This window comes from Lactuca saligna, chromosome 4, assembly GCF_052625555.1.
Source record: "Lactuca saligna cultivar CGN05327 chromosome 4, ASM5262555v1, whole genome shotgun sequence".
NCBI classification, from domain to species: domain Eukaryota; kingdom Viridiplantae; phylum Streptophyta; class Magnoliopsida; order Asterales; family Asteraceae; genus Lactuca; species Lactuca saligna.
Window position 1 is genome coordinate 97,177,455 of NC_136420.1, and position 72,089 is coordinate 97,249,543.

At 35.7% G+C, this 72,089-nt stretch overlaps 2 protein-coding genes across 2 annotated transcripts; both read left to right on the forward strand.

Annotated features, from left to right (window-relative positions):
- Positions 1-8,100: 8,100 nt before the first annotated feature.
- LOC145042440 (uncharacterized) lies at positions 8,101-11,018 on the forward strand. Its single transcript, XM_078990859.1, has 4 exons — positions 8,101-8,234; positions 8,453-8,629; positions 9,779-10,621; positions 10,712-11,018. The coding sequence occupies exons 1-4, from the start codon at positions 8,220-8,222 to the stop codon at positions 10,841-10,843; spliced, it is 1,167 nt and encodes a 388-aa protein (XP_078846985.1). The 5' UTR covers positions 8,101-8,219; the 3' UTR covers positions 10,844-11,018.
- Positions 11,019-39,596: 28,578 nt separating this feature from the next.
- Positions 39,597-42,072, forward strand: LOC145042441 (Cupredoxin superfamily protein). Its single transcript, XM_078990860.1, has 5 exons — positions 39,597-39,951; positions 40,059-40,151; positions 40,278-40,490; positions 40,690-40,869; positions 40,988-42,072. The coding sequence occupies exons 1-5, from the start codon at positions 39,685-39,687 to the stop codon at positions 41,945-41,947; spliced, it is 1,713 nt and encodes a 570-aa protein (XP_078846986.1). The 5' UTR covers positions 39,597-39,684; the 3' UTR covers positions 41,948-42,072.
- Positions 42,073-72,089: the final 30,017 nt, after the last annotated feature.

Genomic DNA, 72,089 nt, shown 5'->3' on the forward strand with positions numbered 1-72,089 from the left:
CATCAAGGCATCATAACTCTTGCATGGAAAGGAGAGAAGGACCAAGATCACATTTTTATGGTTCCTAATAACTCTATAATGGATAAAGTTTCCAACTTTATCCATTAGAATGGTCCAAACAACCAAGATCTAGTCTTTAAGTCTCAAAGGGACCAAAAATGCATCTTTCTCAACTTAATTCGTTAAGTCCAAGTATATAACCTTTAGATCTGAATCAATTTGATGTTTAGATGGATAAAGTTTCCAACTTTATCCATAACAAGCTCACAAACTTCCAAGATCTAAACTTTATGCACTAAAGTGACCAAAAAGCTCATAACACCCAAAATTAGCTATATCTAACAAGTGCATCATCAAGGCTCAAGCTTTATACCTTCTAAAGCTGAGAAAAGTAATGTAGGCACTGGATCCACAACCTTGAGCTTCAACAATCAATAAGCTTGAACTTCTCTTTCATCCAAAATGCACTCAAAACACATAGAAAGGCTCAAGATTTGTTCTAGGGGCTAGTGTTTCGAGTTGGATGCTCAAGAGGGTGGAGGTTGATGTTAGGAATGACCCCAATGGGTTAGATTCCTTAAATAGGGCTTAAAACCACAAAAATAGGGTTTTCACTATGCGATAGTACGTCCAACGTACCTAAAATTACGCCCAGTGTAATGCCTAAACATGTGATTTGTAACATCCCAAAATTCAAGACAAAAAAATTCATTTTTAATTAAGGAATTACAAAACCAATAGTTCAAAACGTTCACAATATCATCCCACTATCAAAACCCAAGATGCTACTAGTCAAAACATGTCATAGTAAAACAACATCAGGGTATAACTCCCGAAGATCTCATTTGCGAAAACCATGGTGTGATGCGATGCAATCATGCCGACTCATTTCCTTTCGAAGAATAGGTACCTGAAAACCGTAAGCACAAAGCTTAGTTAGTTCCCCTATCATACCACATACCATATAACAAATACATTGCCAAACATATATGGGTGTTGCCTCCCCTTCGGTCTATTTTAACCGGATCTTATCGAGCATATCTGGGTGCCGGCCTCCACTTCGGTCTATTTCAACTAGATATTGTCGAGCATATATGGGTGCTGGCCTCCCCTTCGGTGTATTTCAACCAGATATTGGGTCTATTTCACTCATTACTTCTACCACATAATATCATAGCAAATAAGTACATAAAACATAACAGATAGTGGCAAGCCGGACAATTATCACAAAGACAATCATCTCTTACCACACACAACACTGTAAGCAAAAAGCTTAGTGAGTTCCCCAAAATACCACACATAAATAATTAGTCTCCCATGGCTAAATTTCGATAAGGACCCTCCGGTCTCACAGCTCGGGTTGGACCCTATAGTCATGTATCTAAGTGAAGACCCTTCGGTCTCACAGCTCGGTTTGGACCCTCTGGCCCTACCTCAATATGGAACAGAACAATATACAACATAAATCACAAAGACGGATTGCATAATATCAAATAACTCAATATAAACACATAAGACCCTCCGATCAATAACTCATATATGTGACAACCCGAAATTTTCATTCGTACAAACCCTACAGTCAAGCACTTCAAATAAAAGTCAAATACTTTTCTGCTAATTTTTAGCCGGTTTAAAGTCCGTTTGATTGTTTTTAATAATTATTCTTCAAACGAATGAATAAAAGGAAGTATTTTCTAGGATATCGGTGTAACAATAAATTAATCAACACCTTGGTTAGGTGTTCACGGCCAAACAAATGGGGTTTGGGCCGTGAACTCCCTCATGGCCGCAAACTCATGCTTAAGGCATGAGTTTACTCTTCATTCTCTCATTCTTCAACTTTCCTACTCAAGAACTCCTAACTTCTCTCTCAAGTATCATCACACTCTTCTTCCAATCTTCCAAAAGCGTAAGTGTTTCTTCACTTGAATTGTTGTTATAACCTTTCATTTAGTTGTTTACATCATTTCATCCATGAATTATCCACCTTTTCATAGATCTTCAGTTGTTCTTCAAAACACCAAGAACACATACTAGTGTTCTTGGACCTTAAACACCCAAACAAGCTTCTATAATGTAAGTACTCTTGTCTTAGCTTGTTCTATACATAAACCAACTAGTTTACACCTAGAAATCATCAAGAAAACATTATCAAAAGGGAGTTTATGGCCAAGGAACCCCCTTGGGTCGTAAACTCTATTTAAGTGGGTATTTGTGCCCTAGTCCCTTCCTAAGCCTTGGATACAAGTCTAGATAACTTCCTTGAGGAGTATAGGACCTTAAACAAGCAAAATAATCAAGCACACATGAGTTTACGGCTGTAAACTCATGGGGGAAATGACCATATGCCGTAAACTCCTTAAGGAGTGGTCCATGGGCCACAAACTCAAATGCAATGCCATACAACCTTTAGATGCAACCCTTTTGTACCTGTAACACTTGAATCAAAGTGTTATCCATGTCCTAGGGTGTCTTAACTTGGTTAATTAGTTGTTAAATGAATAATTGGATACATATAATTGTCTTTATATGCTAAATAGGATCATTGTGTGTGTTCAAGTCTTTATTTGACACCTAACACCTTGTCCAGCACTTCCGTACAATCCACTCACTACAGGTGAGTTCATACCTCTTAATCAACCTTTTAAATGATTTTAAATGGTTTTATAGGGGGAATACAAGTTGAATACCATAGTTATTATATCAATCACATGTGATTAATAACTATCAAACATAATGAATTACTATACTTTCAAACTGTTTTACTAAACAAATGACTTAAAACTGCTTATCAAACTATTTTACATGTTAAAATTCTTATCAAAATCAATTTTATGTATCAAACCTTTTCTATTACAGCTTTTAAACTTATATATTGTTAAAACCATGTCTATTACATATATAGTTATATAAGTAAGGATCGAAGGACTTAGGACTTCCAACTCACTTTATTTCATGTTCCTTGTTTGGTTGTGGACTTAGAGTATCCTGTTGTTTGTCCGAGTGTCGTTGGATCCTTAGTTATATATATATATTATGTATTTATGTATAGATATAAAGACTTTTATCCCAGTTCAATACATTCAGTCATACAAACGATTCTTCTAGTAACTATAATAGGTATAGTTAGGGATATACTACTCATTACTACTAGTTAAATGAAGCATACAAAGAGTTAGTTCATTCATGAGTCAATACTTACTATTATGAGAAACTATACAACTATACTAAGATGAGAAACTATACAACTATACTATGATGAGAAACTATACAACGATACTATTATGAGAAACTATACAACGATACTATGATGAAAACAATACATTCACTACACTAGTACATACATTACATATACAAGTATACTATAACATAAATGTGATCAACTGTTTCGGAGCATGTATTCACTGTCATGGCCCGATTTGTAACCAGAATCTCCTGGAGGGAGAGCGTGAGTTTGCGTATAGATCTATACTGGATTGACTACCCTACACCTTGCTGCTAACTACAGTGGGGCTTGCAGATCTTCGGGTGCCAAATGTCATTACTTTCGATGTCTTACATCGTCGTGTTCATAGTCGATAGCATGGTATAATTAATCACATAATACCTTAATATAAATTCGGTTTAAGGTAGTTAGTACAATAGTAGTTATTATAATACAACACTACAGTACTACATCAATTTACCCTTTACATTTATTTTGTGATCACTTCACTTAAATAATAATGTACAAACTATATTTTGATAATGATAGTTACACTTGGAAAAATTTACACTTTTACAAGAAACAAACATACATAACAGTCGTGTCTTGGTAGAAGGCTACTTTTAGTAGAAAATATAGGATTTTCTAGGAGTTACAAACCTTTACAAACATTCACATACTTTTACTACAAACGTTTACAAACTCGTACTTCAAACACTGTTTCAAACATTTTGATACAAAAAATGACACTAAAATACTTATGAACTCACCGGCTTTAATGCTGACAAACTCTTTCAAAATAACTTGTATTCTCAGGTCATCAGTAGACAGGTACCGATGCCAGCTTTTGAGAAGATGGAGCGCATTAAAGACTCGTCTTATGTCTTGAATTACATTTTTGGTGTCTTATAAACTATACAGAACACACTTGTATTAAATTATATTATTAATGCAATGGATGATGTTGTTTGCTTGTTTACTATTATGTTGTGTTGTGATACTGTACATGACGTTCTCCACCCCGAACGTTTCCGTTGTTTCGGTTTTGGGGTGTGACAATATAAGACCCTCCGGTCGCACAGTAATTACCACTCAGGTAAGTATAGTGAGAAGAATCACCTCGTAAGTAAAGCAAGTATGTCTCGTACTCAACTGTTGATCTAGACTTCGCCGACATATATCATAATCATCTCTAATTAACAATTTGTAATAAAAACTCAAAATATGTTAAGCTATCTCCTTTACTAGTTCTCAGAAAGGGTGAAAAACCATTTTACCCCTCCATGGTCTCCAAAGTCCACAACTTGACCAAACCCTAAAAGTTAATGGAAGTCAACACTCAAGTCAACAGTCCATGTTGACCCAACTCGTCCAGTGCATCTATGCGACTGGTCGAGTTCCTTCTGTTCTCAGAAAAATTGGGAAAATTCAACTCAACTCGTCTAGTTTGTACAGTGTCCAGAATATCGGGGAAAACCCTAACCAACTCGTAGAATTGGCTAACCAACTCGTCGAGTTCCTTCAGTCCTTTCTCTCATTCAGACGCTTTTAAGCGATACTAAGTCCCCAAACTCTAGATCTAGCCTACTAAGGTTGAGATACCATGTAAAGCTACAAGCTTTACGTCCATGCATGGCATTTAGGGGCTAACTTTGCCAAAACAAAGCTCAACAAGGGTTCAAGACATGAAGATTGACCAAAGCTTGATAAAGCTTGAGTCTTTAGGCCTAAAGGGCCTAATAGTGTCCAGATCTAAAGTCTTAGCTTCAAAGAATGCTCAAAACCAATAATGACTCAAGAAGATGCTAGAAATGGCCAAAAACCCTCTATTGAATAGATCTAACAAACAATTGATCAAGATAATGGCTTTTTACTTCCAAATGGTTGCTACAATTGAATGGATGCCGGATCCAAAGACTCATTCTTATTCCAAGCCCTTTACTCTTCAAGTTTCTTCAAGGAATGCACCAAAACACACACGCTTAACCTTACACACTCTAAAAATGGAAGATAGCTCGATTAGGGTTTGTCTCAGGGTGATAAGGTGATGAGGGAGGCGGGGTAAAGGACTTAAGGTCCTTTAAATAGGGTGTAAACCCTAAAAATTAGGGTTTTCACACTCAGCTCCAACTCGTCGAGTTGGTTCTAAAGTCCACGCGACCATCTCAATCTCTACTCGACGAGTTGGGGCCTCCAACTCATCGAGTTAACCTGTCAAAATGAATATAAAATAGTTTAAATTTGTAACTGGGAGTCGGGATGTTACACCAACGTACTGGTTAGTTTCATTAGAACTCCTTTGTGACTTAATCCATTAGGTCTTAACGTCCAAAACATAGATCCAAGACATTTAAGATATCCTAAACCATAAACTTTATGTCTTTGCATGCATGAATGGGGGTTAATGCATGATTCAAGTCCTTAAACATACTTTGTGACCATCTAACACTTGCATGGTTGTGGCTTAACCATTAAGATACGATTTTTATGGTTCTAAACACCTTCATGAGCCAAAAAGGACAACTCATTTGGACATAATCTTCTAAAACTTAAAGGACATCAAATATGGGACCAAAATGTAACATAAAACACCCCAAAACTATATCTAAGCATGCAATGATCAAGTTTAGAGCTTTATACCTCTAATAGATCAGAAATGATGTCAAACTTCTGGATCTACAAGCCTTCTCCAAGCTCTTACTCATCCTTCAAGCACCTTCTTCTTCAAAACCACCAAAATAACACCAAAATGTTCAAAGTGAGCTGAAGATACATGCAATAGGGTTAGGGTCCGAGTTGGGCACTAAGAGGACAAGGGAGGCTGAGAGGATAAGGTTTTTGAAGGTTATAAGTTGTTTAAATAGTGGGAAAACCCTAAAATTTAGGGTTTTTATCTGGTCACCCTACACCCCACATACACATGGGTACGCACAACGTACACATGGGGGCTCCCCGATCCGTGCCTCGTGCATGTACGCCGTGCGTACATCCTGTATGCCCATCGTACGCTCCGACCAAAAATTTCCAATATTTAATAATTATAACTTGAATAAAAGCAATACAATACCTGATAAATCCCAGATGTTACACGATTCCTCAGCCTAGTGCGCCCAACATACAACTAGACTTTCTTATTCCAACTTAACTTCAAATAACCATAACTTCTTCGTTTCAACTTTGACTTCGACGTTCTTTATATGCACGAAAATGTATTGAAGATCCCTACAATCCTATCTAATTACTTTTAACTTAAAACATATTGAACTAAGATCCTTATTCCAAGAAAGAAATCCGAAACATCACCTTTTCCGTCTTACCCTTTGACTCCAAAACACAAACAAAGAGCTTGGACCACATAACCAATATTATCAATTATCCATATAGGGTCTAAACTCTATTCTCTTGAAATCCAATGCCTTTGGTTGATCTATTTATTATCTATAATACCGAAATAAGAAACTTCTCGAAACAGGATGTTACATCAACAATTGATCAATTAACAACATCGTATTGAATAGTCAAAGCCTCTTCATCCAGATCATCACCCCCATTTACTATATACATATGTGCAATACTTAGGACTTTCATAATAGCATTTTTAAGTGCTTCACATAACTTTCATCCATTATCTATATAATATATTTCATTCGGGAAGTTGGAAATACAAATTGATATTAGGTTTGCCTCCCCAACCTATATTTATTTTAAACAAATTAAATAAATAAGAAAATTTTATATTTTTCGAAAAGTATACGACATGGTTTTTAACAAAAAACCTAAGATATTGAGTTTGATTGTTTACTGTAGACCATGACTTACAGATACAAACAATAACAAAATACTTTGTCGGAAATGAACTCACGATTTTTCCTTATAGAAATTTTGTTAGATAGTTTTTTTTGTAACTTTTAATGTTCCACACTTCTTAGTTTCACAATACAAATGTCAAATGTCGCATGATGAATGTTAGATTTACAATAAAAGAATAAATGGAAAATACATGTTTTTGTCAGGAAAAAACCACAAATTAAAAATCCCATTTTGGAGTGTGTATTACAACTTCACCTGTAGAACAGAATTATATTGATGGATTTAGAGGATTTTGCATATAAGAGCTTCCATTCGAAATAGGTTGCTTTTTTGCAATCACAAATTCATCAAGTCTTTACTTTCAGATTCAGTCTCAAATCATTTTTTTTTTATTAGAGTTAGAAATCAAAAACTTTGTGTTTATTGGTTAGAGCGAGTGAAATGCACTTCTTTTCAAACTATTCATATGTAATTTCCTAGCTTTTGCTAGTTTTTAATGTTAATTTCCTAGCTTTTGTATTAATAGGTTAGAATGGATGAAAAGTCATTCTTTTCAAACTGTTTATATATAATTTCCTAACTTTTACTAGTTTTTTATTATAATGCCGTTCGTTCTAAAAATAAAAATCCTCCTATGAAACTCTTTTTGATTTTTTTTCTTAAAAACTGTCCGTCACTTTTTAAAGATAGATGGACAGATTCTAGATTTAATATTTTTGTTTTTAAATAATTTTCAAGTCCTAGGTGGATTGTCACTTTCGCAAACGCTATACCAATATTGTTGGCAAAACCTACGAATTAATGGTTATTTTTAAAAATTCCTTGAGTTTTATTTAAATCTTGAAAAATAATTAACGTGCTTAGGTTTCTCTCACGATTGAACTCAAATTTTGGTTTCCCTCGTGTAGCCTCCACTTGATGCCACGTCATTTAAAACCACCTTGTGGCGCGCGCACATAGGAAAACATTCAGAATCTGGAAAATCGAACAAACCGGTCCAACCATATTACGGTTCGCAGGTTTAACCAAAAAGGGCAGTATCGTGAATTCAGAAAAAACCAGGGGTAAAACCGTAACAAGGGCAACAGAACTTTCAGTTCGTAACAGACAGCTGCTTACGAAGAGAGGCAACAACTAACCCTTTTCTCTCTCTCCTTAAGGTCTGAAACAAAAAAACTAAATCAATTTCTTCGATGCTTTAAGGATGGACGCCGACGAGGTAAAATTTCGATACCCACTTCGCGTACTCACGCCACCGCCGCCGCTGATGGCGGAGGCCGTGCCTACGGTGACTCGCCTGAGAATATAACACTTTAACCGTTTTTTTGTTCTTGATTTGGGTTTATTGATTTTTTCATCGGGGGATCGTGTTTGATCTTCTTTATTTACATTTTGTTGGTGTTTGATCTTGGGTTGTTTTGCATTTGATTGTTGCAGAGATTAACGGCTTTGAAGAAGGCGTATGCGGATATTATACTGAATACGGCGAAAGAAGCAGCGGCGAGGATTATGGTGTCGGAACGGAAAGCTCTTCGGTTCGAGTACGAGCTGAAAAACGCTAAAGAAGACGCGCTTCAGATGCTTCTGAGACTCAAACAGATGATGGATTCCAAGGTATAAATAAACACTCTCGAATTTCCGCATTTTGTTCGCGTTTTGACAACTGGGGTTAACTTTGACGACTTGATTTTGAATTTGAATGAGGGTTTGTGTGTTGTAGGTGTACTGATGACTCGAACAGGGTTGAGTTTGTCTTGTTTGGAATCTTAGTTGATCTTTGCATTCCGATGCTTTTGTTAGGTTGTTCTCTTAGGGTTGCAATTTGGATTAGAGTGAGCTGAAGTCAACTGTGTGTTATGAATTATCTGAGATAGACTTTGTTTCTTGTAGGTTATGTCTTCTTTTTTGTTAAAGAGTGGACATATTTTGGGGGTTTTCTTGATACATGACAAAGTTTTGTTGATTAGTTGATCAATGAGGGGCATTTTGGAGTGATATGATGAATTCATTCATTTGGTATGGTTTGAAAAATTATACACTATATGAATTTGAATAAACTATTATGTCATTACTCAAATCATGTGTGTGATTGTTTATGGGTGTTAATCGTGATTAAGGTTATTCTATAGGAATAAAGACAGCCTAGAAGTCTAATCTTTTGACTCTTGTCAAGTTCTTTTTAGTTAACAAGACTCGATGTGTAAAGGACCCTACTATATACTAGAAATTCCTATTTTATTCAAATGAGTTTTTGCACATTGAGGATTATCTATAGAGTATAGACATCAACACATCTTCTATATATAGACTTTATGTGGTTTGCCCTAATGCAGGAAGAAATTCACAAACACAAACATGAATACAAACAACTCGTTTTGGATTCCACAACAAACTAGTTGTTTTTATGTGTAAAAAAACATGTCACATGTTCACATGTCAAAGAAAGCAACAACAAAATAAATGTATCACTAGCTTGTAATTCCTATAGGCCTTGGTGCATCAAGTCTTTCAACACTAGTTTAAGAAAAAACAGGCCAACACCCAAAGAAGTTGGAAATATGTTGTCTCACTCACATTAACACACACACACACACACCCTTTTAGTGGGTGGTGTCAGAAAAAGGATTTTTCACAATTTTCAGGGTGGATGAAAGAGATAATAGAGTCTTGATGTAATCAATGTAAGATTAAAGTACAACAACAACAACAATAACAACAACAAAACCCTAATTTTGATGAATACCCATTTGAAAATTTTGGCAGGTTAATGAAGCTGCAGTGGCATCATGTACCCAACAAAAGAAAATTGAAGAACTTGAAGCACAACTTCAGGAAGCTGAAGACATTGTGAAAGACCTGAGGGAAGAGTTGAGAGCAGTTGAAGCAGAACTTGAGAGGTTCCCAAGAAGCAAACAAGTAAAGCATCCTGTACAAGTAGACAATGCATCAATTCCTGAACCCCCTCCTTCAGAAGTACAACCCAATTCAAAAAGTCAGAGACTTTACAATTCTTTATTTCCTTTAAAGAAATCTTTAATCAGCAACAGGGATTTACCTTCTATAATCTTGAGAAGCAAAGAAACCGAATTGTATAGAAACGGGTGTACTCAAAGAATCCGAGCATGCGAACGGACCCCACCAGAAATAGATGACACAAAGCCCGAGTCAATAATTGTCAAAGAGGATGAAGTAGTTGATAAATTACATATAACACCCTCTGTAGAGGAGAAAGAAGTAATAAAGGAGATGGATGTAACAGCTGGTAATTCATGTTTGACTTCTCCAAGTTCAGTCAAACATTTAGAGGAAAACTCTGATAAAGATTTAGTAAGAACATGTAATGGTGAAAGCAGAATTACAGAGAAAGATGGAACAATGCAACAGAAGAACACAGAAATGGAGGTTGAGCCACCATTAAAGAGTTCAGAAACAAAGATTCCAAGTCAACCGTTGACTGATAGAGTTATCAAGTACACGTTTCAGAGGAAGAGGAAAAGAGGGGCTTTGATTAATGGAAGTGGTTCTAGTGAAAGAAGTGATGAGGGGTCTGGAAAGGCAAACTTGAAAGGGGAATCAATACAACATCAGCAAGTTGCTTTAACTCAGGTTGGTGATCTATGTACATAGTATGTTTTGATATTTGTGTCTTCATGTGTATTCAAAGATGACATTTGATTAAGCTTCTTTTTTATGCAGCTTGAGGAAGAAAGATTATTGAAGCTTGAGAAAGAAAGATATTTGAGCTGCTTTATGCCCAAAAAAAATGGTGGTGATATAACAACAGATGGTGGAATTAAAGACAATCTTACAATCATAAAAGGCTTATAACTTTACTCATCTTGTGTCTATCAAGTTTATATGCTTCAATTCTCTTCGGCTTAGTATTGTTTGTAATTTTACTTTTTAGCCCCTGTACAATCTGTAGTCTATGCACTATGCAGTGTTCTTCACTGCTTGAGAATTTTCACCTTTAGTGTTCTGAATGATGAATGTTCTTTGCATAGTTTTGGTCTTTGGGTTCAACCATTGCATCGTGTTATCTTGTTCAAAAGGGAACGTTTGATCAATGATCATCTCATTTGTTGTTTAAATTGGAAGGTTATGATCATGTTGTTGTGTTGCCTTGATGATATCGTATGACAAATCGATCAAGTTTGTTGTAGATGGCATTAAGATTCTTTTGACACATGTAAAAGTAATATATGAAATAGGATAAACAAAATCATACTTATAAAACGGTAGTACTACAGTACTACTACATGTGGTAATGATGTTTTTTACCAATTGGATACACATAATTGTGAATATATATATATATATATATATATATATATATATATATATATATATATATATATATATATATATATTGTCTTTATGTTTTTTATTGCATATATAATATCTATAGAGGTAGAACAATGTATTTATGTGATATGTTAAGTTATTTATTTAAGCAATGTTATGTTTTAAAACTCATGACATATGTATTGATGATCATATTGTATACATGCACACTTTGTGGTTACATAGAACAAGAAAGTGTAGGTGGCTTCTATTGTAGTGGAATGGCTTGTTCAATGATTACTTCTATGGTTGTTAAAATACAACTTTTCATTTCAAAATTTGAAGTTTTATAACTGAAGTGGTAAGCTTAATTGTTATGATAACAACTCTTGATTAAAAATGTAAACTTCCAGTTTTATGGGTTGAAAATGCCACATTATTTGGATTTGGTCTTAAAAATGCAAATTTTCTAAAACTTGAGCCGAAAATGTCACTTTTAGGAAAAAATGAGATAAAAATGTAATTTTTTATAATCATGAGTCGAAAACATAAAATTTATACCTACTTTGGCCAAAAATGTCAACTCACATACAATTGGACTAAAGATGTAAACTTTCATGTTTATTGGGCCTTAGTGGCCCATTTACATGCATTTGGGCTTGGGTTATCCATTACATGTTTATTGGACCTCAGTGGCCCATCTACATGCTTTTTGGACAGAAACTATACAATATATGTCTATTGGGCCTTAGTGGCCCAGGTACATGCTTATTGGGTTTAAACTATGCCTTACATGTTTACTGGGTCTTAGTGCTCATTTTACATGTCTGTTGGGTCTCGTTCATTCATATACATACTCGTTGGGTTCTTCAATCATAAAACATACAAGTATACATTATATAACATAATACAATATTCGCGTAAACTCGGTCAAGGATGCTAGTGAGACATGTCGGTTGACACCTCTAGAGTGTATGATCGTAGCCTGTAGTTATAACCAGAGTCTCCTGGAGGGAGAACGAGAGTTTGTATATAGATCTATACGAGGTGACACCCCACACTTGAGCTGTTCGCTACAGTTAGACTAGGTCAGTCTAGGGTGACAAACCTTACCTTAATCAAATTGGCGCTTGAAAACGCCACGACATGCGAACTCGTCATAATCAAGTATGGTTCAAACGGCTCACATAGAGATCCACCCCAAACATAATTTTATGGAACTCCTATAAAATATTGTTGATACGAAAACATACATGTACTGGTATTCGATCTTAGGGTTAAGACCACATCATTTTTATAAATAGAAAATATAGGATTTTCTGGGGAAAATCCACCGTTAAACAATACATTGTATTTACAACAGAAAATACAAGGTTTTTAACCAGATTACATTTTTATATACATTCCAGAATACAGAAAACTCACATGCATTGATACTTGATTTTGTCACATCACGTTTAAACAATTTTTCAGGAAATATAATATTTTCTTGTGTTTTACTAACAATGCGAAACTTTTTATTCAAACATGCTTATGAACTCACCGACATTATATATGTTGACGTTTTCAAAATAACTTGTATTCTCAGAGAACCGTTAAGTGGAAAGGTCAGCACGGAATGTGGAATTTGTTGTATTTTTGTTATCATCATACTTTGAATTTTCTTTTTAGCATGTAACTTATGATATTATACTTGATGTAAACAATGCTGGTTGTATTTTGATATGTATGATGATGGTGTTGTCTTGTTTCAATTATATACATTGTGGTGATATTACAAGATGAAGTCACGCACAAGCCCCCGGACGTTTCCGCCGTCTGGTTCGGGGGTGTGACAGATTGGTATCAGAGCATTATTTATAGTGAACTGACATATCTAATCATACTTGATATGCAACTATAAATACAATGGGACTAAAACACTCTGAATCAAATGATGCCTAGGTATACATTAAAAACTATAACGCCAAAATCATCTGGAGGAAATTGAACACTATGATTAAACCCGAACAATTATGAAGTCATATTGAGGATAAATATAATTTGATCAACTATATTTATTCAAAATTATGAAGTCATATTGGGGATAAATATAGTCTGATCAACTATATTTATTCAAAATATAATTTAATTTTTACTTTTAATTTTGTTCATTTTTTTTTTGTACACATCTAGGTAATGAACTTGTTGACAGCGTTCACATCTAGGATTTAACCTGTTATAGCAGGTCATAATGATCATATGTGAACACTTCCAACAAATTTGTTACCTAGATGTATACAAAAAAAAAGATAATTACCCAGATGTAAACATACCGAAAAGTAAATTACCTTAATAAATCTTATTCCCTTGATCTAAAATGTGACTAGTCTCCTTGAGACTATAACTGGAACTAGAAGTAATTTAAAAATGATTGTGGTATAAGTACCCCCTTAATCAATTTTATCCCCTAACATCAATCTATTCAACATTTTTACTTTTGATTTGACATTAATCTTTTTCCTTTTTTTTCTTTGTTTTTCTTTTTGTTTTTTTTGTTGCTTTTTCTTCTATTTTATATATTATTATTATTATTATTATTATTATTATTATTATTATTATAAATTTCGATAACCGTATAAATTCCGATAACATTATAAATTCAGAGGACATTATAAAATTCGAACGACTATATAAAATGAAACAAAAGTAAAGTTTGCTTTTAATCCGCATAATGCACCACGCAAATGTAATACCGAACCAATTAATATATCCGTAATAAATAAAGACAAACTTTATTTTTGTTCCGTTTTATATAATCGCTTGAATTTTATTATGTCGTCCAAATTTATAATGCCGTCCCAAATTCTAAAATTTCATCTGAATTTTAAGACGTTGTTTGAATTTTATATGGTTATCGAAAATAATAATAATAATAATAATAATAATAAATAAAAAAGAATTAAAAACAACAAAAATAAATAAAGAAAAAAAAACAAAAATAAATAAAGAAAAAAAAAACAACAAAAGTCAAAAAAACGTTGTTTGAATATCATCTGAATTTGAAAACGTTGTTTGAATTTTATATGATTATCGAAAATAATAATAATAATATTAATAATAATAAAATAAAAAAGAATTAAAAACAACAAAAATAAATAAAGAAAAAAAAACAACAAAAGACAAAAAAACACATCAAGGGGGTGAGATTAGAAAATGACGAGAGATACTTATAGAAAAACCATTTAAAAATAGGGGTTGGGTAAAGAGATATTTCATATTACCATTTAGACACTCTATATAGTTTTTAATGTATTTTTATTGATTAAAATTGTATTGTTTTCTGAAAAAAAAAATCAAAAATAATTATCTATAGGTTGACTTTTGATAAAGATATTTATAGGATGTCTTAACAACAACACCATTAATTTGTTTTTTTTAAACATATCTCATATTTTAACAAAATAAAATTAAAAATAAATAACAGACATTAATATTTAAAATACAACGATATAGGGTGTTATTGGAAACATATAAAATATGAAAAAAAAAATAGCATATTATATTATAAAAGTAAATGGACAATTGAAATTATTATATAATTCTAACAGACTTGATATTTAACAAGTTCAACTTTATCAACTATTTAGTAAAGTAAATTAATTACTAAAAAACAAAAATTTAAAGTTTAAATGTAATTATAGTCGATGAAATATTATTAAATGGAGATGATTTATATATGTAAAGTAAATTAAGGTTTTTTTTTTTTTTTTTTTGAAATAACTAGTTAATAAATGTCTGATATTCAATTATTGATCTCATTGTACATATTCGCATACAACGATTTTTTTTCTGTATATAACAATTAATTAATACTTTAACATCTTATACTGTACGATACTTTAAAACATAAATCGGTAATATAAACAAAAATTGTTATGTATGAATTATTTTTCATTGAATAAAATGTTTTTTTCAATAAAAAAATATAATATTATCCAAAAGTTTTGAAAAGCAATTTGCAGCATAAAAGTATCGAGCACGTGATGCCTTTACTGTTGATGCTATCTAAATACGCGTTTTATTAGTAAATTAAATTATATTGTTGATATTATTTTATTTCCTTGTTTTGCGCCGAAAAATATTTAATCTCATAATCTGCCTATGTATATGTAGTTGCGTAAATATACTATTTGACGTCTCTTTAAAGGTAACGTAAGTTATCATAGATAATATATAATGTATTTTGTTTTGTTATCAATACGACAGTATACGTGATATATTTTTTTAATTTGATAGTACATGAATCTCATATCTTGACATCTTGTTGAAAACGAATACATGATAAACGTCGTTATAATTTATTAGCTAGAAGTATATAACTTAATATTTGTAAATTATTCAAATTAATTTCTCTTCTTTTTATCTAGATGAAATCGTTTATTACAAACTCTCATGCTTGAAGTTTTTATGTCCTCATTAGCATATACAACTACATTCTGTACATTTATCGATCATTGGTAACACCTCAAGTTCAAAAAGGTAAACATGCATGTTCTAACCCTAAATTTAACTAAAATCCTAATGAAAGCATGCATGTTCAAACCCAAATTTTATTTAAAACCCTAATGAGAATTGTCAGTAGTTCAACGTTATCGTTTTATATCCATTTGCTATGAGTTGTAAAAAGTTTCATTACTCATTAGACCTAGCTATATATCCAAATTTAATACTCAAAGAGATACGGAAATCCAGCACATTGGCATCTCGAGAAGCTACACATTAAATTTATTAGTAACTCGCAATATGATATTGAAGTTAAGTTTGTGATTTTATTATTATTATTTTAAAATTTTTTAAAATACGTTGGATAGGTTATTATCGCGAGGCAGTAATTCATCGATTATTTCGTTGCCTCCTAAAGTCAAAGACCCTCTCAATTTGGTGGAGTTTAGGCCAATTAGTTTTATTGGGTGTTTGTATAAGATTAGGGATCCGGCTAAAAAAACATTCTATTTTTTAATTTAGATATCCTATTTGATTTTTAAGATTTTTTTTATTGGTTGAATTTGCATTGCTTTTTGAAAAAATAAATTAGAAATAGTTTATTATAGGTTAACTTTTAATAAAAATAATTTTAAGGTGTTTAAAGGGTGTCAATTTAGCAACACCCTATGATTATTGCTAAAACTTTTGTTTCCCACATCGCGAAGGTTATTGGATCTGTTATTGATGAATCGCAAACTCGCTTCATTCATGGGTGCAACATTCTTGATGGTCCTATGATCATAAATGATGTTTGTGCATGGGCCAAAAAATTTAACTGCAAAACCTTTTTTGTTCAAAGTTGATTTCGATAAGGCATTAGGTGTAAGATATATGTATTACATGAGTTAATTAAAAAATTAAATATAAATGTCTAAATATTTAAATTTTTTGGATTTATAAGATAATAAGAAAAATAATAAATTATCAAATTGATTTTTCTTTTAACTTTAAATAAATAAACTAATGAATTTTAATTTGAGAATTTTAAAATAAGAAGGTAAGTCCATTAATGAAATTGATATTCATTATTACTACATTTATTGTAATTATGACATTACAATATTATGTGAAATTTATTAAAATAAAAAACTCATAAAATGACATGTGGAAAAAAAAATTAATTCAAAATAACCATAAAATGATATTTAACGAATTAAATGAGAGTCTGATATGTGACAAAAAAACATTTGTTTATTAGAGTAGATTTGATTCCTTTAATTGTAATTATTTGGATTTAGTAATGCCCCAAATGGATTTGGTGATAAATGGTGTTTTTGGATTAGATGTTGTTTATCCTCATCTAGAGCTTCTGTGATTATCAATAGGACCGCTACTAAGGAGTTTCCTATTACCAAAGGTGTTCGTCAAGAGGATCCTCTTTTTCCGTTTCTCTTCATCATCGCTATTGACGAGCTTAATGTTGCAATGAAATATGCTTGTCAAAAGGACTTGTATTTTGGCGTCTGCTTTCCAAATAACGGTCTATCCTTATCTCATCTCCTTTATGCTGATGTCGTTATGCTTATTGGGAAACGGTCGACTACAAATTTTGTTATTTTGCTCGTATTTTGCGGTGTTTCCACGTTTCCTCGAGGTTTAAAATCAATTTCCATAAATCTAAGGTGTATGGCATTGGAGTTTCAGACGATGATATCTCGAGGTGTGCTAGAATTATGGGATGCGAATCTTTGTCTTTTCCATTTTACTTACTTGGGGGTTCCAGTGGGAGCCAACATGTCACTTAAGCGTAACTGGAAGCCTGTTGTTGAGAAATTCCAAAACAAGCTTTCGTCTTGGAAAGTGAAGACTCTCTCTTTCGGAGGTAGGTTGACTTTAATCAAGTCAGTGTTGAATAGTCTTCCGTTGTACTTTTTATCTCTCTTTAAGGCCCCAATATCATTGATTTCCTTGAGAAATTATGTAGAGGATTTTTTATGGGGTTACAATGAGGATAAGTGCAAGTTACATTGAGTGGCATAGAAGGTTGTGATTGGATCTAAACATCAGGGAGGGCTAGGCTTTGGTTCTCTTTTGTCCATGAATTATGCCCTTCTTCTAAAATGGATTTGGCAATTTAATATTGATGCTTTGTCTATGTGGTGTCGTGTCATATGTGGGATTCATACTTGTTTTAGAAAACCTACTCATTGCTTTGCAAAAAAATCGCTCCCGGGGGTTTGGCTCCACATTGTTAATACATTCCTGAGTTACATGATATGAACATTGAACTTTCTAATCTTTTTGATATTCGCGTTGGATCAAGTTCTAACATTCTCTTTTGGCTTGAGAAATGGTTACACGGAATCAATTTCGCCTCCCGTTTCCCCTTGCTTTATGATCTTGATTCGCGTAAGAGGTGCTTCATTTTAGAAAAATGTCAACTGGATTTGGAGGAGGGCGCCTAGGGATCCTATGGAGCTGGCAAAGTTAGGCACCTTTTCGTAGGTTGTTCGTTCTATTCAGATCTCTGAATTGGAGGATAGATGGATTTTTAAACTTTCTAGAGATGGTAATTTTAGTGTTTGTCTTCTTAGAAGACTCATCGATACCCATTTGTCGTCATCGGTTATCAATCCCACGATATGTATTAAACTTGTGCCTATAAAAGTTGTTTGCTTCATTTGGTGTGGTTGTATGGCTCGTATTCCCACGATATTGACTCTTGTTCATAGAAATGTTATGGTTACGAATCTAGCTTGCCCGTTTTTCCGGTTTGACCTCGAGGAGACAAATCATACATTGGTTTGCTGCCCCGTCATCGGTGATGTTTTTGCTTGGATTTCAAGTGGTGTGGTTTATCGGTGCAGACTTTTCCAACCGTGTCTAATTTCTTTGATTTCACGACTAATTTGGGACATTGCCCTAAGAAGAGAAAGCTCTTGCTTGCTATTTGCTATGACCTCTTGTGGTGCACATGGAAGACCATGAACAACATAATTTTCAAACAGTTTCGTTTTTTCCCCAGTTCTTTGGTGGATAATGTGATCAATGTCGTGTATAGTTTTGTGAAACATACAGGTAATTTTGGTAACTGTAATTGGACAAATTGGATTTGTTGTCCTTTTAACATTTTGTAATTCTTTTTGCTACCCCTACATTTTCTTTTTTGGCAGTGGTTTAATATATTTCCGCCGTTTAAAAAAAAAGTTCTTATCAACGTCAAATTTTGAAGAGTGAAGTTAAGGTCAAGTCTCTTGGGGAAAGCTTATGTGTAATCTAAAATAAATTGTAATAAATATTTAATAATAATAATCATAATCAAGATCGAGCAAATTAAACATCCATAAGCCAATGTTTAAGCTATGTTAACCTATTGAACTTACACAAGCCCTTGATTACAGTGAATGAAAGAATTATGTTAGAATTAATTTATTTTATTTTATTTATATACTATTGATTTTTTTTCTAATTTATCTCGATTAAGAAAAAACTTTGTATACTTATTAATATTTTATTAATTTATCTTATAGTTTGTTGTTGCAATAAATTTATAAATATACTATTAAATAAATGTAAACAAATAAATAAATTTTGTATATCACTATTATTAAAGAAAACTTTTTATTAAATTTAAAAATTACCTTATAAAACATTTAAGTAAATGATATACATTGAGTTTTAATATAAACTCCAAGTTGATTCGCAGTGTGTGATTTTGAGACGTTAATTGAGTGGTTTGAATTTATTGAGTTTTCAGAACTCTAATATGAAGGATATGGAAGAAAAGATCAACCAAATGCAGTCAGACATTAAGGAATTGAACTTGAAGGTGATGGAAAAGAATAAATAAATGTATGCTCAAAGTGTCAAGTGCAATATATATATATATATATATATATATATATATATATATATATATATATATATATATATATATATATATATATATATATATATATATATTTTTACGAAAATAAGCTTAGTGTATTGTATTGTAGGGTTGTAGTAATTTTGCTAGTTTTGCTCTTGATATTGGTCATTTTAGGTGGTGTTTTGTTTGTGGAAAAGGTGCATTGGCTTTGCCTTAGTCAATCAGACTTGATTAATGTCTTGTATGGATTAGCATTTGATTTTGATTAATGTTTTGTATGAATTAGCAATGTACTTTGTTAGTTTGACCTTAGCAAAGTTCAGATGTGATAACCCTTTGACTTTAAAGTACATATGAAACTTTATTACATAGTTCCAATCATATAGGCAATGTATATGACATCCCCATTTTCACGGTCAGAAAAGACCGATTTGTTTATGCTTTGTTTTATAAAATCAGAGTAATCGTTTGAAGAAAATTGTTGCGGAATTTGTCCCAAAAATAAAGAAATATGATAAAAATTTATCAAAACATTTCTTAAAGAAAAGTATTTTCATTATATAACAAAATCTTGGGATGTCATGTTCCGATACAGACACATAAGCATAAACAGAACTTACATTCATTATCACTAATGATTTACATCTCCTTTATTCTCTCAGTGAAATATGTCTTCGTATTGATACCTGTGATACAAAGAAAACTGAGTGGGTCAGGCTTGGGAGCCTGGTGAGCATGTAGGGTTTTCAACCCACAATAATATAATTATTATATTCAACCATCAAACAATCAACTCAATTACCCATCCCTATTATCTTCTTTATTTCTTAGGATTTTACCCTAGGAATTCAACTACCCATCATTCATTCATTCCTAAGGATTGACCTAAGGAATTAGCACAAACTCCCATTGCTACATAAGGCGCATCTGCCAACATTATCCTTTAAGCGCCTCTGCCAGGATTACGTCATACACTATGAGGCGCGACTGCCAGGTTTATGACATTATCTTTTAGGCGCATCTGCCGACATTATCCTATAAGCGCATTTGCCAGGATTATCCTATAAGCGTATCTGTCAGGATTACGACATTCACTACTTGGTGCATCTACCGATATTATTCTTAAACGTATCTGCTAGTATTATGATATTCTCTAATCGGTGCATCTACCAATATCATTCTTAATCATCTTTCATACCTCATCGTTTTATCACATACCAACTATCTCATCAACCCATGTTCTACCCAACATATTTGTAGATATAAAATACATATACAGTTTAACTCATTTAAAAACTATATAAAACATCCATCCCACACTCATCTCAAATAAACAACAATATATAAACACATAGCACGTATTTTATAACAAATACTTCATATTTATGTGTTAAAAGAAGGTAACTACACACTCACCCAAACATATACTTAATACAGTCAAACAATACTTGTATTATACCCGTGTTTGTGAAAGGGACTATACACCCACACATATAAACAACTTTATATTATACACATAACACGTATTTTATACTAAATACTTAATAATTATGCGTTAGAAGAAAGTAACCACACACTCACTTGATTAGAAGATGATCGGGTAGCACTACGGCTTGCAGAAGTAGTGTTTCTCCGTAGATCTGGAAGATCTTCACAAAAACCGGCTCCTCGCGGGCAGCGCTTCGGCTCGGGAATAACGCTCTTCGGGATCCTCAGGGCTTCGAATCTTGCTTCGGGGCTTGGGAATATTACCGGGGCTTCGGGGTATGATTGACACGCAAATCGAGGCAAAACTTAGAGAGAGGGAAGAGTTTGAACAAGAGAAAATAGCTGAATTCGAGTTCTATTTATAGGCTGAGGGTCTGGGATTACGCGGGGCGTAATCTCAAGTTATGCGGGGCGTACTCGGGTTACGCGGGGAGTACTTTGACGTCACTGCGTGCGTCGACTGGTGGCACTCGAGTATCGGTCAGACAAGTTGCATCCGACTGAGTACGCGGGGCGTACTCAAATTACGCGGGGCGTAATTGACTTGTCGAACTTCTAAATTGCGTAACTTTCGCATACGAGCTCCGTTTTCGACGTTCTTTATATCCACGCGAAGGTCAGACCATACTCTACAACTTTCATTTAGACTCTGTTGGCTAATTTTGACTTTTATTTTTATTATTTATTTTTAGAAGGCCGGGACAGAAAAAGTTCGTTATAAATTCATAACTTCTTCGTCTGACGTCCGTTCTCGCCTAACTTTTCACCGTTTCGCTACTAACAACGAGATCTTCGATTCTCATTTAGATTGTTTCGGCTAAAAACCGCTCGATCTCAAATCGAGTATTCGGGCTGCATTCCGCTAAGTCGAAACTTAGAAAAATCATAACTTCCTCATACGAAGTCAGATTTGGACATTCTTTTTATGCACGCTCATGGTTTAACGAAATCTACAACTTTCGTTTAGATTGCTAAGGCTAAATATCGCTCTAACGTAAATTCACTATTTACGTCGCGCTGTGTCGTGCCGGTTCTGTCGCGAAACTTCAACAGGTCATAACTTCTTCGTTATAACTCGGATTTCGGTGTTCTTTATATGCACGGAAACCTTGTAACATATTCTATAACTTAGTTAAGATGATTCCTTCAAAATAATCTTCCATCAAAAAGTCATTTTTGACGCTTAACGTCTCTAATTGATTAGCCCGGATCTAAGGGCGTTACAATTATCTCCCCCTTAGGATGATTACGTCCCGAAATCATCAACGAAATAGGAATTGCATAATGATTCCACACGTTATTTATTCATCCTAGGTAATAACCGTAACTTCTATGTTTCCTCGAAAGAGTATTTAACTCTATGGCTTTCTTGATCGTAGAAGATGCCCAATCTTGCATCTGCTTATCGTACTATGTTGTACTTTCAATTGTAACCTTCAAGTTACCAGACAAGTCCTTATTGTGGACTCCTTCTTCTTCTCAAGATAATTACTTTCATTTATCTATTGTAACAAATCGATGGGTCGTGCTCTATTGACCTCTCATCGCACGATGCGACGCTTAGACTCGGTCTTTAATGAAGTTAAATTCCAGGATGGAATATACCTTTCTTCATATTCTAATGTGATATAATCCTATTTCAGCATGTAGCATTTCTACCTACAAACTTCTTTTAACAATGAGCGCGACACTATCAATCACATTAACTTCAACTTTCTAACTTAAGTCAGATGTTACATCTAACTTGGTCCTCTAGACCACGTAACATATTCCTCATAGTCGAACTCAAATTTAAATATGACCACTAGGGTCGGAACAAGAACCATCTTACTAGTCATTACCGAAACAATGGTAATGACATACCAGAACAAAATGGAATCAATTACTAGCTTCTTGGTAACCTTGTGACTTTCCCTGATCCAAGTGCGAGTCCTGTGCTTCCGGTAGTATATGCATCTACTATCTTTCACACCTACTCATACTCGTCCCAAGTATTGTCCCGCAGTCGACCGAGTCACCATACAAGAAAATATGACAATCATTCAACACATCAGTTAGCAAAACTAGGGTTTATATTAATTCCTTGAAACGATTACACAAAAGTTCAAGTTCACCCTATACTATGCCTCTAATAGGCTACATACATGATACTTTTCATATCGCTACTTTATAACTTGATCTTTAGATATAAGATCCTTATTCCTGATTCCTTGCATTGCCATCTGCTTCATCAAGGATCATTTGAAATGCTCTTGCCTTTAGCTTTGGCGGCGCCTCTAGCCTTGCTGCTTGATTTTTCCTTGGGCAGTCTTGCTTGAAGTGCCCCTCTTCGTTACATTCGTAACACACCTTTTTGTTGAAAATACATTCATCGGCGTAGTGCCCATGCTTTCCACACTTGAAACATGTCACCTCCGCACCACATTTTCCTGAGTGCTTCTTTTTGCACTTATCGCACCACCTTGCCTCATCCCTTCCTCCTCCTCTAGACTTTGAGAATTTTCTTTTCTCATTAGAACCTGAAGTTCCTTCTAACTTTCTATTCTTGCTAACTTCAACCTTACTGTCAGTCCTCCCCTTGATCATATTCTCAACAGACTTGGCAGCCCAAATAGCTGCCTCTAGTGTAGGTGCCTGACGCACTGGCACCGCATACTCCCAAGGGAGTCCCTTTGCATACCGGTCGACTTTTGTCAGTTCATCTGGGACGATGCGCAAAGCAAACTCCATCTTGTCTGTGAAGGCATTAGTGTATTCATCCACTGACCTGCTGCCTTTCTTCAATATCAGAAATTTGTTCTCCAACTCTAGCAGGTTTTGGGCCGAGCAGAACTTGCGCTTGAATTGCACCAAGAACTCTGCCCAAGACAGTTGCAGTGGCTCGTTAGGGCTTAGGATCTTCCCTAGAGTGTTCCACCATCGAACAGCTCCACCTCGGAACTGACGCACTGCATAGACAGTCTGCAACCTGCCTCTGCAGCCACAAGTCATGAAGGCTAGCTCCATTTCTGATATCCAATCCATAACTCCGATCGGATCTTCCTTTCCAGTGAAGGTCGATGGTTTGTAAGTCAGAAAATCCTTATACTTGCATCCCATTCCATCATTCCTTCCATTATGGTTGTTTTGCCTAACTATCGGTGGGTTGGCTTGACCAACAGATCCACTAAAGTTTCCACCTTCCGAGTGCCCTTCATTCACTTCGGGCTCTTCCACTTGAATTAACATTTCTTCACGATTCTATTGAAGCAGGCGTCTCATCTCATCCATCTGACGATCCAACATTGTCTAAATCATTAATTATACACCAGCCATTGTTATCGGCTCAGGTGTTGCTGCTATGACAGGTATTTGCTCAATCACTGGTGGTTGATTCCTGTTTTCATCAGCATTTCCAACTCCACTTCTTGTTCTCACCATTTTTGATCTATACACCGAATAAGGTGAAATTAGATCCTTATTCACGATAGATATTCAAATCATCCTTATCACTCTGAAACGTTTACATGCTAGTTCTAATATCGTAGACATACGCTTAGAATCCTAAACACATAAGGTTTCCAGATCCGGTCGGCAACAGACCATAGATCCGAACAAAAAAAAAATAGCACCAATATAGCTATCACACAAAACATTTAGCACATAAAAGCATTTTAGGCATCATTCCTAAAATAAACTAGTGCTTGTGTCAATTTAGGTGTACTACCTAACATATTTTAGACACACTGCTCACAATCATTACTTAGCATTCTAAGTTTAAGTCTAGAAATTTCCTACAATTTCCTAGTTCGCTTAAACTAATGCTCTGATACCAACTGTGACATCCCCATTTTCACGGCCAGAAAAGACCGATTTGTTTATGCTTTGTTTTATAAAATCAGAGTAATCGTTTGAAGAAAATTGTTGCGGAATTTGTCCCCAAAATAAAGAAATATGATAAAAATTTATCAAAGCATTTCTTAAAGAAAAGTATTTTCATTATATAACAAAATCTTGGGATGTCATGTTCCGATACAGACACATAAGCATAAACAAAACTTACATTTATTATCACTAATGATTTACATCTCCTTTATTCTCTCAGTGAAATACGTCTTCGTATTGATACCTGTGATACAAAGAAAATTGAGTGGGTTAGGCTTGGGAGCCTGGTGAGCATGTAGGGTTTTCAACCCACAATAATATAATTATTATATTCAACCATCAAACAATCAACTCAATTACCCATCCCTATTATCTTCTTTATTTCTTAGGATTTTACCCTAGGAAATTCAACTACCCATCATTCATTCATTCCTAAGGATTGACCTAAGGAATTAGCACAAACTCCCATTGCTACATAAGGCGCATCTGCCAACATTATCCTTTAAGCGCCTCTGCCAGGATTACGTCATACACTATGAGGCGCGACTGCCAGGTTTATGACATTATCTTTTAGGCGCATCTGCCGACATTATCCTATAAGCGCATCTGCCAGGATTATCCTATAAGCGCATCTGCCAGGATTACGACATTCACTACTTGGTGCATCTACCGATATTATTCTTAAACGTATCTGCTAGTATTATGATATTCTCTAATTGGTGCATCTGCCAATATCATTCTTAATCATCTTTCATACCTCATCGTTTTATCACATACCAACTATCTCATCAACCCATGTTCTACCCAACATATTTGTAGATATAAAATACATATACAGTTTAACTCATTTAAAAACTATATAAAACATCCATCCCACACTCATCTCAAAGAAACAACAATATATAAACACATAGCACGTATTTTATAACAAATACTTCATATTTATGTGTTAAAAGAAGGTAACTACACACTCACCCAAACATATACTTAATACAGTCAAACAATACTTGTATTATACCCGTGTTTGTGAAAGGGACTATACACCCACACATATAAACAACTTTATATTATACACATAACACGTATTTTATACTAAATACTTAATAATTATGCGTTAGAAGAAAGTAACCACACACTCACTTGATTAGAAGATGATCGGGCAGCACTACGGCTTGCAGAAGTAGTGTTTCTCCGTAGATTTGGAAGATCTTCACAAAAACCGGCTCCTCGCGGGCAGCGCTTCGGCTCGGGAATAACGCTCTTTGGGATCCTCGGGGCTTAGAATCTTGCTTCGGGGCTTGGGAATATTACCGGGGCATTGGGGTATGATTGGCACGCAAATCGAGGCAAAACTTAGAGAGAGGGAAGAGTTTGAACAAGAGAAAATGGCTGAATTCGAGTTCTATTTATAGGCTGAGGGTCTGGGATTACGCGAGGCGTAATCTCAAGTTACGCGGGGAGTACTCGGGTTACGCGGGGCGTACTCGGGTTACGCGGGGCGTACTTTGATGTCACTGCGTGCATCGACTGGTGGCACTCGAGTATCGGTCAGAGTACGCGGGGCGTACTAAAATTACGCGGGGCGTAATTGACTTGTCGAACTTCTAAATTGCGTAACTTTCGCATACGAGCTCCGTTTTCGACGTTCTTTATATCCACGCGAAGGTCAGACCATACTCTACAACTTTCATTTAGACTCTGTCGGCTAATTTTGACTTTTATTTTGATTATTTATTTTTAGAAGGCCGGGACAGAAAAAGTTCGTTATAAATTCATAACTTCTTCGTCTGACGTCCGTTCTCGCCTAACTTTTCACCATTTCGCTACTAACAACGAGATCTTCGATTCTCATTTAGATTGTTTCGGCTAAAAACCGCTCGATCTCAAATCGAGTATTCGGGCTGCATTCCGCTAAGTCGAAACTTAGAAAAATCATAACTTCCTCATACGAAGTCAGATTTGGACGTTCTTTTTATGCACGCTCATGGTTTAACGAAATATATGACTTTCATTTAGATTGCTAAGGCTAAATATCGCTCTAATGTAAATTCACTATTTACGTCGCGCTGTGTCGTGTCGGTTCTGTCGCGAAACTTCGACAGGTCATAACTTCTTCGTTATAACTCGGATTTCGGTGTTCTTTGTATGCACGAAAACCTTGTAACATATTCTATAACTTAGTTAAGATGATTCCTTCAAAATAATCTTCCATCAAAAAATAATTTTTGACGCTTAACGTCTCTAATCGACTAGCCCGGATCTGCGGGCGTTACAATGTACTTATATTTATTGAATGGTAAATGTCCTTTGACTTTAAAGTACATATGAAACTTTATTACATAGTTCCAATCATATAGGCAATGTACTTATATTTATTGAATGGTAAATGTGTTGGTTTTTATACAAACAATCCTATGTGTGCATGCAACCCTAGAATTGGATCTATGTTTTCACTATTAGATACACAACATTATGAACACATAAAGAAACCCTAATTCTAGCATATAAGTAATCATATTAACATAAGAATAGGTTTATAATATTACCTTGATTGTTATGTAGCAATAACAATCCCAAATCTCCTTGTATTGACTTTGGAATGCTTAGAGTCATAAGTGTCACTCCTCTAATGGCTCACAAACACCTTAAGCAAATGGAGAAGGTATAAAGAGAGAGGTGAGAGGTTAGAATTCGTATCTAGGACCTCTTGGGAAGGGATTCACGAATTCATGACCCTAGGGGTGTTTATATAGGTGTAGAGATAGGGTTTCAGTCATTATCCTTATCTAGTTGATTATCCATTAAGCAACCAATAAGATAATCCTTGAATCCTTATCATACTCGAATTATAAGGCTTTCCAACCTTAAATTCGTCCACCATATAAATAATATAATCCTTACCTTATTTTGTAACTATCACATAATTACAAATCAGCCCCTCTAGTTTAATTAATTACATTTGATCACAAAACTAATTCTTAATTAATTATTGACCAATATTAATTAAACAAATATGATTTCTCCTTTAATATATTATTCTTATAACATATTAATAAATCATATTATCCTCTCTCTCTTTATTCATTTCTCCAATCAAGTTGCTTTGGTGAAGGCAACCCAAAAGGACCATGCACCATCGGGTCAAGTACATACCAAAATAGTTATGGACTTAGACACTAATCCAACAGTCTCCCACTTGGATAAGTCTAACAACTATTCTGCATATGACTTCAGATCCTGTTCTGCAATCGTAGCTTTCCAAAGCCGCTGTCAACTCTGATCCTATCAGATACGCGTGTCCTTAGATAAGGGATCATATATTCCTCCATTCTAGATATCGTATGAGATATGATTTCAAATCATTCTCTTTGTACTATATCTCGATTTCTGATTTATGACGACAAACTAATTGAACAAATCAAATTAGCCCTAGCCCGGCCGAGCATTTACGTATGTCATCACTAAACCATCGAGGGGCCCAAAGATATCGCTTTTATCCTAATTTGGATAAAAGGAACGGATAAACTTTGATACAATGCTCGCTTGCACTCACTCACCGAATTACACACAACAATATGTTTTATAACACCAAGTTACTAATGCGTTTACATATTATCACTGTGCAACCGATTCACAAGATACAACTCACACATCTCGGTTTCAAGAATATAAGATGTTATCGTCTCACAAATCACTCGTGATACAATTCATGGAGCGATCCAAGTGAGCGTGGGTTTAATCCAATGCTCAAATCATATTCATAAGCACTCATGAACGTTGCAGCAAACATTTGCTTATGTCTAATACTTTTCTAGACAATCCACACACCAATTCACGACAGTCTTCATTCATATCTACTTCCAACATATGAACGACTGTGGCCCGTTCGAATAATTCGATTATTCTTAATAAACTCAATTATTCTGGAAGTCTAAACATGCAAGGTGAAACACAAGAATAATATTAATCCCATATGACCTCAAACCTTTGAGTATAAACAAAACACGTTTTATTTATCACCATATCGATTACTCATTATTTGTCGTTTCGGGTAATCAACTTCTTACTTGAATTATTACACTTGTCCCATGCTCCTAGCATGCACACAATGTTTACTTATTTTTTCTTACTTTGTGAAATAGATCAATTTGAACACATTTCCAATCATTCTCATTTTACAACTCCAAATCCTTTTTCATAAGTGTTCGAATATCAAATTCTTGCTACTTATAGAATATGCTAGATTCTAACACTTTACGCAACAAACCTTTCGTAATGTCACTGCACCAAAGTCACAAAGACTATTGCCAATGATATTACAAAGTCCTCTATCGGAGATTGTTACAAGACAATTCCTTAGATATGATGTCTCTCTCTCAAAGTACATTCCTTTGAACATCCTTTTGCATAAAATTTTCTAATCTAGACATAGATTTTCTATATTCAATTCCTAATATGGACACGCTTCCATATTTTCCATATGACAAATTATTCTTAATAGAATCTTTTCTATTCATAATAATGTCGATATGGTCCATCCAATACCATGCTTTCAACTACTCACAAGCAACCAATCCTCGTCGAACTTTAGATTGTCCTTTGATAGTTGTTTAATTATTTTAGTCAAAACCAATTCTAGTCCCTTTTTCCTCTAAATGCGCTAGACATTTGGAAAATTTTAGAATGGTCAAACATTAAAGCATTTGCAATCGATCCTATACCCGAAGCGTATGGGACACGATGCATAATGTTTTATTCGCTATGTTTTAAAAATTCGAATTGTGAAAAGGAATGTCGTAATCATAATCGAAATTTTAAGAATACACTATGTACCTTTGACTAAATTTATTAACATTTCTCAACCTAAGCCTTTAGATTTCAAATGAAGCATAATATTCTCTCCCTTAATTATAGCAAAACAACCTTTCAACTCTTACAACTTTGCAAAGTATGACTCTTGTTTTCTATAATTAATATTGCCAACTTGCAAAACTTTCGATAATAATCATACAATCATAACTTTTATTCTCCCACTATCATGATGATTACTATAAAACATAACACTTATGCTCCCACTAGCTTCGACATGTATTCATAAACATCTTAACTTTCAGAAAAACAATACCTATTGAATTTCTTAAGTCCATGTTTCTAATACTTAATACTTTGATAATCTTTTATCAAGGCTTCTTGAACTTATACACCTTTGCCTTAGATAGTTCATATGTGTGTCTAAACTATTAAGACTAATTGCCAAACTTCATAATTCAAATCATGGAAAGGGATACCGTAACCATAATTGAATTCGAGAATGCAACTTTACAATCACTATCTTCTTAAAATCTTTCTTAGTGAAAGCATTTCCTCACAATCATTTTCATGAAGGAGGAAATCTTATGACACTTAGATTTAAAGCGGTGTATTTGTTCCTATCCATGTGAATTTGTTAAAACCAAAGTTTACGACAAATTCAAACTCATATGGACCGAACTTTCTTAATCTTGATTTCTTGCCTTATGGTAGCACAGCTGCCCACCACGTCTTCCAAGTAGTTAAGCATCTCATCTTTTCCTATCAATGTACTTTTCATTGATTAAGGTGCTTTGCCTTTTATGTGTTCAAATGAGAACTCATAGAACTCACATGCATAATTAACTCAATTTGAATGGCATAGAAACAAAATAACGTCAACACGATAGGTCGTGAACCTCAACTCGTGTGCTAGTGATGATTGATAAGGTTTATTTGATTTGTTCTTCAAAAAATTTTCAAGACCATTAAGACTCCCACTGACTCCTTGACATATAAGCTTCTTTTGTCAATAAACAATTCTTGACAAACAATTATTCAAGAGTTAGTGTAGTTTTTATCAAAACACTTCATAAATTGGTCCTAGTTGGCCTTTGTCTTATCCAAGACGTTACAACTTTCCACATTTGATGAATGTTATAAACCTTTAATGCTTTTCACTCATTGTCACAATCTTAACTTTAAGACTTGTTATTGGAACGAAGTATGATAGACTTCTTGATTTAACCATTTCTTCAATCCTTGATTCCTCTTCTTAAACATACAATTGTACTAAGACTCACTTAGAGGATCAATTGAGATATGGTTCTTAATCATTAAGACCAATTATAAAGCATAAAAGCTACTCTCCCTTCTTCTTAGAATGGAGAAACTCTTATCTTTCTGCCTACTTGATTCTTCTTATTTGTTTTGCTATTTATCTAAATCCTTTAATCAATTCAAAATTACACCTATTCTTATAAGTATAATCATATTTACTAAACCTTTAGTAAATCATGACGAATATCTTTGTTACTCTTATGGTGAACTTAATCAACACACAACTTTGCATGCTTGATTTCCTAGTTCTTCACTTGACACTTTGTCAACGAATTAGTCTAATTTCCAAATATGAAATTTCTCATTCATCATGCATCCGCGTTGCATGATTCCAAGTTTCTGTCCAATTGAAACTTGGGCGATGAGAAACTCTCCCTATTTGGTAAATTCTTGACATTTCCATAAATAACATAACTAAGAATCATATCCATTCGTTGTAGAAATATGCAAACATCAATTTTCACATAACGATTTCATTGCAAGGAAGTAAACAAATAAATAAATAAGTCAAACAAAATTTATTTTATTTATAAAAGCAGCGGAAAAGCATTTGTCCTTACAATGCACAATCTATTGAAAACTATGTAAAAAGAAAATTTCCAACAACTCTATCATAACTATCTAAGCTCAAAATCCAATCTTCAAGTCCATGAGATCGAGATCCATCTCTTGTGATTAGATTCATCTTGCTCTCTTATCAAGCTTCCTTTCTTTTCACCGATCCTTCAAAACATTCAAATGCAATCTTATCACATCGTGTATTAAGAATCAATGAATAGGAACTTAATGGAGTTAGATAGTGGATTCTTACCTAAATCGTAGTCATACTTTTGACTCTCCCATATCTTAGATCTCTTAGGTAAATAGGGCAACTTCGTCTCCAATGTCCCTTCTCTTGGCAATAAAAGCAAATTGACTCCTTTGGAACAACACATGGAACTACTTCAGACATCGCCTTTCTCTTATGATCAAACTTTTCGATCATTGCATGTCTTTCATTGCCATTGTCTATATCCATAGAGGTCTTGAAGGCAGATTCACCAATCAACTTTGCTTTTCTATTGCGCCAAACCATTGTTGATTCAGCAGCAATAAGCATGTAGGTGAGATCTATAAGTGTCACGTCGTGGTTCATCATATAGTACTCTCTTACGAACTCACTATACGAGTTAGGAAGTGACTGAAGAACCCAATCAACAACCATCTCTTCACCGACAACGGATCCCATCATTCTTAACCTATCAATGTGTGACTTCATCCCTAAGACGTGTGCACACACCGACTTGCCCTCTTTATGTTTACTTGCCAAAAGGGCTTGAGTGATATTGAACTTTTCAATTTTACAATCTTGTGGGTTAGGGAGAATAATTGGAGGAGGAGGAAGTGAAGCATGATTTCTTGTTCCTCGATCGAATCGTGGAATATCATCTTCACGTGGAATGCTTGTTCCACGGGATTTGAGAAGACCATAGTTGTCGAACTTTGACATCGGGAGAAAAACGAATTCAAGTTAGTTGATTGATTGAGTCCTTGGTAAATCACCCAAATGAAATTCCAAGGCTAGGACCCAACACAACATCCTACAACTCGGGAGAGGGATGCCGTAACCCAAATTGCAGAACATTTGAAGGTAAGTGAATGACGATTCACTAATTTCCACCATGAAAAACGAAAAAGAAATTTAAGTTTTAAATCTATGAAAACTCCTAGATCCTTTGAGATTCATTGAACATTTCAATGGCATGTTTAAATCTCGATATGCCCCTCTTGTTTGTGACTGGGATGCCGAGGATCACAAAGCGGGTGTGAATAACCATGCAAACTTACATGGTGCCCTCACATGTTACAATCACCTATTCGATGTGCCGGTAAACCACACACGCTCCACCGAACTATGACAAACATTGAGTCACCCTTTGCTACCTTGCTTAGAACCATTTAGTGTGCCGGTAAACCACACATGCTCCACTAACGTCTTCGCAAGGGCACAAAGTGTACTTTCATGGAATTGCATCGACTCACTTTGCCTAAGTAACTAAGATTGGGAATTTTATGAAAACATTTAGTTACTTTAATAATTCATTATACTTGTAATGGAAGGTTTCGTCCTATCCTACCCGTTCGGCTAACGACCCTCCACTAGTCAAGAGTGCGGTGGGTAAGAGTGGATACCCATTCAATCGCCATTTTATAGGCAATTTCCTTAAACACCCCTTATAGACCAGTTTCATGAATGAGGCCTACTAACGGTAAGACTGACTTTTAGTTATACATATATATAATGTTAGACTTTTAATGTTATATATAGTATAGGGTGTATTTTATAACTTTTAAAATACTATGTGGTTAACTTTAATAATTACACTTTTAATTCAATTAATTTGTTAACCTAAACTTTTATGGATTTATTAAATCTCTTTTAATTATACTCCTTAATTAATTAATAAAACCATAAGGGTGTGAAATGAACTTTTCAAAACATTTGTAGGGTTTTAGAATTTAACATTCCTAATTAACTTTTAATCAACTTTTAAATTCCAAAACTTGAGGGCAAGTTTTGAAACTTTTCAAAACAATTTAGTTTTAATCTCTCTTAAAATTTTCGAATTTATCCCATATAAATTAATATTTTAAATATTAAAACTCTTGATTTAATAATTATCTTAAATTAGGCTATTAATTTAATTATTAAATCATAAGGGATTATCTAAATCATGAGGATAATTACCATTTATACATTTAAGATATCCTAATCCCTTAAATATCTCTATAGATTTCGAAAATAAGGATAGGATAATGCAAAATCTATAATTACCATATATAACCATTAAAGGATAATTACAAGATATAGGATAATCCAAATCCCTAAAATTTAGGATCTTATCTTGGGGAGGAGGGTAATCTCGAAAATCAAGGGTTGGATAACCCTAGAATTCGAAAACTTGGTGGCTAAGGAAAGGGTTTAGGAAACCCTAACCAATTTCGAAAATCAGGGTTCAAGAACCCTAATTTCGAAAATCCAAGCTTCCTAGGGTTTATTGGCCATAAACCCTAATTTTTCAAGTTCATACATTTGTATCATGCTAATTGAAAACAAAACCAATGGCTTTGATACCACTGTTGGTTTTTATACAAACAATCCTATGTGTGCATGCAACCCTAGAATTGGATCTATGTTTTCACTATTAGATACACAACATTATGAACACATAAAGAAACCCTAATTCTAGCATATAAGTAATCATATTAACATAAGAATAGGTTTATAATATTACCTTGATTGTTATGTAGCAATAACAATCCCAAATCTCCTTGTATTGACTTTGGAATGCTTAGAGTCACAAGTGTCACTCCTCTAATGGCTCACAAACACCATAAGCAAATAGAGAAGGTATAAAGAGAGAGGTGAGAGGTTAGAATTCGTATCTAGGACCTCTTGGGAAGGGATTCACGAATTCATGACCCTAGGGGTGTTTATATAGGTGTAGAGATAGGGTTTCAGTCATTATCCTTATCTAGTTGATTATCCATTAAGCAACCAATAAGATAATCCTTGAATCCTTATCATACTCGAATTCTAAGGCTTTCCAACCTTAAATTCGTCCACCATATAAATAAGATAATCCTTACCTTATTTTGTAACTATCACATAATTACAAATCAGCCCCTCTAGTTTAATTAATTACATTTGATCACAAAACTAATTCTTAATTAATTATTGACCAATATTAATTAAACAAATATGATTTCTCCTTTAATATATTATTCTTATAACATATTAATAAATCATATTATCCTCTCTCTCTTTATTCATTTCTCCAATCAAGTTGCTTTGGTGAAGGCAACCCAAAAGGACCATGCACCATCGGGTCAAGTACATACCAAAATAGTTATGGACTTAGACACTAATCCAACAAAATGTCATTTAGACAATGAACTATGATAGTTATGTGGTAAATTGACATTTATGGGAAGCGTACTTTTATGGTAAGTTAGCTCGTATGACAATGTATCTTTATAGTAATTAACTCTTATAATATTTTCATTCTTAGAAACTACAATTATGTTTGATTAAAAAAGAAATCTAAGATGCCAAACTCCAATTTACTTAAGATCTAATTTCAACTTTTATGGTTTCCTTGTTGAAAACGATATCAATCTTAGAATGATTTTATTTATAATAATTCTAATGTTTATTTCTTGTTGGCAAAATGCATATTAAAATCTACTTACATGATACTCGAAGATTGTAACAAATGAAGATTAGCGATCTAAGTTGGTTTGACATCTTAACTTGTTTTATGCATCAAACAAACAGATACATGTTGAACTCCATGTGGTCTAAGATAACAAGCCGATTAAGACCACTATTGTTCATTGATACAATCTTCGAACATCCTATAAATATATTTTGATATTCATTTTGCCAACAAGAATCATATACGACATCATTTCTTTTTATTTTGAAAACCATCAAAAACCCTTTAAATGATAACATGAAAACATGGGAGTTACGAGCCAAAGCAAAAGAATAAAGTTTATACAAATAAAAAAGTTTATCTTCAACGTATTTTTTTTTTTCAATTAAGGAGATGTTTGAATAAATAATTTTTAGCTTATTAATTTATTGCTTATTTGCTTATTGTGGTGGGAAGAAATATATATATATATATATATATATATATATATATATATATATATATATATATATATATATTTTAAATATGTTTAGATTAGCTTATTGCGGTGAGAATAAACAATAAGCAATAAGTATTGTAAGTGTTTGACAAATAAAATAGCTTATATGAGTAAAATGAGCAATAAGCAATAAGCATTCCTCCATTGTTTATTAAAATCAATTTATTTGGCTTATTCCTACCGTAATAAAGTGATTTTTAAAGATTCCTATCCAAATACTTAAATTTGTTTATTGGGGTGAGATTAAACAATAAACAGCCTATTTTTCCCTATCTAAACACCTCCTAAATGACATCATTTATGCATTTGTATCGTAATTTACTTCATTCTCGTTATTTCCTTTAATTCTTTAATACATATTAGTAAAAAGTGAAGTATTTTCACAAAATTTTAAATTTGTTTCTCAAATTTTGGACATCTTCTTGAAATCCCGGAGTAATTAATTTTTCTTGTGTCCGAAGGGTTTAGTCTAAAATCTAAAAGCAGAAATATAAATAGAAAATGTAACTTTTGTCAAAAAAAAATATATTTTATGTAACATAAAATTAATACTAAACGGTAAGAAAAAAAAAACTCATAAATAACAATTATCATTTTGAAAATTTTGCAAATTGCTCAAAACTTGATTATAAAAACATAAACTAACATTCGTAATGATCTATGTGATTTTTTCGAATAATATAATATGATTTTCACTATCACAATTACGCGTCAAACCCACTATCTAAGTTCTTTTTTGTTCTTTTCATTTGTTTTCGTTTGGTACCAGTTTCCCACAGCTTTTTTTAAGAAAAAGTTTTATTCCAATGCATGGGATGGGACCTTAAAAGAACTTCATTTTCATAATATTTTTTTGTTATAAATTGATTTTAACAATTGGGTTTTTAGCCACTGGCTAACATATGTTCAAAGACTCCATAATATTGTATAAAATAGTATATGTGATAATTTCAGTATATTAATATGAAAATAGATCAATTTTGTTAAACTTTATTTATTAAAAACGTCAAAAATATAAAATTTTCGTTATTTTATTGTAAATCGTTAACACTTATTATTATTTTTATACTTATATATAATATTCATTTATAATTGTTATATAAAACATTAGTAGAATAAAAAATATTATTGGTTCAAACCAACCGAAAATCATCACATCATGATTTCGATTTTTTAAGGGTACATACCATAAATTGTCACATCATTAGTGAGCACACAAGCACTATTACACCCATAAAGAGGGAAGAAGGATACACAATACAATTGAGGGGGTACGTTTATATTTCCCTTTATAATTTGTGTCTCTTTGATATGATTTTTTATTCGAGAGTTTGTTTGAATCCAACTCTATTAGATTCTGACTATTTCATACAACAAATAAACAAATCTTATTTAGTCTCATAGCCTTTAATAACCTCTAATAACGCTTCTTATTGAATTTGAAAAAAAAAAAAACCATATGTGTTGACTCAGTAATACATTTAGTCAATCAATTATTATTCAATCAACAATTTATCAAACAGCCTTTTAATTATTTTGATTCAAAAATTGTTTGGGATACTATTAGTAATTACTTGGACAATACCTATGTGGATGCTAATAAGACTTTTAAGTTATTATTTTAAATAACTTCCAACCACTTTAGCAATATCTCACTCGTGTAATTGATATTTGAGTTAGAATAATTGAATAATTGTAAAGAACTTATTAAAAATCAACGTCGTTACTAACTTTCTCCGTTATAATCATCGAGGCTTGCCTGCACAATACTCGTGTAAAGTTGACCAACTCCAATATTTGATGCCACTTTGACATGGTCTTGGTAAACGCTAAAACACCTTTCAAGTCAAGCAGCTATATTATATTATATAATATAATAATATGTAGTAGCCTATCTTACTTTTCACCTTTCGCAACTAATTTCCGTGAAAAAAAATTAAGGCAACATAAGTCGTTGCGAGTTAGTCTTTTAGATTTCAATCACTATAAGTTATACTTAGCATGTGTTAAAGCAAACATAACTTTTTATTAACCTAGCTAAGATCCTATGCACTTTGTAGAATGAATTTTCTTTTATTTATATGGTATGTGTTAATAAACTAAAAATCATTTTAAAAAGCAAGATGTTATTTCATGTTGTATATGATGTCATCTAGATAAATGAGAAGTCACGTTTGACGTTAGTTTCACCCAAAATTTATGCCAAATAATTCCTAAATATATTGAAGAATAGAACATTAATCTATATACACATTGTATCTTTTTACGATTTTAGAAAGTTTTTCACTTCAAAAAAAGTTTTGTTGTTTACTTGTAAAAACATGAAACATACACACATTTACAATATAACATGTGCCGGTATTTATGCATAACATACGAGAGAACCAAATAACATTCTCGGATACATGAAACATGTCATGGTTATAGTATCAACAATGCGAAGCATGAATACGAATATGCCTTGGGATAATTACAAACAAAACAATACATCTTACACCAGAGCAAAATTCCAACAATATATAGCAAATAGCACCAACATGCCAAATATAAACATAACTAAAACATCATACCAAATATAGCCGAACATAGCATTGGAAAATAAGAAAAAGAAGCAAATTGTCTAACCACCAACATACTAATATAAACATAGTACTTTCCAATCGTACAAATTGTTTGATTGTGCCGGAGAGGTTGGATATGTGACATTTTTAGTAAAAAAATGGAAAAAGTTTTTGTCTAACAAGAAAATAAACGTGACAAACAATACATAAGAGTTAAATGAAGTATTATTCTTTGATATTGTGTATATGACCAAATTTTGAATCATCGTCCTTAATAAATAAAGGTTTTTCTTATCATATATCAATCTCTCATGAGGTTTGATATTTATTATTTTGTAGCATTTTTAAAATAAATATTATTTACTTGTCAAATTTTGAATTGTTTTATTTTTTAAAATTAAAGTCATATAATTATATATGTAAAGTATTAAATATGATATATATGATATTAAATTGTAATAAATACGATTCTTCGTTTCTTATTTTAGATTTGTACATTAAAAAATATTTTATGTTTACATTTTAATTTATTGTTTAATCTTTTTTTAAATCAACCCGTGTAATACACGGATTTCATTCCTACTTTTTTAACATTCCAAAGCAAAGCAGCAGTTTTTATTTATGGTGTTGCACTATAAACTTACTGACATAGTCTATTAGATGTTATAATTTGTTACATATATGTATATTGATCTATAAATTTACTTAATTTATTAAGAGTGTTGTCGTTACTCTTATAATGATTATATGTATCGGTTAGCATTTATTATTTTTTATGGAACGGACAAATCTAATATAATCCTTAACTATTCATAAATCCACAAATAATTTAGGGACCATAAAACTATTTACTTAAAATATATATATATATTAAATAAATAATAATCTAATAAAACAGTATGTAACATAAATTGGGCTTCTATGAAAGATGAGCAATAGAGGCATGAGAACCAAATCTCATATAATAGATATTCACTTTGAAACATTTTTGATAATGATAGATTTACAATTGAAACCTTCAAATTTGAAATATTTATATAAACTTTAAAGTTATAGAAAGTTCCTCCCTTCGTTGTCTAAGTAATCCACTCTCTCGTTCAAAGTCAAATATCTTGTGCATAAAAAAGTAAAAGGCGACTTATTACATATACAATCGAAGGAAACCCCACAGAAATTTCCTACAGGCACCCACCATACCCCATATATATATACTACTCTCATAGATCTTACCTGCTCAAAAACCAATACAACCAGCGAATCAGGGGTCGACCTAGAACACACTTTCACTTCGCTACAAACATACACTAATGGCGAAGAATCTGCCATTGCTATGCGTATTGCTGCTTTCCATTTTTAGCCTTAACTCAATCGTTGAAGCCAGGATTCGACATTATAGATGGGAGGTTAAGTACGAGTTCAAATCACAGGATTGCTTCAGAAAGTTAGTCATCACCATTAATGGAAGAACACCTGGTCCATCGATACGCGCGCAGCAAGGCGACACCGTTATCGTTGATCTTAAGAACAGTTTGTTGACTGAAAATGTCGCCATTCATTGGCACGGTATCAGACAGGTACATAAACACAAACACAAACACAAACACACCGGTTGATTTGAATCGATTTGATTAGTATTTGAAGATGTACGTAACTGATTTGTTTTTGATTCATGATTTCGCAGATTGGAACTCCATGGGCTGATGGAACGGAAGGCGTTACTCAATGCCCTATTTTACCAGGAGACACCTTTAGATATATGTTTGTTGTTGACAGGGTAAGTAAAGTAATCCCTAATCGCTAATCCCTAATCCCTAATCCCTAATCCATAACATTAAGAACACATACGCAGAGCTATTTCAACAGTTTGTTATATCAAATTTGAAATTGGTTGAATATGCAGGCAGGAACTTACATGTACCATGCGCATTACGGGATGCAACGAGAGGCAGGATTATACGGATCGCTCCGGGTGGCGCTGCCGGACGGAGAAGTCGAGCCCTTCACTTACGACCATGACAGAAGCATCATCCTCAACGACTGGTATCACAAAAGTGCATACGAACAGGCCGCCGGCCTTTCGTCTGTTCCCTTCGTCTGGGTCGGCGATCCTCAGGTATTCAACTGCTATAATTCACACACAATAATCCAATCACATTTTCACTTTTCTTCGATTCATGAAACACTTCAGAATCAGTTCCCTTTTACGTTTTTCACTAAATCAAAATCTTAATAGTTAGATCTGGCTAAATTGCTTCCAACACAGTGTGAAACGTAGTTTAATTTTCTTATATTCTATCATACTTTGTTTCCAGTCACTGTTGATTCAAGGAAGAGGAAGATTCAATTGCAGTACACCGGGAATTGAGGCCGGAAAATGTAACGCCACGAATCCTGAATGCTCGCCGTACGTTCTCACCGTCGTTCCCGGAAAAACTTACCGGCTAAGGATCGGAAGCCTAACCGCTCTAGCCGCTCTCAGTTTCGAAATAGAGGTAAAAGTTAAAACCAAAATTCTATTTTCATTAGATTTAAAAAAAAAAAAATACATAAAAAAAACAACAAATTGCTTATTTTATTTATTTATTTATTTTTGTTTCTTTGAAAAACCAGGGTCATAATATGACAGTTGTTGAAGCCGATGGTCACTATGTGGAACCATTCATCGTAAAAAATCTTTTTATTTACTCGGGTGAAACTTATTCGGTTTTAATTACTGCAAATCAAGACCCATCAAGAAATTACTGGGCAGTGTCAAAAATGGTTAGCCGTAACAACTCAGTCCCAACCGGTTTAGCCATCTTCAACTACTACCCAAACCACCCAAAGCGGTCCCCACCCACGGTCCCACCAAGTGGGCCCTTTTGGGGCGCGATTGAACCCAGGGTCAACCAGAGTCTGGCAATCAAATCACACCCTAATTATATTCACCCAGTCCCACAGACGTCAGACCGGGTGATTATTCTTTTGAACACACAAAACCGAATCAACGGAAGTGTCAAATGGTCGATTAACAATGTCTCTTTTAGCCTTCCTCATACACCATATCTTATATCACTTAAACATGATTTATTACACACATTCGAACAGACCCCACCACCAGATGTAATCAACGGGTATCAAACTTATGATATAAATACGGTGGCTCCAAATGTGAACGCGACTAGTAGCAACTCTTTGTATAGATTGAAATTCAACACGACTGTTGACATTATTTTGCAAAATGCAAACACGCTGAATGTCAATAACAGTGAAACGCACCCATGGCATTTGCATGGGCATGATTTTTGGGTTGTTGGATATGGAAGTGGGAAGTTTAATGTTTCGGAGGATCCGAAGAGGTATAATCTGGTGGACCCCATTATGAAGAATACAGTACCTGTTCACCCGTATGGGTGGACTGCTTTGAGATTTGTAGCGGATAATCCGGGGGTGTGGGCGTTTCATTGCCATATTGAGTCTCATTTTTTTATGGGTATGGGGGCGGTGTTTGAAGAAGGGATCGAGAAAGTGACGAAATTGCCCTCGTCTATTATGGGTTGTGGTGATACCAAAAGATTTATTAGGCCTTAGTTTTTATTATTATTATTATTTTATTTGTTTTAGTGTTTCTATGAATCTTCATACTTGATTTGAACGTAAATGTAAATTTTTGCTGCTTCTTTTGTATAAAGGATGAATGATACCACATTTAATCATACAGATTTTCTATACAAGTATTTAAAGCTATGGCATTTGAGTCTTATAAGAATAACAAGTACTAAATTTCGAGGAAAAAACATCTGTTATGATCAAAACAGCCACAAATTAAGATAAGAAATGTATGTAAAACAATATTAACAAGCTACACTTTATGGGCTATATATTAAGAATAAGCCATGCCTATAGTTTTTGCATGCTGTGTTGGGGGAGGTTGCACAAATTTGGGTTTAATTTATCAATGATAGTTTTGGAATTTTGGATATGTTAATGGATAGAAGATAGGTTGTAAATCTCGTGGGCCTCTAGATACATTAAAGTACTGATGGACGTGGGAATTGATGTGGTGATGGTGATTTAGCTAGTGAGCCTTTAGACATATTGGCTAAATATTAAGCTCATCCGTTAGGCTAGGCATGCCAAAACCGGTTTTTTTTATGAACCGGACCGGTTCAGAAAACTGGTTAGGTTCAAGTCCAAGTAGTTAAAACCGGTTCACACCCAAACCGGTTCACCCCCAAAAATATCTGAACATATGTAAACCGGTTCGGTTTATTAGAAACCGGTTCAAAACCGGATAAAAAAAACCGGTTCGATGCAAATACGGGTTTCTATTTTATTTATTTTTTTATTATTATTTTTTTGTTTTTTGTTTTTGGGCTAATAAGTGTAAAATAGGAATGGATTTTTTTTTTTGTTTAAAGTATAAAGCTCTAAATTGTCTTAAACCATAAATTTTTTTGGCTTCACACTAAGTGGTTTGGGTGATTGGGAAGGCAAAGGCTTATAAGCCTTACATACATACAATACACTTATACACATACATGCCCATATGGAGTTATGGACCATGTCCAAAAGTTTTTTTTTTTTTTTTTTTTTTTTCCTTGTTTAATAATATACATATCTTTTCATGTATTAACTTTTATTTTGGTTTTAAATTTTATGTTTGTGTATATGTAGGAAAACATAATGTATGTCAAAAATTGTTCAACTTGAATCAATACATTTTTGGAGCAATTTTCAACCTATTTTTTTATTTTTTTTTTGTTTTTTTTATATTGGAAATACATAATACAACTTCAAACATAAAAACACAAAACATCCAAATTGTCAAACTAATACATCTTCAAACATAAAAACACAAAACATCTAAATTTTTTTTGTTTTTGTTTTTTTATTCGTCATCCGTCATATCGTTGCGTAATCCTCTCTCATACTCGATCTCTTCTAGGGTGAGTGGCACCAACATTCTCATCGCTACTTCTTCCTCATGTATTTGTGATTCGGCATGCAACGATGTGCCTTCTAGTAGTTCAATGTCTTGTATCCTTTCCACGCCATCAAGATAGCATTTCAAGCAAATGCACACTTCCACCGACAAAGGGGTTAGTTTTGTTCTTCTTGGTGATATTACCCTGCCACTAACAGAAAAATCCGATTCCAAAGCTACCGTAGAAGCTTGGGAGCTTAGTAGATCACGGGCCATAGCGACTAGAATCGGAAATTGGGTTTCCTTTCCTTTCCACCAAGCCAAGATATCAAAATTTTCAAACCCTTGAATACTCATTTGAGACAAGAAATCGGAGCCAATGTACCTCCCGAGCTCGCTACTTGGGGTGTTAGACCGAGCTCGTTTGGAATTTTTATTCCTCAAAGTATTATAAAGCCTAATTGTTTCGTTATTTTGGTGAGAAGTGGATCCGGATGCCCCGTATTTTGCATCATGTCATGAATGTTTGTTGAACCATATTTTGTTAAATAAACTTCAAACAAATTTTGAAAAACTTTGTTAAATTTTGAAACTTCCTTTGATGCATAATCCATGTTATCATCCATTAAACCCAAATCGTAACAAATATTTTCAATTAAAGTCTCAATCCTCCCAACATTTAGAGCCGGATTTAAAGCGGCGGAACAAGTAATAATGGAAGACATTTCTTGAAAATATTTTTTGAACTTTGCTTTCATCGGTTTCATCATTAGCAAACATTGTGCTCCTCATTTCAAACTCATTTATTTTCGTACACATTAAAAAAATTTGGTTTAAAACTAAACAACTTGTAGGATAATAAACACCCGATAAAAAAATAGTTGCTTTTTTAAAAACATCAAGCATGTCCGTAACAAGTTTGATAGTATTCCAACTTGATTCCGGATAAGTCGTAACCTTATTACGGTCTGCAAAGTTATCATGGAACATTTTTAAAGTATCATTTTGACGTAAGGCACATTCAAACATTTTGCAAGTGGAGTTCCATCGGGTATTATTTTCCCAATTCGGACCTAAAAAGAGGGCATTCGCATCGACACAAAATTGCATATAATTATGATATCGAGCGTTACTAGAACTAAAAATATCTTTTAGCATGTTTTTGAAACCATCTTTTATAGTTTCAATGCTAGTTAGTCCATCTTGCACAACCAAATTAATGATATGTGCAACACATCGACTATGAAAAAAAAAACACCATCGCAAATTGGTTTATATTTTAGTTTTAGTTGTCCAACCGCGACGGTGTTGTTTGAAGCATTATCAAAAGATATAGAAAAAAATCTTTCCTTCAGGTTTATAAGTTTTGATCACACAATCTAAAAATTTAAATAAATTTATACCGGTGTGCGGGTACTCAAACAATTCAAACGTAATCGTACGCTTCATCATTACCCAATTAGTTAGATTAATCCAATGAGCCGTAACACAAAGGTACGCATCTGGTGAACCGTGAGGAGCCGTCCAAACATCACAAGTTAAATTGACACCGGTTTCTAAAGATTATAATCCTAAAATCAATTCATTTTTTGCAAGTTTCCACATTTCAATACAATCACGTCTAATAGAAGTACGACTCACATGGCAATATTGTGGTTGGAGAGTATCTTGGATGAGTGAAGTCAATCGTTTATTGTCGAAGTGGTCAAAAGACAAACATTCTTGAATCACGAACTTCGCCATCCTATCCCGAACTTTACTCAAATCGTAACTCCACAATGTTGCATCATTCGCCATTGTTGTTTGATTATGTCCCGGCCCAAATTTCACCGCGGGGCATCTTTTTGTCATATGAGTTTTCAATGTCGAATTCCCTTCTTCATTAAAAAAATCACCACATTTCTTGCATCGCGCTCTTTTTATACCGTTTGACATTACACACAAATCATAGTTGCACCAAATAGCCGGATTTCTATTTGTTTCTTTGATGCTAACAACGGTAAGATTGTTTGATGAATCTCCAATACCAACGGAAGCCGAATCCATTGTTTGGATTAAGAGCGTTTTTTGAAGTAAGAGAGGTTTTTTGAGGTTTGGTTAACCCAAAACATGTAATAGCTATTTATACTATCAAATATTGGGGAATATGGCCAAAAGGGACCAAAAAACGAGTATCTAACAGCCATAAACGGCTATATAGCCATTAGAATAAGACAAAAAAAACGGTAATATGCAAAACCGTTCCAAAACCGGATAAAAAAACCAGTTCTTATTAAACCGGTTCGAAACCGGATCACACGGTCAAAATGGCGAATTGGTTTAGTCCGGAGGTTCGGTTCTTCGGGGGTTCGGTTCATGCCTGAACCGGTTCGGAGGTAAACCGGTTTCTGGTTCACTGACCGGTTCGGTTTGTGAACCGGTTTTTTTGGTCACGTCTACGTTAGGCCATGTGGTATACTCTCAACGAGAGCATTAGTGGTCTATATGGTAACCGACCCCTCTAGTTTTAGTGCCTGTGTTCCGCCTCTGTGCATTGTGATGTCGACGACAATTCTAAACGTAAAACTTGATTGGTGGATTGCTTTCTTGACCGTTGAACGACTATTTGATCTTTTTTTTTTCAAACTCAATTCAATACATACAAATAAAACCTTCTATTTTCACCAAATCTTACACCTTCATTCTCTAAAACCTTCATGCTCTGAAACCTTCATTCTTTAAAACCACAAAATACATGCATATGGATTCCACAAAACACATGGAATTCTAAAAAAACTTATGACTCGAATGATGACGTAGAATTCGTCGATACATTCTTCAACGTTGTTCAACACATTCACGACGAAGAAAATTCGAATGTTGCTCATACAAGGGCGGTCGTCAATTGTGATCGCCAAGTCACACACGACTTATTGGTACGTGATTACTTTGACGATAATTGTCTTTATAATGACGACTCGTTCGAACGTCATTTCCGGGTTAATAAGTCTATATTTTTACGTATTAATAATGATTTAGAATCCCGTTATGATTTTTTCAAATAAAAACCCAACGCTAGAGGAAGAATGTGTGGCTGCTCTTACATATTTGGGATATCGTATAACATTTGATGCATCTGATGAATACTTGAAAGTATCCGAGAGGACCGCATGCTAGTGCAAAGTTCTCTTCTTCCTCTTCTGACCAATTCATCATTTTGGGAGCCATTGTTCTTAAAAGATCAAGCAACACAAGTGTATGATTGTGAATAAAAGGAGAGAAAAATTGTGTAAAATATAAGGAATTGTGTTGTGATACTTATAAGAAAGTTTGTAGGTAATTTTTTTTTAAAAAAGACCTTGAGTAAACGCCCAAACCTAGCCGTTTGACATGGACGAATATTGATTGGGTGTTTTAATCCGTGGTATCAACCACGATGGGCCACGAGCACGGCGAACCAAGAAGGTCCGGACTAGTGTGCACAAGCCACGGTCGTGGCCTCCTAAACCACGGAACCCTTCGTGGTATACATACGAGAAGGCCTAATATTAAATGGTTAATAGATAGAGTCTATAGATAAATTAGATACCTTTATGAAATCTTTATGAAATCTCAGATGGACTAATTGCATACTAATGGAGATGGGGTAAATTTGGTTTATGATGGTGGGTTTAGTAAATGGGCCTCGGGATACATTAACTAAACTAAATACTAAATGGTCAGAAAGATGAGCCTATGGTCTCTTTCACTAGACATTTTATTAATATTGGGACTTTAATCATGGGGAAGGTTCTACTTGGTAGGATAACTAGTCTCCATCAAAACTCAAAGGTATTAGCTTGAAAGATATAATCTAATCAAAAAAGGGATGGATATGGATTCCATTTTATATCTTTCTGCGACTTTAATGTTGAGTCGGCTACTCATCTTATTGTATCATGTCAAGTGGCAGATTTTATTAAGAGATTTATTGGTCTTTGGTAGGACAGTGATTTACCTGCTGTCTCATACAGTTAGTGGGTGTGTTATACTCTTTATTTGGGCGAATCAATCGGGTGTTTCAATGACGCAAAGACAAAGCTTCGAGATGGTTGTGCTCACAATATTTTGGCTATAGCCGACAATGACTTGATTTGGATTGGATTCGGGTTCAATGCATTTATTAAATGGATTGAAGATTTCAACCCAACTCCACATGTTTATTTAAATTAGTTGATATTTCGAAGTCAGCCTAACATTTTAAATGAATAGGTTGGCAATGGGTTAACCTTATTATGTATTTTTTAACCCAACCTAGTAAATAAACGAGTTAAACCTTGATTAACTAATTTAAAATAAAAAGGTAAATAAATTAACTATAAGATTACACCACTTAAATTAATTCCAAATTTAAATAAATTTTCAAAGTATATTGTTGAGGTCGAATTGTGTTGTGAGGTGTCAAAGTGTCATGTGTCCATCTTAGTGTCGAAGTCTGTATTTCAGCTTTCATTGTATGTATTTCATAGGTGCACTTTTGTATGTCGAAGCTTATTAGATTTAGCTTTTATATATTTTTTTGTTAACTTCTGTAATTCCTATAAATAGGGATATGTACTAGAGATAGAGTAGCTTTTGGGCATTTCGTGTTCTTACTCTATTCATTCTTGTAACCTTCAGAAGTTTAATTGAGTCATCCATGTTATATTTACTCTTGTGTTCTAGATTCAATTCAGACTCTGATTTCATTTCATTTACTCAATCAATACAAACTACATTTGGTATCAAATCAGGATTCCTACAGTTGATTTATGGTTTTCTCAAGGTTTCAAAAGTTTTGAATCTCGTTTTAGATTCAAAATATTCTGCACTTTTGAATATGAAAATCTTTTCTGATCATCTATATCGATTCGATTATGCTTTTAGTTTGATAAATCGAGTGTTCAATGATTGATTTCTGGAAAATTTACTCCTTAAATTCTTCTTTCTGAAGTTTTTCATTAATTCTATCTGTACGTTAATGGCGAACTTCAACATGAACACGATGACTGGATTTTCTCATCTCCTCGGTTCTTTAATCAAAATTCCTATGTTTATTCATGAGTACTATGATCAATGGATTGATATGATGAAAGATTATCTGACTGGGATCGATGAAGATCTATGGCGATGTGTCAAGAGTGGAAACTTTCGTCCTTCAACGCTTGCTAAAATCAAAAATGCTAGTTCATCTGCTGATGTTGCTACTCAAACTAACAAATACAAATCTAATGACAAACGTTGTATGTGTGAACTACGTGGAGCTCTTCCACCGGTGGTGTACAACTATGTTCGTGGATGCAAAACGGCTAAAGAGATTTGTGATACTTTGAAAGATAAGTATCAAGGGAACAAGAAGACGAAGAAAAGTTATGTTAAGCAGTGTCTACTTGAATTAGGAGAATTCAAACAGAAAGAAGATGAGAATATTGAACTCTACTATGATCGTCTAAATAAATTAATCTTAAAATGCAGTCGATATGGAGTCAATTGTACTACTCTTGAATTCAATTTGCCCTTTTTGATGGGCCTTCGTAAAGAGTAGCGTAATATCAGTTTGATGATTAAGACTCAACAAAGTTTTGATAACTTTTCTCTTGGTGATCTCTACAATGTTTTGCAGGCTCATGAAAGTGAGATCAATGAAATAGATGAAGAAACAAAAATGAGTTTGGGTGGTCCTCTAGCATAAATATTGTGACATCCCCAAAATCACGGCCAGAAAAGACCGATTTTGTTTATGCTTTGTTTAAAAATCAGAGTAACATTTTAAATAAAAGTGTTGCGGAATTTGTCCAAAAAAAATATGATAAAGATTTATCAAAAGCATTTCCATAGAAATGTATTTCATTAAAAGACTTGGGATGTCATGTTCGTACAGATCAAAAGCATAAACAGTACAATATAAGCCTTACTACATTATTTCATATCTACAGGCCTATATCCGTAATCCCTCGTCCAAACATCATATCTATGCTCAAGCACCACTACCTGTAATACATAAAACTGAGTGGGTCAGGCTTGGGAGCCTGGTGAGCACATAGGGTTTTCAACCCACAATAACTAAGTTTATTAATTCCATCAATCAACAATAACCCGATTACCCGTTCCCGTTATCCTCACTTTATGTCCCTAAACACCTATCATAAGGGACCTAGCCTAAGGATCATCATCGGGATGGACACCATTGCTAAGGGGGTTCCTTAGCAATAAATGTCCTAAAGGCAACCATGAGGGGTATGGAGTACACCGGTGAACACATCGTTCACAACACCTACAGGTTGCGAGCCTGCCAGTGTTCCACTGGACTGTCTAGAAGAGTCCGTGGTCGTCATCTATACTCCGCTAGATGACTGGATCAACAACAACAACATCGAGGTCTCTCATCATTTTATCACACATCACCTATTACATTTACCCATGTTTTACCCCAACATTTTCGTAGATATAAAAATACATATACAGTTTAAATCATTGAAAACATGTATAAAAACGTTCATCCAGCATAGATAGCAAGTATTAAGATAATATGCACACACATAGCACGTAATTTATATAAAATACTTCATATCTATGTATAAGCTGAAAGTAACTATGCACTCACTTGAAAGGTGGTGACTCAGCACTTGGACAACGCTTCGGTATTCTCAAAATGATTTTTCTTCGATAAAAGCTAATACCAATACCACCAGGGTTTAGTCTAACAATAACCGCGATTAATTAATAGTCTAGCTATTATTATTATTATATAAGGTTAAACGATACTTATATAACTCATAATAATAGTCCAAGTACTTATTATAAGGTCCTAATAACATTACTACATTAAAACATAAGCTAAACTAAAGATAGGTTAGGCATAGCTCACTTACATCGGATTTTCTCGAAAACCGGGCTTCGCTGGAGCAGCGTTCCCGAGCCGAAAGGCTCTTTTCCCGGGACTCTGGGAGCCTCAGGGCTTCCTTTGGGTGCTATGGGGTTTACCTAGGCTTTTAGGGGGGTTAGGGAGCTTAGAGAGAGAGTGTAGAGAGAGAAAGAAGGTTTGAGAGGTGTGAAGAAGAGGCTAGACCCGACACCTCTATTTATAGTGAAAATATCTGATGGACTCGCCGAGTAGGGGGACCTACTCGCCGAGTTGGTGCATGTGGTGGCCTTCTGGTGGTGCCACGTGTCCAATTCTGGTGGTGCCACGTCACCCCCTATCGCGTATCAGCCTTCAAACTTAGAAAAATCATAACTCTCGCATACGAGCTCCTTTTTCGACGTTCTTTATATCCACGCATAGGTAAAATCAATATCTACAACTTTCATTTAGACTTCGTCGGCTAATTCTCAACCGATATCAAATTTAACAATAGGAGGTGTTTGTTGGATTAGTGTCTAAGTCCATAACTATTTTGATATGTACTTGACCCGATGGTGCATGGTCCTTTTGGGTTGCCTTCACCAAAGCAACTTGATTGGAGAAATGAATAAAAAGAGAGAGGATAATATGATTTATTAATATGTTATAAGAATAATATATTAAAGGAGAAATCATATTTGTTTAATTAATATTGGTCAATAATTAATTAAGAATTAGTTTTGTGATCAAATGTAATTAATTAAACTAGAGGGGCTGATTTGTAATTATGTGATAGTTACAAAATAAGGTAAGGATTATCTTATTTATATGGTGGACGAATTTAAGGTTGGAAAGCCTTAGAATTCGAGTATGATAAGGATTCAAGGATTATCTTATTGGTTGCTTAATGGATAATCAACTAGATAAGGATAATGACTGAAACCCTATCTCTACACCTATATAAACACCCCTAGGGTCATGAATTCGTGTATCCCTTCCCAAGAGGTCCTAGATACGAATTCTAACCTCTCACCTCTCTCCTTATACCTTCTCCATTTGCTCTTGGTGTTTGTAAGCCATTAGAGGAGTGACACTTGTGACTCTAAGCTTTCCAAAGTCAATACAAGGAGATTTGGGATTGTTATTGCTACATAACAATCAAGGTAACACTATAAACTTATTCTCATGCTAATATGATTATATGTATGCTAGAATTAGGGTTTATAGTCTTGGATTCAAAGCATGTACAATAGAGAAACCTAGATCCAAGCATTAGGGTTTGTATGAGCACATAGGATGTCTTATGACCAAAACCCATCAGTGGTATCAGAGCCTAGCTTGGTTTCAATTGTATTGATGCATTGTATAACTGGAAAATCGTTTTTTGGGCTTTATGGCTGAGGAACTCGGCGAGTACCACAGTGTACTCGGCGAGTAGACCTCAACTCGGCGAGTACAGTGTGGTACTCGGCGAGTTCGAGCGTCAGATAATGCTTATCTCGGGATTTCCTGCTGTTTTTGCATTTGGATAGTTACCTTATCATGTTAGATCAATATAAATCCGATTTTATGATATATATGACTATATTCTTGATCTAATTAAAGATAATTATCAATTAATAAGATAATTGTTTCCTTATAAGATAATTGATTAATTATTTTGAGTAAATTGATAAATTATTTTGCAAGAAATCATTAAATAAATCAAATATGGATAATTATGTGATTAAATGTTAATTTAAAATTATTTGTTATTTGATCCTTGTTGTTATGAAAGGTTTCATATTTTCCCCTTTAGGTTTTACAGTTTAAATTTGAACCCAAAAGTTTTGAAGTTTTGAAATTTAAATAGTTAAAACCCTAATGTTTTGAAAAAGGTTTCAAAACTTGCCCTCAAGTTTTGGAATTTAAAAGTTGATTAAAAGGTTTAATTAGAAATGTTAAATTCTAAAACTCTAATAATGTTTTGAAAAGTTCAAATCACACCCTTATGGTTTTATTAATTAATTAAGGAGTATAATTAAAAGAGGTTTAATAAATCCATAAAAAGTTTAGGTTAACCTTTTAATTGAATTAAAAGTGTAATTGTTAAAGTTAACCATATAGTATTTTAAAAGTAAAAATACACTCTATACTATATATAACATTAAAAGTCTAACATTATATATATGTATGAGTAAAATTCAGTCTTGCCGTTAGTAGGCCTCATTCACGAAGCTGATCTATAAGGGGTGTTTAAGGAAATTGCCTATAAAATGGCGATTGAATGGGTATCCACTCTTACCCACCGCACTCTTGACTAGTGGAAGGTCGTTAGCCGAACGGGTAGGATAGGACGAAACCTTCCATTATAAGTATAATGAAATACAAAGTAACTAAATGTTTTTCAAATTCCCAATCTTAGTTACTTAGGCAAAAGTGAATTGATGCAATTCCATGAAATTACACTTTGTGCCCTTGCGAAGACGTTAGTGGAGCGTGTGTGGTTTACCGACACACTAAGTGGTTCTAAGAAAAGGTAGCAAAGGGTGACTCAATGGTTGTCATAGTTCGGTGGAGCGTGTGTGGTTTACCGGCACATCGAATAGGTGATTGTAACATGTGAGGGCACCATGTAGTTTGCATGGTTATTCACACCCGCTTTGTGATCCTCGGCATCCCAGTCACAAACAAGAGGGGCATATCGAGATTTAAACATGCCATTGAAATGTTCAATGAATCTCAAAGGATCTAGGAGTTTTCATAGATTTAAAACCTAAATTTCTTTTTCGTTTTTCATGGTGGAAATTAGTGAATCGTCATTCACTTACCTTCAAATGTTCTGCAATTTGGGTTACGGCATCCCTCTCCCGAGTTGTAGGATATTGTGTTGGGTCCTAGCCTTGGAATTTCATTTGGGTGATTTACCAAGGACTCAATCAATCAACTAACTTGAATTCGTTTTCTCCCGATGTCAAAGTTCGACAACTATGGTCTTCTCAAATCCCGTGGAACAAGTATTCCACATGAATATGATATTCCACGATTCGATCGAGGAAAAAGAAATCATGCTTCACTTCCTCCTCCTCCTCCAATTATTCTCCCTAACCCACAAGATTGTAAAATTGAAAGGTTCAATGTCACTCAAGCCCTTTTGGCAAGTAAACATAAAGAAGGAAAGTCGGTGTGTGCACACGTCTTAGGGATGAAGTCACACTGTTGGGATCCGTTGTCTGTGAGGAAATGGCTGTTGATTGGGTTCTTCAGTCACTTCCTAACTCATATAGTGAGTTCGTAAGAGAGTAATATATGATGAACCGCGACGTGACCCTTATAGATCTCACCTATATGCTTATTGCTGCTGAATCAGCAATGGTTTGGCGCAATAGAAAAGCAAAGTTGATTGGTGAATCTGCCTTCAAAACCTCTATGGATATAGATAATGGCAATGAAAGACATGCAATGATCGAAAAGTTTGATCATAAGAGAAAGGCGATGTCTGAAGTAGTTCCATGTGTTGTTCCAAAGGAGTCAATTTGCTTTTATTGCAAAGAGAAGGGGCATTGGAGACGAAGTTGCCCTATTTACCTAAGAGATCTAAGAGATGGGAGAGTCAAAAGTATGACTATGCTTTAGGTAAGAATCCACTATCTAACTCCATTAAGTTCCTATTCATTGATTCTTAATACATGATGTGATAAGATTGCATTTGAATGTTTTGAAGGATCGGTGAAAAGAAAGGAAGCTTGATAAGAGAGCAAGATGAATCTAATCACAAGAGATGGATCTCGATCTCATGGACTTGAAGATTGGATTTTGAGCTTAGATAGTTATGATAGAGTTGTTAGAAATTTTCTTTTTACATAGTTTTCAATAGATTTTGCATTATAAGGACAAATGTTTTTCCGCTGCTTTTATAAATAAAATAAATTTTGTTTGACTTATTTATTTGTTTACTTCCTTGCAATGAAATCGTTATGAAAATTGATGTTTGCATATTTCTACAACGAATGGATATGATTCTTAGTTATGTTATTTATGGAAATGTCAAGAATTTACCAAATAGGGAGAGTTTCTCATCGCCCAAGTTTCAATTGGACAGAAACTTGGAATCATGCAACGTGGATGCACGATGAATGAGAAATTACGTATTTGGAAATTAGACTAATTCATTGACAAAGTGTCAAGTGAAGGACTAGGAGATCGAGTACACAAAGTTGTGTGTTGATCCAGTTCACCATAAGAGTAACAAAGATATTCGTCATGATTTACTAAAGGTTTAGTAAATATGATTATGCTTATAAGATTAAGTGTAATTCTGAATTGATTGAAAATGTTTAAATCAATAGCAGAACGAATAAGAAGAGTCAAGTAGGCAGAAAGATAAAAGTTTCTCCATTCTAAGAAGAAGGGAGAGTACCTTTTATGCTTTATGATAGGTCTTAATGATTAAGAACCATATCTCAATTGATCCTCTAAGTGAGTCTTGGTACAATTGTATGTCCAAGAAGAGGAATCAAAGATTGAAGAAATGGTCAAATCAAGAAGTCAATCATACTTCATTCCAAAACAAGTCTTGAAGTCAAGATTGTGACATTGAGTGAATAGTATTAAGAAGGTTTATAACATTCATCAATAGTGGAAAGTTGTGATGTCTTGGATACGACAAAGACCAACTAAGACCAAAATTATGAAGTGTTTTGTTTTGATATAAGCTACACTAACTCTTGAATATTTGTTTATCAAAAAAATGTTTTGATAAGAGAATCTTATATGTCAAGGAGTCAGTGGGAGTCTTAATAGTCTTGAAAAGTTTCAAGAACAAATCAAATAAGCCTTATCGATCATCACTAGCACACGAGTTGAGGTTTACAACCTATCGTGAAGACATTATTTTGTTTCTGTGCCAATCCAATCGAGTTAATTATGCATGTGAGTCCTATGAGTTCTCATTTGAATGCATAAAAGGCAAGGACCTTGATCAATGGAAAGTATATTGATAGGAAAAGGTGAGATGCTTAACTACTTGGAAGACGTGGTGGGCAGCTGTGCTACCATAAGGCAAGAAATCAAGATTAAGGAAGTTCGATCCATATGAGTTTGAATTTGTCGTAAACTTTAGTTTTAACAAATTCACATGGATAGGAACACATACACCGTTTAAATCTAAGTGTCATAAGATTTCCTCCTTCATGAAAATGATTGTGAGGAAATGCTTTCACTAAGAAAGATTTTAAAAGATAATGATTGCAAAATTGCATTCTCGAATTCAATCAAGGTTACGGTATCCCTTTCCATAATTTGAATTGTGAGGTTTGGCAATTAGTCTTAATTGTTTAGACACACATATCAACTATCAAAGGCAAAGGTGTACAAGTTCAAGAAGCCTTGATAAAAGATTATCAAAGCACTAAGTATTAGAAACATGAACTTAAGAAATTCAATAAGTATTGTTTTTCTGAAAGTTAAGATGTTTATGAATACATGTCGAAGCTAGTGGGAGCATAAGTGTTATGTTTTATAATAATCATCATGATAGTGGGAGCATAAATGTTATGATTGTATGATTATTAAGGCAAGTATTGCATAGTCGGCAATATTAATTATAGAAAACAAGAGTTATACTTTGCAAAGTTGTAAGAGTTGAAAGGTTGTTTTGCTATAATTAAGGGAGAGAATATTATGCTTCATTTCAAATCTAAAGGATTAGGTTGTGAAATGTTAATAAATTTAGTCAAAGGTACATAGTGTGTTCTTAAAATTCCGATTATGATTACGATCTTCCTCTTCACAATTCGAATTTTGAGAACATAGCAAATAAAACATTGTGCATCATGTCCCATACGCTTCGGGTATAGGATCGATTGCAAATGCTTTAATGTTTGACCATTCTAAAATTTTCCAAATGTCTAGCGCATTGAGAGGGAAAAGGGACTAGAATCGGTTTTGACTAAAATAATTAAACAACTATCAAAGGACAATCCAAAGTTCGACGGGATTGGTCGCTTGTGAGTAGTTGGAAGTATAGTATTGGAAATTATGGAAATGTTTCCATATTGGATGGACAATATCGACATCATTACGAATAGATAAGATTCTATTAAAAATAAGTTGTCATATGGAAAATATGGAAATGTATCTATATTGAATTAAATATTGCAAATCTATGTCTAGATTAGAAACCTTTATGCAAAAGGATGTTCAAAGGAATGTACTTTGAGTGAGAGACATTGTAACACCCAAAGTTTCGAAGACCAAGAAAGGAAAGAAAACCCTAAGTTTAGGGGTCGACTCGGCGGGTCTAAGGAGGGACTCGGCGAGTCCGAGCGGGATCCGGGTCGGGGAGTAAGTGACCGACTCGGTGAGTCGACCAGGGTGACTCGGCGAGTCTGGTCTGTGCGTGGAAAACCCTAAATTCGGGACTTGGGGCCTATATAAATGTCTTAATCTTCTTCCCAGGGTTCCTTACTGCCTCTTTAGCCCTGGATATCAAACCCTAGCCGTCATATCTCCTAGTTGAGCCTTGGAAGGTGCTTTAAAGCTTGGAAAAGGAAGAAGGAACTTGGAGGAGCAAGAAGGAGCTATAGATCTGGGATTATGAGTTCATTTTGAGCACTTGAAGGTAATAAACTAGTTCCTGGACCCTTTTTGCACCTAGATCTATGTGTGGTTGTTGGGGCTCTTTTGCCATAATGTTATTATTTTGGGTTAGAAGCCGGATCTGGAGTTGCTACTTCAGATTCAAGTGTTTTAGGGCCTGGAGAAGCATAAAGTATCAGTCATTGTGTCGATTTTGAAGTCCCTTGGCCTTACACCCTAGTTAATGGCGTATCTTGCCTAGATCTCCTTCTCTACACGTAAAGTTTGCAACTTTACGTAAGGAATAGACCTTAAAAGAGTGGATCTACAGTTTGGAGTCCATGCATGACTCAAAGGTCCTCTGCATGTATGTAGAACCGAATGGACTCGGCGAGTCCTTCGAGTGGACTCGACGAGTAGCTTGAAGATGAGGAGGAACTCGACGAGTAGAATGAACAACTCGTCGAGTCGGATGAAGTTAGGCATGGACTCGGCGAGTTGGATGAGCAACCCGACGAGTTGGTTGAAGATTGTCTAGGAATCAGCGAGTCTGTTCTTGGACTCGGCGAGTCAGATCGCGAAAACCCTGAACCCTTCGAGTCGAGACCCGAATCAGTGAGTCGGGTGGTGACTTAGCGAGTTGGACAGGACAGGACTTGGAACTGGTTGGACTCGACGAGTCGGGTCGCGAATAAGAAAGACCCTGAGCTTATGAACTCGGCGAGTCTTTAGGAAGACTCGGCGAGTAGGGTTGACCTGGAAGGTTGACTTTGACCAGAGTTGACTTAGTTGACTGTCAGACTAAGTGTTATATGTATATTGATAGCTCGGAGAGCTGGAGGAGCAGCGGATCAGGGGATTGTCGAGTAGCAGCCAGAGATTTATCAGTAGGGCTCAGCAGTTCAGGTGAGTTTCCTTCCAGTAGGGACGGGTCTAAGGCCACAATGCCGGCCCGTCCAGTTAGCAGTAGTTTCCGGACTTCGGCCTGATGCAGTAGTTAGTATGTTTGATGCCTTCGTGGCTCAGACAGGATTTATGTGCTATGTGTTATGTGTTATGTGTTATGTGTTCCGGGCTACGGCCCGATGTAGTATGCAGTATATGTGTTCATGCTAGTTGATATGTTATGCTATGCTATGTTCAGCCAGTTAGCCCGGACTTCGGTCCGATGCAGGGGACAAGGTCCCAGTCAGTTTCCAGACTTCGGTCCGATGCAAGGGGCAAGGCCCCAGTTAGCCCGGAATTCGGTCCGATGCAGGGGACAAGGTCCCAGTCAGTTTCCGGACTTCGGTCCGATGCAGGGGGCAAGGCCCCAGTTAGCCTGGACTTCGGTCCGATGCAGGGGACAAGGTCCCAGTCAGTTTCCGGACTTCGGTCCGATGCAGGGGGCAAGGCCCCAGTTAGCCTGGACTTCGGTCCGATGCAGGGGACAAGGTCCCAGTCAGTTTCCAGACTTCGGTCCGATGCAGGGGGCAAGGCCCTAGTTAGTCCGGACTTCGGTCCGATGCAGGGGACAAGGTCCCAGTCAGTTTCCGGACTTCGGTCCGATGTAGGGGGCAAGGCCCCAGTTAGTCCGGACATTGGTCCGATGCAGTGGGCAAGGCCCAGTATGTGCTTTATATGTTTTTGTATGGTATGTGTTAGATTGGGGGAGCTCACTAAGCTTCGTGCTTACGGTTTTCAGTTTTGGTTTCAGGTACCCAGTTTTCAAAAGAGGAGCTCGGGGAGATTGCAGTGCACACACCGTAGTCAGTTAGCCTGGGAATGTTCGACTCTGATAATGATATTATGTTTTGAATTAATACTCGAGAATTTATGTTATGACTTATGATACAGTTTTTATAAATATGATTCTAGTAATGCTTTTAAAGAAATTTTTGGTCGTGATTTTTGGGTCGTTACAAGTTGGTATCAGAGCCTTGGTTTGAGGGATTCAGATATGCATTCGAGTGTATTTGAACTCAAACTAAGGACACGATAAAGGATTTTCAAAAGAAAAACATTTTTGAAAAAGGGTTTTGGAAAAAGAACATAGAAAGAAAAGATTTTTTTTGAAAACGAGAAAAGGGTGTGGTGCATGCAATCAGCCGAGCTTAAGTAAGTACGCCCAATTTACCCATACAAGTTATGTTATTATTTTCAGTATCAGTTTCAGTTCAGTTTCAGTTCCAGCTTCAGTAGAACAGCATGCTAGAATAGGACTAAGGATCTAGGATGATGCCTTATGTGCCTGCTTTATGTGTTCCAGCTTGATGAGAATTGCATGCTAGTAATGAGTAGACAGTAGTAGGATAGCCTGTGTAGGCTATGCCTGAAAGTATAAGCTTAGCATTATATGCTAGTGCAGTTTCTTGTTATGAGAATTGTTTTGCCTGAGTATGTTTCGCTTATCCGAATGCTGCTTGCTTTGTGCCTTGTGGGACTCTGAGTGATGAGAGTTAGCCATTAGGTGAATACGTTTCATCACATGTGATCAGGGTTGAATAATCTCAGAGTGCTGGATTTGGCCCTACCGCGTAGCTCTCGTTTGAGTCCAACCGTTGTAGGGACGAGTCCTTTACTTGAAGGATTATCTGAGCCTCGTCACATGTGATGGTATTCAGGTGGTGACTAATTGGCATTACAAGGAGGCCTTCAGCAGCTGAGGACTGTTTGGGTAGAGTTAGAGGTTCCCTAGGGCAAGCCTAGGATGAGAGTAGCAGAGATCAGTAGAAGAGTAAAGGGGACTTGGTGGAGTTGAGGTAACTCTTGAGGAAAGTACGGATAGATGTGGAAGGTAGTAGGGGCCCATACTACTGAAAGCAGAGGATCCGTACTCGATTCAAGAGGGGCCGAGGCGAAACCAAGGAACTAGTAGAGTATGTGAGAGATCCCTCAGCAGTAGTATGTAATTGATAAGGGATTGTTATATTTTCAGCATGGTGACGTTGCGCGAGATATCAGTTGGCAGTTCAGGTGCAGGGGAGGGGTCTGGCTCGGGCTTTAGAGCCGGGCAGCTTGATGATCAGATGAGGGATTTCATTTCCGCAGAGATTATGCGCAACATCATCGATCAGACTCCAGAGATTTTCGGTTCAGTTAGAGAGGCTATTGTGGAGCTCATGGACAGTCATCTTGAGGCCTTTAGGGCCGGGTTAGTTTCAGGACAGATTGGGGCTCGTCTAGGTCCCGAATCTTATGGATTTCAGGGATCCATCAGGGAGGGAGATCCCATTTCTAGTTTCTGCTATCAGGGGGCAGGGGTGTGTGGGGCATTCTGTCTCCAAGAGAAACCATTGCATGATTGGATCGTTGAGGAAGTTTCGCGAGCCATTCGCGAGGGTCTGCCAGACATGGTCGTGAGGATCACTGATAGATTGATAGCGAGGCTTCAGGATCAGACATCTGTTGTTCAGTCAGCAGACGTTACCGTTGGGGTAACACAGGAGCGAGAGTCGGGCAGGGAGTCGGAAGGGAAGAGGAAAAATGGATGAGACTCAGGTTGCCACAGGTTCGAGTAAGAGGCCCAAGAGTTCAGATTTGAGGACGAGGAACTATCAGAGCCGCAGTCGATGCGGGAAGTGCGGAAGGACGCACATGGGTGTGTGTAGGCGTAGAAGTGGTGGCGATGCTGGGTGTTTCAAGTGCGGCCAGATTGGTCATTTTAGCAGAGACTGTGTTGTTACCATCGCCCAGGGACTTGATCCGTTGTGTTTCCATTGCAGTCAGAGGGGCCACAAGAAGGCCCACTGTCCGAGTTTGTATTCAGCAGGGCAGGCGCCAGCTCCTGCCCTTGGAACTTCAAGTACCGTCAATGTTTGTCAAGGCCGGGTAAGGGTGCCTACGGCTCGGAGCCGAGTTTCTCCGGTAGATTTCAGCAGGGATTCGAGCAACACTGAGTAATGGAGGTATGTAACTTTGTGTTTTTCAGCTTATGTTATGATTATATTGTTATGGTTTCTGCATCAATTGTGGTATAAGTGTTGTGTTATGGAGTGGCTTGCTTGTGATTACGTCATATGCCATTTTCATACCTCGGATAATTGGTTGGTAGTTAGGGGATGTGCTCATATGGAGAAGTTTCGGAGGATGCAGTAACTGTAGCATGGTAGGGAGAGATTTGGTTCGTTTCGCTAGTTCGGAGTGGATAGTGGTTTGGATGGAATGGTCAAATTCCTACCTGGCGGGCTTGGGTTCCCCAGTAGAAGTTTTGGAATGGTAGTAAAGGTCGGGATCTCTTTTGAATGTGAAGCAGCAAGGGGTAAGCAGGATCGAAGTGGGGGAGAACCCTCCGGGTATACATGGATAAGAGTCACTCAGGATGAGTGCGCGGCCTCTGAGAAGAAGTGGTAGTAGCACAGTGCTGGATGGATTGAGAAGTTCAGAATTGAGAGTTCGAGAACTTTTCCCAGCAGTGGGTTCATGTAATGGAGATGGTTAGAAACTGGTTAGGAATCCAGGATTTGAGGACCACCTGTAAAGACTCAAGTGAGTGGAATGAGGAACCCGAGAGCGGGCAACAAGAGATGTTTTGTATTAGTAGCCAGTGTATGAGGCAGCATGCAGGTTGCGTAGATTCAGGAGTTGGGAGGTTGGAAACTTCCCAACAATAGCTTCTTGTATCCAGATTAGTAGACAGTTGGGTTGGGAACCAAGCCGGAGAATTCCTCGACGAAGCACTAAGTATATCAAGGATATAAGATGTCGAGGATGATGCAGAATTCAAAGACTGAGGGCTGGTTTGAGAAATCGGGATAAAGAATCACTAGCGGGACTAGGGATAGTCAGGATGTCCTCGGGATAGTAGTAGTAGTGTTGTAAGCCTGCGGGGTAGCCGTAGCATTCACTAGCAGTCAGATGGTAGTAGTAGTGTTGTAAGCCTGCGGGGTAGCCGTAGCATTCACTAGCAGTCAGATGGTAGTAGTAGTGTTGTAAGCCTGCGGGGGTAGCCGTAGCATTCACTAGCAGTCAGATAGTAGTAGAGTGTTGTAAGCCTGCGGGGGTAGCCGTAGCATTCACTAGCAGTCAGATAGTAGTAGTAGTGTTGTAAGCCTGTGGGGGTAGCCGTAGCATTCACTAGCAGTCAGATAGTAGTAGAGTGTTGTAAGCCTGCGGGGGTAGCCGTAGCGTTCATTAGCAGCCAGATAGTATTTGAGACTTGTGAATCCGCAGGTGTAGCCGTGGCTTTTATCAGATTGGTAGCAGCATGAGCGCGTGGCTGAACGCGGGAATGTAGTAATTCCCACCCGTTCGGGTGCAGCGGTGGGAATATGGGAATCCACGGATTAGATTCGGATTTCCCAAATGGTTCAGTTATAGCTAAGTCAGCGAATCTTGGCTATAGATCGTCACATCAGTTATGAGATCAGAGTAGCAGTGGACCGTTGAGGTTCGGGTATGTTAAGGGCTACCGTCAGTCTGGGAGCCATCATGTTATTAGTCATAGAATGGATGATGTCAGGATGTGAAGTATGGACCTGATCGGTTGGATCGGAAGGTTGTTAGAGCCACAGTGACAGGATAACTAGTGGAAACTAGTCCTTGAGGAAGATTTCATTCAGAATTCGTGGAAGCGACTAAGGGAGGAGTCCCTTGACTCCCCAGTTGGACTTGAGTTTAGTGTTTCAGGCAGCTCAGTGTTTCAGCCAGTTTAGTGTTTCAGGCAGCTCAGTGTTTCAGCCAGTTTAGTGTTTCAGGCAGCTCAGTGTTTCGGCCAACTCAGTGTCTCAGGCAGCTCAGTGATTCAGCCAGATCAGCGTTTCAGGCAGTTTAGTGTTTCAGGCAGGTTCGGTATTGCAGACAATTCAGTGTTTGAAAGGTTTCGGAGTTTTGGGTCAGTATTGTATTTGAGTTGGAATACTAGTGTTGACGGTATAGTTGGTTGATGTAGAAATGACAAGTCTCTCTCAGCAGGATCAGTTGAGCCTTCGGCCGAGTATAAGTGACATGTAAGGATAGCTAGGCAAGTAGCTTTTCTTCGGGATGAAAGACTCGAGTTAGTAGGAGTTGAGTAATCAGATGGGATATAAGCAAGCTATTCCCAGCAACATCGTTTCAGTATGAGCGGAAGAATGGATAGAACAGTTATAGATAGTCGAAGTATTTTCAGGAGTCGCTGGAAGCGACTAGGAGATTGCGAAGGGGTGTAGTAACCGGTAGGGTTCGGTAACCCAAATATGGAGACGTCAGTAAGGACCGGGGGTGCTCAGCACCAAGTTATGTCAGATAGGGGCATCGGTGGTTGTTGGCGGTATTGACCCGTACTGGAATTGGCGGGGGTGATGGAGTTGGTGAAGTATAGGACCTTCACAGTTACAGAGAAATAGTTGGTTATAGAACCTTGCCTTGGGAAGGCAAGGGATTTGCACAAGGACAGGAAGGGGCGAACCCCTATAGGTTCAGTTCAGTACTCGGTGAGTACCAGAAGGATTGCCGGTTGAGTAAGTTGGGTCTCTAGGATGTTCAGGGTCAGGGTTGACCCGAGGTGTTATCTGCAGGGATTAAGGTTAGTCGGAAGGATCGAGCAAAAGCCAGCAAGGGTAGGCAGCTGGTGTTGGAATAGTTGGTTGGGTTTAGAGGCAGCTCGCAGGCAGTGGGCCATAGCAGACTTCGAGGACGAAGTTTAGTTTAAGTGGGGGAGAGTGGTAACACCCAAAGTTTCGAAGACCAAGAAAGGAAAGAAAACCCTAAGTTTAGGGGTCGACTCGGCGAGTCTAAGGAGGGACTCGGCGAGTCCGAGCGGGATCCTGGTCGGGGAGTAAGTGACCGACTCGGCGAGTCGACCAGGGTGACTCGGCGAGTCTGGTCTGTGCGTGGAAAACCCTAAATTCGGGACTTGGGGCCTATATAAATGTCTTAATCTTCTTCCCAGGGTTCCTTACTGCCTCTTTAGCCCTTGATATCAAACCCTAGCCGTCATATCTCCTAGTTGACCCTAGTTAATGGCATATCTTGCCTAGATCTCCTTCTCTACACGTAAAGTTTGCAACTTTACGTAAGGAATAGACCTTAAAAGAGTGGATCTACAGTTTGGAGTCCATGCATGACTCAAAGGTCCTCTGCATGTATGTAGAACCGAATGGACTCGGCGAGTCCTTCGAGTGGACTCGACGAGTAGCTTGAAGATGAGGAGGAAATCGACGAGTAGGATGAACAACTCGTCGAGTCGGATGAAGTTAGGCATGGACTCGGCGAGTTGGATGAGCAACCCGACGAGTTGGTTGAAGATTGTCTAGGACTCGGCGAGTCTGTTCTTGGACTCGGCGAGTCAGATCGCGAAAACCCTGAACCCTTCGAGTCGAGACCCGAATCAGTGAGTCGGGTGGTGACTTAGCGAGTTGGACAGGACAGGACTTGGAACTGGTTGGACTCGGCGAGTCGGGTCGCGAATAAGAAAGACCCTGAGCTTATGAATTCGGCGAGTCTTTAGGAAGACTCGGCGAGTAGGGTTGACCTGGAAGGTTGACTTTGACTAGAGTTGACTTAGTTGACTGTCAGACTAAGTGTTATATGTATATTGATAGCTCGGAGAGCTGGAGGAGCAGCGGATCAGGGGATTGTCGAGTAGCAGCCAGAGATTTATCAGTAGGGCTCAGCAGTTCAGGTGAGTTTCCTTCCAGTAGGGACGGGTCTAAGGCCACAATGCCGGCCCGTCCAGTTAGCAGTAGTTTCCGGACTTCGGCCCGATGCAGTAGTTAGTATGTTTGATGCCTTCGTGGCTCAGACAGGATTTATGTGCTATGTGTTATGTGTTATGTGTTATGTGTCCCGAGCTACGGCCCGATGTAGTATGCAGTATATGTGTTCATGCTAGTTAATATGTTATGCTATGCTATGTTCAGCCAGTTAGCCCGGACTTCGGTCCGATGCAGGGGACAAGGTCCCAGTCAGTTTCCGGACTTCGGTCCGATGCAGGGGGCAAGGCCCCAGTTAGCCCGGAATTCGGTCCGATGCAGGGGACAAGGTCCCAGTCAGTTTCCGGACTTCGGTCCGATGCAGGGGGCAAGGCCCCAGTTAGCCTGGACTTCGGTCCGATGCAGGGGACAAGGTCCCAGTCAGTTTCCAGACTTCGGTCCGATGCAGGGGGCAAGGCCCCAGTTAGCCCGGACTTCGGTCCGATGCAGGGGACAAGGTCCCAGTCAGTTTCTGGACTTCGGTCCGATGCAGGGGGCAAGGCCCTAGTTAGTCCGGACTTCGGTCCGATGCAGGGGACAAGGTCCCAGTCAGTTTCCGGACTTCAGTCCGATGTAGGGGGCAAGGCCCCAGTTAGTCCGGACATTGGTCCGATGCAGTGGGCAAGGCCCAGTATGTGCTTTATATGTTTTTGTATGGTATGTGTTAGATTGGGGGAGCTCACTAAGCTTCGTGCTTACGGTTTTCAGTTTTGGTTTCAGGTACCCAGTTTTCAAAAGAGGAGCTCGGGGAGATTGCAGTGCACACACCGTAGTCAGTTAGCCTGGGAATGTTCGACTCTGATAATGATATTATGTTTTGAATTAATACTCGAGAATTTATGTTATGACTTATGATACAGTTTTTATAAATATGATTATAGTAATGCTTTTAAAGAAATTTTTGGTCGTGATTTTTGGGTCGTTACAGACATCGTATCTAAGGAATTGTCTTGTAACAATCTCCGATAGAGGACTTTGTAATATCATTGGAAATAGTCTTTGTGACTTTGGTGCAGTGACATTACGAAAGGATCGTTGCATAAAGTGTTAGAATCTAGTATATTCTATAAGTAACAAGAATTTGATATTCTTACACTTAAGAAAATGGATTTGGAGTTGTGAAATGAGAATGATTGGAAACGTGTTCAATTTGTCTATTTCACAAAAGTAAGAACCATAGGTAAACATTGGGTGCATGCTAGGAGCATGTGACAAGTGATGGAATTCAAGTAAGAAGTTGATTACCCGAAACGACAAATAATGAGTAATCGATATGATGATAAATAAAACGTGTTTTGTTTATACTCAAAGGTTTGAGGCCATATGGGATTAGTATTATTCTTGTGTTTCACCTTGCATGTTTTGACTTCCAGAATAATTGAGTTTATTAAGAATAATCGAATTATTCAAACGGGCCACAGTCGTTCATATGTTAGAAGTAGATATGAATGAAGACTGTCATGAATTGGTGTGTGGATTGTCTAGAAAAGTATTAGACATAAGCAAATGTTTGCTGCAACGTTCATGAGTGCTTATGAATATGATTTGAGCATTGGATTAAACCCACGCTCACTTGGATCACTATCTCGAGTGATTAGTGAGACGATAATATCTTATATTCTTGAAACCGAGATGTGTGAGTTGTATCTTGCGAATCGGTTGCACATTGATAATATGTAAACGCACTAGTAACTTGGTGTTATAAAACATATTGTTGTGTGCGATTTGGTTAGTGAGTGCAAGCAAGCATTGTATCAAAGTTTATCCGTTCCTTTTATCCAAGGTAGGATAAAAGCGATATCTTTGGGCCCCTCGATGGTTTAGTGATGACATACGTAAATGTTCGACCGGGTTAGGGCTAATTTGATTTGTTCAATTAGTCTGTCGTCATAAATCGGAAATCGAGATATAGTACAAAGAGAATGATTTGAAATCATATCTCATACGATATCTAGAATGGAGGAATATATGATCCCTTATCTAAGGACACGCGTATCTAATATGATCAGAGTTGACAGCGGCTTTGGAAAGCTACGATTGCAGATCAGGATCTGAAGTCATACGCAGAATAGTTGTTAGACTTATCCAAGTGGGAGACTGTTGGATTAGTGTCTAAGTCCATAACTATTTTGGTATGTACTTGACCCGATGGTGCATGGTCCTTTTGGGTTGCCTTCACCAAAGCAACTTGATTGGAGAAATGAATAAAGAGAGAGAGGATAATATGATTTATTAATATGTTATAAGAATAATATATTAAAGGAGAAATCATATTTGTTTAATTAATATTGGTCAATAATTAATTAAGAATTAGTTTTGTGATCAAATGTAATTAATTAAACTAGAGGGGCTGATTTGTAATTATGTGATAGTTACAAAATAAGGTAAGGATTATCTTATTTATATGGTGGACGAATTTAAGGTTGGAAAGCCTTAGAATTCGAGTATGATAAGGATTCAAGGATTATCTTATTGGTTGCTTAATGGATAATCAACTAGATAAGGATAATGACTGAAACCCTATCTCTACACCTATATAAACACCCCTAGGGTCATGAATTCGTGTATCCCTTCCCAAGAGGTCCTAGATACGAATTCTAACCTCTCACCTCTCTCCTTATACCTTCTCCATTTGCTCTTGGTGTTTGTAAGCCATTAGAGGAGTGACACTTGTGACTCTAAGCTTTCCAAAGTCAATACAAGGAGATTTGGGATTGTTATTGCTACATAACAATCAAGGTAACACTATAAACTTATTCTCATGTTAATATGATTATATGTATGCTAGAATTAGGATTTATAGTCTTGGATTCAAAGCATGTACAATAGAGAAACCTAGATCCAAGCATTAGGGTTTGTATGAGCACATAGGATGTCTTATGACCAAAACCCATCAGCGTTTAGACTGTTAAATGACCGCGGAGAATTCATAACTCCTTCAAACGGACTCCGTTTTCGTCTGTCATTTTACCGTTGAGTTCCTATTAATGAGATCTTCAACTCTCATTTAGGTCGCGTAAGCCAAAAACCGCTCGAACTAAAATTCGAGTTTCGGGTCGTGCACTGCTAAGCTAAATCTTAAAAAAATCATAACTTTTTCATACGAAGTCAGATTTGGGCGTTCTTTTTATGGATTTTCTCGGTTTAACATATTCTATGACTTTAGTTTAGATCACTAAGGCTAAAAGTCCTCCATCGTAAATTTACTATTTACGTCTCCCGGTGCCGTGCCGGTTTTGCCGTAAAACTTTGGCGGGCCATAACTTCTTCGTTATAACTTGGATTTTGGTGTTCTTTATATCCTCGGAATCCTTGTTTCGACCACTACAACTTTATGTAGAGATATCGAGCTTATCTCACACTTTAATTTTTATGCTTATTTTTATTCTTTATTAATTATACATTTATAATTAAATAATAAGCACATAAATACACATAATTCACATAATACTCAAATATTTCATCTTTATTACTTCAAAAAGAGTTACAATATTTGACCTAAACTATTACATTGACAAATATGCTTAGCCCTGAAACCCGGGCGTTACAAATATCGAAGATGACTGTTAGAAAATCTGAGGTCGAGTCAGCTGAGAATGATGGATTAGAAAATGAAGGTCTGATTGTTAATTCTGATGACGAAGCGGTGGTGTTTTACTCAAACAATAAAGTGAAGAAAATTTTCAAGAATCCATTCAATTTGGAGTTCAAAGGAAAAAGTGATTTTAAGGGAAACTCATCAAATGCGAAGGGTATGAAAGAGGGGACGAAGGTGGAGATAAAAGATAACAAGTCTGAGGTTGTGAAGCTAGAGAAGAAATTGAAAGGTAACTCTGGTTTCGATTGCCATTACTGTAATGATGCGAATCAAATGGCAAGTGGTTGCATGTTCAGGAATAGAGAAGAGAAGAAAGAAAGTGTGAAGGACGAGGCCTATTATACTGAAAGGCTAGAAGAAGTGAGAGCTAAGACGAAAGGGATGTCTTTGGTAGGAAGAGGAAATGGAGAAGGGGACGAAACATACCGCATCTGGTCTTCTGGATCAGATGATGAGGAAATGTGAAACCCCATGCATAAAGCTATGTTTGTTGAGTATGAGGAGGAAAGTGAGGAAGAAGAGAATGTGACTGGCAAATGCTTCATAACCACTGGTGACTACAAGTCTCCAATGACTTCTAAGGTACGTACTCTTCTTGAATCATTTGCAATTCTTTTTTGTTCATATGATGCTATCTTGTCTGACTTCAATAATACTTTATCTTGCTTTAATGACATGCTTATTTCTGTTAGTAAAGATGGTTTGATTAACTAATTTAAAATAAAAAGGTAAATAAACTAACTATAAGATTACACCACTTAAATTAATTCCAAATTTAGATAAATTTTCAGAGTTTATATTAAAGTTAAATGGGTTGGCGGGTTGATAATTTTGACCAAACTCAACCAATTTAATTAAACAATTAAACATGTTAGGTGGGTTCACACATTTAACTTAAAAAAGTTGAAAATCTCAATAAAACCTACGAATTTTAGGTTGGATCGATTTTTATCAGCTCTACTTCTAGGTGCGTAGGTTGTTTGGAGCTAGAACCTAAGGAAGGATGTTGTATTTTGCAAAGGTGTCATTCAATTTCTTTGGTTCTATGATAGAAGTCTTAGATTAAAAGTAAATTGTATTTGTTGGTTGAAAAATCCAATTAGTGTGATGTGATTGTAATTTTACTTTCTTGCGTTTTGCTAGTTTTTGTGTAATTTTTGTCATTCAAAAAATAAAAAAAACAAAATTATAAAATAATTGTTTTAATTTTATTATTATTGAAATTAATTAATTAAAATTTAATTTTAAATAAAGCTATGATTTTTGTGGCAAGAAAGGGTGCAAATGAACTCTTTTGATGACCGGCAAACAACCATGCAAAACCGCCAAGTTGAAAATAATTTAAGTACGTGTTTGATAAAAATAACTAGTAACTGGAAATGCAATTTTTATTTATGTGGTGGTCTTCAACAAAATTAGTTGTATATAAAATTATATATAAACCAAAAGTTAAAAGCTACCAAAAGCTATTTGAAGTAACTTATGGATTATAATTTTTTGTTTAAAATAAAAGCTAGACACTATAATTGTTGAATACAAATTATTCTTTTCTCGAGGTATTTCATAAAACTTAAAAGCTAAAAGCATTTAAAAACTATCAAAAGCTTCGTGATAGACCCACCCTAAAGAAGTGAATAATCATATATTTTAAGTCATGCTTTCCAACATAGACATATACTATATTATCCATAACACCCCCCCCCCCCCCCCCCCCCCCCTACAAACACACACACATGTGTAATAACTTGGTATTAACACTCATGATCTCCAAACATTGCACGTTCTATGGGACACTCTTGTTTAATAAAGAGTCAAACATTTTAGAGATTATGATAGTCGTTTTAGGTAATAGATGATCAAATTAAAACCCTTTGTTACTAAAGAAATATCGATGAATTAAAATTCACTACCCTTTATACCTATTATCCAAAAATGATATCAGTTTTAATAAGCTTAACTTGGATAATACTCTCATAAATATCAATGAACGTACTACAAAATATTAACCATCCTTACTTATTAACACATTTTTAAAGGCCATAACTTTCTTGTAAGTTTGCAATAGATATAGTCCATTGAGTTTCTAAAATTCAGAAAACGGTTATGAACTTTAATTAGAACAAATACTTGTTTATGCTCACATATATTGTACTTTGTGTGTTGTTTATAACTAGTTGCTTTGTACTTAGTAGCAATGTACTTAATAACATTGTACTTTTATTAGCAATTTTAATAATAGCATTGCATTTTGAACTCAATCGATTGGGTTGAAAAATCATTTTGAACTGAATCGATTGGGTTGAAAAATCAATTGAATTTTAATAGCATAGCAATGTACTTAATAACAATAATAACCTTGCATTTTAATAGCATTGTACTTTAGTTTGTGTGAAAAAATCAATCTACTTTTTTGAATACGGATCGATTGGGAAGAAACACGATGGCAAATACTTACCACGCCAACAACCATGTATGATGTCATGTCACCTTGGACAATCATTTTGTCATTCAATCTATTTTATTTTAGTTTTTTGTGATGGCCAATACTACTTTATTATCTCTTATTATTATTATTATTATTATTATTATTATTATTATTATTATTTACTTTAAAACTAAAATAGTTAAACTTTTGTGCGATTTTGCGTTTTTCCCTTTGTAATTCACTAATTTGATAGTATGTTGTTGCCCTCATTTATACGAGAAAAAAGAGCGACAGCGGCAGACTTCTGCAACTTGCGTCGTCTTCATAAAAGAAGTAGCCTACAGAGCACCGAGGAAAGATAGCCATGGGTGTGATAAGCAAAGCTGGTGATTTGACGTTTAAGGCTTTCACTTTGGGTCTCGGCGTCGCCACGATTTATCTCGGCGGCTCATTTTCCTTCAACGTTTACCGGGGTCTCGCTTGGCACAACGCGCAATCGGTAAAACCCTAATATTTGCTTTCCGTTAATTTACTTCCCTTCGATTTAGAATCTAAGATGATAGCCACTTCTAATCTGATTTGGTAGGGTTTAAATATCGTAGGATCCATGAATACAGCTCCATAAGAAAATTTCATGAAACCTAAATTAGCCATGGTTGGATAAATTGAGGCGTTAATGGTTTAAAAATATGATAAGAACACCATGAAATGTACTACGCAATAGCTGAAATCGCTGATTAGATTAAGGGCATAGTTTTGCATTCCAACGTATTTGGTTCCATGATTCTCACATGGATTTGTGTAGAAAAGTTCATTAACCAGTGAATTTGATTGAAATAGAAGCAACAAGCCTTAGATACAACTTACAGGAAATAGATATTGATCATTGATGAAGTACTTTTTATGGCATCCTAAGTTTCTTCATGACTTTTTTCAGTCTCTTCAGAAATATAGAGAACATGATGATTTATCATGGATATAGTCTTCTTGCTCTCATTGAAAGATTTCAAGCTTTTATATTTGTATATGTGAATCAAAAAGATTAACGACTTGTTGAAATTCATCTTTCTCAAAATTCATTGTGTTTTCATATTTGTTTTCCTGTATGCATATACATATCAACAACTTTTTATGCACAAATTTTTTTTTATTTACATGTTTCACTTGTCTTTTTGCTGCAGAAAATCGAGAATGTTGTGATCCCTGATCAGAAGTCATGATCAAATTATATGGTTAAGTTGTTAAGCTTCAGTAACTTCAAGCATTCGTCTTATATATTCACAAAGAAAATCAAGTACTCATGTTAAAAGCTTTCATAGCTTGAAATGAACTCAATATGTCATTTGTCCTGTTTATTTTTATTTTTTTTAGGACTTGAGATATTTTTCTAGGTTTTGAACATTTATGGCTGCTTGTTTTGAACAGCAACACAAATACTAAACAAATGCAGTTATAATAATAATAATAATAATAATAATTTGAGTTTGTATACTTGTCATGTTAATGCAGTCTGTTGTGTTTTGACAAATGAATTCGTTTAATAATTTGGTAACGAAAGAGTTTTAACAGTTATCTGTATTTTGGCAATGATTTAGTTCAAGTCCACAACTAGTTAATACACTGATATTACTTAGATGATGGCATAGAAGGAGTGCAATGTGTTAAGATTTAGTTGTGAGTTCTAGTGTCCGATCATAGGAACAATTTTTAATGAGGTTGTGGTAAAAGTGAA

Coding starts and splice junctions, on each gene's coding strand:
- LOC145042440 (XM_078990859.1), top strand. Junction 8,630..9,778: donor AACAGATGATGGATTCCAAG/GTATAAATAAAC, acceptor AAATTTTGGCAG/GTTAATGAAGCTGCAGTGGC. Junction 10,622..10,711: donor AGCAAGTTGCTTTAACTCAG/GTTGGTGATCTA, acceptor TTTTTTATGCAG/CTTGAGGAAGAAAGATTATT.
- LOC145042441 (XM_078990860.1), top strand. CDS start 39,685: ATGGCGAAGAATCTGCCATTGCTATGCGTATTGCTGCTTTCCATTTTT. Junction 40,491..40,689: donor TCTGGGTCGGCGATCCTCAG/GTATTCAACTGC, acceptor CTTTGTTTCCAG/TCACTGTTGATTCAAGGAAG. Junction 40,870..40,987: donor CTCTCAGTTTCGAAATAGAG/GTAAAAGTTAAA, acceptor TTGAAAAACCAG/GGTCATAATATGACAGTTGT.